The following is a 72,089-nucleotide window of genomic DNA, read 5'->3' as shown; positions in this document are numbered from 1 at the left end:
TGTTAAGTACATTAGATAGGTATAGTGTCTTTTTATGAAAAAATTATCAATATTCTTATGCATCATAAATATTGTCTTTATTATAGCGACCGTACATTTTTAATTAACATTTTAATTGTTGCTAAACTGTTCATTCAATTTCCATAGACTTCTGAAATTTTAATATATACGGAAAGGGCTTTTACGTTACCAAGTTATTTAATTAGTGATTAACAACTACTTATCTAAAAATTTAGTTAAAAATTAAAGATTTTGTTGGAAAAACCCGTTTTTTCCCGGGAAAGTTTTCATCGAAGTAAATCGGAAAAAACACGTCTCTATGCAGAATTTAATTGCGGTGAATTTTTATTTGGGTGTTTTTGGCCTAAAGTTAAAATCTTTGGAGTTATAGAGCAAAAATTGAAAAAAAAACACGATTTTCGGGCGCCATTTTGTTTATAAAAAAGTAGCACACTATCTGCGGACTTTGCATATCTATATTATTAATACATACAATAATAAGATTCGATTCCAGCAATAAAATTGCTGGTAAATAACTTTTCCTTGTATTTTGCTAATTAGCCCAGAGTAATAGTGTTACGGAGCGGTATTGTTTGAAAGGACATACCGAACACGTGGTGATTAGGAGAATATCAACTGATATGTACATTGAAAACATTTAATAAGATGTTTGCCATTTGAAAGCCATATTGGATATGACATATTGGTGCTAATTCACGTCTTCATGTCGCTAGCATAGTGAAGACTTACCTTGATGAGATTCAATTTAATAATTATACTGGCCCGCATAAAGCCTAGATCAGATTTAAATTCCATTATAGCATTTATATGACACTTTAAAACATCGCATTCGGAAAAGAAATCCTATTTATATGATACAGGGAGGCTAAGAATAACAGGACAAAAAATGTCATTCTACATGCATATTCAATATTTTTGTCCGTGAGTATATTTAAGTGACCTCCAATATTTTAATGCTAAAATATAATATGATGAATGGCTTCTCGAAATCCATAAAATATAAGTGACAATAATGAAAAATACAAGTAGGTTTAAATTGTTTTAATTATTGTATTTGATATTTTATACAACCAACAATTATTAATATTATCTAAAGGTTATTTACAAATATTCTACAAAAAGTTATTTACATTATTTACACTAACATATTTATTTAAATTTTAAAAGTAATATACACTACTGTACGAAAAAACCTTGATACTTTTTATAACAAATTGCATGTTTAAATTTAAATTAGTAGGCTTTGCAGGAAGTATTTCATATTGCAAAAGATAAAAAATATAAATAAAAAACATCAAGAAAAAAACATAATAAAATGCTAGGAGCTGGAAATATTCATTAGATCTATGTTTAATATTACTTCAAAAATAGAAGATATGTAACTTCAAAAATTGTAAACTGAAATTAAAGGATAAATAATATTTAATACGGATAATCCAGAGGAAACATTGAACCCATTCGTGGACACATCTTCATCTGCAGAGAGTCATTTCCCTTTGTAAGTGTCTGCATATGAACACGTGTCCTCGAATGTGTTAAGGAAGTAAGTAACTATGTCGTAAGTAGCGAATTTTCTAAAATTTATATTAGACGACGATAATATCTATCAAATAATTCTGCTATACGAATAAAAGAAAATGCAATAACTAAAAATTAAAAACTCAGGTTATTGAAAATTCATAGTAATAAATAAAACAACTGTAATAAGGAAGAGTTCAAAAGAACTTAGGCGAAGAAACTTTTGAAGCTATTCCTCCAAACTATCGAACAACCCCTAACGTTAGTTCTTGATATTCAATATTCGACATGAAATCGTATAAAATGAATCAACAATTGAACCTAAGAGCACTAGCGCAATTTGATAATTGATATAATTAATCTGATAGTAGGAAACAGCTAGATATAATGCCAATCAACTAGAAATACAAATGGTACAGGAGGCCTTAGTTTCAGGGTCACTAACGGCGTGAAACAAGGCTGTCTTACGCCGGCAATATCAAGGCCATATCACAGTTTTTTCATCCAGTAGGGTGTAAAAATGATATAAAAACTTCATTATTTCAATATGTAAACGGTCTTTAGGAATTCGAAGTGAACAATAATTGAGGACGATTTCATAAATTCAAACTAAATAAATACTCGTAGATACATTTTCACATTTCAAATGTATGTACGGGACAATTTCACATTGAATATTTTATAGTTTTTTGTGAATAATCCAAAATAACTATATGTTTACTGATAAGTATTAAACTAGGGATGGCGGTTGTTGAAAAAACACCGGTTTTCGGTTATACCGTTTTCTTTTACCTACGGTTTAACCTGGTTGTTATAACCGGTCAAAAAACCGGTTGTTCAAAAAATCGGTGTTCGGTCTTTTTAGTTATAGTCAATACCCAGTAGGTTACATTTGCATTGCGATTTAGTTTGCAATACTCAATTTTAATCGATATCAGTCCATATCAGTATAAAAATCAGTAATCTGTGTTGTGAAATCGGTTTCAGTCAGCTTCAAGTTTCTCATTTACTCGCGGGGGGTGAAAAAAATTTTCCCATTTTTTCTCTGAATTCGGTTTCTTTTCCACTCATCCGGTTTTTCACCGGTTATTACTTTAAATGGAAAAAACCGGTTATAACCGGCACAAAAAAGCAAGCGGAAAAACCTATTATTGCAGAGGAAACAAACCGGTTTTAGGTTATAACCGGTAGGTTTTTCCTATCCCTATATTTAACACGTTCAGCCCCGCGTGAGACAGATGCTGTCTCACGGTGTTGTGATCTTGTCGGACCGGGTGAGCTTACGGGTGTGCACGGCAACAAACACGGTGTAATATTATGTATATACAGGGTGTCCAGAAACTCTACCGACAAACGAAGATAGGAGAGTCCTCAGATAATTTTAAGACAATTTAACCCAATTCACCCAGTCCGAAAATGCTTCCTAAGGGAGCTACAGCTCTTTGAAAATGGCGCCAAGTAATTAGTTTTTCTTCAGAACGCTTATATTTAGAAAAACGAAAATTTATATACATATTTACTTTTCAGTAATGAATCGATTCCATCCATTGCGAATTTCTAGTACCAGTAATAGGCGTCCGTTTTGGGTAGGGCAACGGTTATTTTATCGCATAACTTTTTTATCTTCAACTTTTAAGCATTTTTGATACTGGATTATTAAATTACGAGGTATTCTAGTACTAAAAGGTACTCTTACTTTAAGTCGGTAGGACAAACCGTTTTCTATAAAAAACGATTTTAAAGTTTTTAGTTTTGGGAATTTGAAAAAAAAAATTTTTAAAAAACGATGTATTTTACCAACTTAAAGCAAGAGTAACTTTTAGTACTCGAATATCTCACAATTGAATAATCTAGTGTCAAAAATACTTAAAAATTAAAGACAATAAATTTATGCTATAAAATAACTGTTGACCTACCCAAAACGGACGCCTACGACCGGTAGTAGAAATTCGCCATTAAGGAAATCGATTAATCTCTGGAAAATAAATAAATGTACCAGTTTTCATCTTTCTAAATAGTTTTTTTATTAATCTTTTCTTTGACATTCAAAGAACGAAAAATTTTCATATCGATTTTTCTAGAAAACGGTGTAACCTATCGACTTAAAATAAGAGCACCTTTTAGCACTAGAATACATAACAATTTAATAATTCAGAGTGAAAAATGCTTAAAAATTAAAGACAAAAAGTTGGGCGATAAAATAACCGTTGCCCTACCCAAAACGGACGCCTATGACCGGTACTAGAAATTCCCAATAGATGGAATCGATTCACTTCTGGAAAGTAAATACGCATACCAATTTTCGTTCTTCTAAATAGAAACGTTCTGGAGGTATTTAAGAAAAACTAATTATATGACGCCATCTTCAAAGAGCTCTAGCTCCCTTAGGAAGCATTTTCGGACTAGGTGAATTGGGTTAAATTGTCTTAAAATTATCTGAGGAATCTGCTGTCTTCATTTGTCGGTAGAGTTTCTGGACACCCTGTATAGCATTGAATAATGCCGGTCTAAGGGAACATGTCAGTGTTTGCGTTTTCAAAATAGGATAATTTGATGTCAAGTTATGAATAAAAAAACAGCCATATGTACCATATTTTTTCTTCCAAATTTTTTTTAATTTACACCATGTCACATTCACCGGAATGACTTCCATCAGAAGCAACGTAATCATCTGATAAATCATCTGAATCTGATAAATCACAATCGTCATCTGACATTACTTCATCATATAGTTTCTTTATCCGAGCTTGTTCAGCTTCAAAAGAAGACATACTGCCCTAATTTTAACACTTCTCAAATTATGCGTTCAAGAGTTACTTGTAAAGTAATGCAATAATTGCAAGGAACGCAGTGGTTTAGTCAAATAAGTACCGATAAACTTGGGACGAGATCTGCCCTCCAGACCGGGTGAGGCATCCGTGGCTCTCACTTTTATTGCTACATAAATAATACTCAATTGACTAAATTTGAATGGAAATTATATTGTGGGTTATTTAAAGGCCGATATTTGATAATTTAAGTAAAATTTATTTCCGGTCCGCAGATCTCATAAAAATAAAATGCATGCGGGGGCTGAACATGTTATCGCGGTGTGCAAGTACTTGGAAGGGAAACGAGAAACGACCGTGCGCGAATAGCGGCGACATATTGCAACTATCTTAAATAATTCATATTGTCAATTGAAATTGTCAAATTGACGTATATTTCATACCTTCTGTCATTGAAGCAGAAACATTATATATTGCTCCACAATATTGATATGATATGCAATTATTATATAAAGGTAAATTTAATTAATTGTATTGTGCTTGCAGTACTACATTTTAATAACTAATTTTATTTACTACATACAATTGTTTACGTTTGCATAACATAACCTGCATCTTATTTTTTCTTCTTATTATTTTTTTGGACTATGGCCTTGACAATTATCCAGCAACCAGGACTAATATAATTGGCCAATATAATTAAAAGTGCGAATAAAAGTACAGAGCGTAGAAATAGAGGTCGCTTTGCCGAACTTGCACGGTCCCATACTGTTTACTTAATTATCCTCTTTCTGCTGGCCATGCTCGCGGATTTGATAACTATTACTGAACTACAACTTTTGACAGTTTTGGAAATAAATGAAACAAAATGAAGATGTAGATCAGAAATGGAAACAAAAATAAAGAAAATATGTTCGACGTAGAATGCAAAATAACCTTAAAGAAACAAACAAAAGTATGGTTTACAAAAGAGAGAGCGAGAGACAGAGAGAGAGAGAGAGAGAGAGAAAGATAGAGAGAGAGAGGGACTATTATTAGACAAATGTTTGAAAAGTATTGGGGGTATAATAAAGACATACATAAGATCAGTAACTGTCGTAAATCGAATGTGTGTAACTTTGTTGCACAAGTTTGAATAGAAGAAAAATAAGATCAATCGCTTTTCACATAAACTCTGGACTCAGGAATATCCGCTGTACTCATTATTGATTTACCTGCATTCATACCTGCATTATGATAGGGGAGCCCAAGCGGGCATTTTTGCAGTTACTCGAGCTCGTCCGATTATTACATGGTGAGAAACAGTGAAACACTAAATATGTATCTCTACCATATATTAGCTCTTAATGCAGGGGAGTTCGTTAAGGGGGTCGAAAAAAAATCTATCCTTAGAAAAACTCGAAATCGTCAGATTAATATAAGGTAAGTTAGGTACATGCTAAACAGTGTATTATTTCAAAAATCTGACGATTTAATGAAACGAAATTTTTTTATAATTTGTTTCAAAAGTGTCATAAACAAATAGGTTTCCACGGAAAGTTTTCGGGAAAATTTTCAACATATTTGTAGCATATTGGCGTCACCATCTTTCGATTACAATAAGTTTCACCTTGTGGGTATGAAATAGACTTTTTTCGACAAAAGCCACCCGCCCATTTTTGAACAGAGTACTTTAAAAAATGTTCTTTTCTTCTGTAATTTTGTGTATGGTACACTTATTATTGGTTCTTGGATTTTATTCTGATATACAGCGTCGAACTGCCATGATTGTTATTTAATCAATATCCAAAGTTTTAATAAATTTTAGCCCTTTTTAAGTTGTACTTTAATTCAAAGTTATATAGTTTCCTCGTTTATTTCAAGTATAAAATATTCCATGTAATACATACCACAAGAAAATAGTTTGAGAACCATATAAATATAACTTCGCTATAAAATAAAACATTTTGTAAATATATTCAACGTAAACATAACATAGTTATATAAAAATTCAACAGATATTAACAATATTACAAGTTCTTTTTAGATAAAAAATAACACAATCGCAGTACAGAAATAAGTGTCCGATTTATAAACTATTTTAAAAATTGAAATATTATTTTTTTAAAATGTAACTGTTATTTTAACTTTAATTTTTATATGACCTACCAAAAGTTTTGTTGTTCTTTCAAAATATAAATTTGGGATAAGAAACAATAGTAGGTAATTTTATAATCTCGATCTAAGGAATAATGAGACATTTTGTAAAATTTGGATATGGCAGTCGAAATTTTAGTTTATAAAAATGGAAGTAGCTTAACAATACACAAAATATATTATCTAGTGATGATCGCGCTAATAACCGGCAAAATGACGCAAAAGATGGAAAAACATAATACGTTGTGCTATATAAAAATATATGAAATCAGCATAGGTGGGAAAATATACGTAGAAACCTATCATTTCATTTTAATTACATTACCACTATCGATAGTTTCCGCCTTTAGACGTTGCCTAAGAGCAAGTTGACTTCAGTTCTAATAGGCCTTTCCAATAAGCTGTCAATTTTAAAATCAATCTGACAGCGGGAGGCAAACATAATGTTATTCTATCAGTTCTTAATTTGTTTTCGATCATTTTAGTTGCATTTATTTGTAATTTTGTTTTGCAAAAGGATTAATTTAACATTTTTACTCGAATAATCGATAATATGCTTCATTTCTGTTGTGTTTTGAAATGTGGAATGCGAAATAATCGTGATAAAGTTCAGTTTTATCGATTACCGTCATCGCTACATTTTAATCCTACGACCAACTGAACTAAATAGGTTATGATTTGAGAGACTTAAGCAATGGTTAAATATGATAACAAAGCTATAACATGTACTACAAAATGCTAAATAATTATTTAACTATTGTACCTACAACATCTAATATATTGTCTGCCTACTGACAATAGGCTCCGATTTTGGTACCACTTTTGGTAGTAACCATGTCAAAAAGATCAAGTAGCTTCATAAAAATAGTCTTTTATTTTTATATACAAAATAATGTATAAAAACTAAATGAACAATATTGGCATTTTACATGTTCCCATGGTCATCATCATGCAATAGCAGCACTCAGTTCCTTCGATAACGTCATCATTCTTAGTTTCACCGAGGTTAGCTCGATTTTCATTTTGGTCACCAATGTCAGAAAGAATGTTAGTCCAGGATCGTTGACCCAATTCGCCCCTGAAAGTTCCACTAAGATTTTTTTGGTTTAATTTAATTTTGAAGTTCTACAGCAGGTAAATGTAAAGTCAAAAGCTTCTTTCCACATTTCAATAACGTTTAGAATTGATTGGATGGATTATCATTTCTGCAAAACAGCTCGGTTTTAAGCAAAATATCCTTGTCGTTTTGTGATCTCTTAATAATAATTCGTTTGGCAACACTGATACCTTCATTTTTTAAAGAGGTTAATGCAGTTTGCAGTTTTTATATTATAAACAATCCACCAGTCTCTACCAAGTTGTTTAACTTATTATTAAACAGTACAGACAGCAACTACTATGCAACTACAACGATCGCCAACGACAAACAAATCGCAATTAGTCCACAGCGCACGGACAAACTACGACTACGGTTAGTTCGTTTACCATCAGTGGACATACAGCACATACATAGAAAGTCCAAGGTATTTTTTTCATTTAATTCGAAGACAATAGAATGCACTTAGAACGTCTTTCGGGACACACATTGGTGGCTCTATACATATAGTTTGCGATGCCATCTTTGGTTGAAAATTTGAAAAAATGGACAAAATGAATATAGAAAGTCTTCTCCTCAAGTACAAAAACGAACATATTTTGAAAATTATTGTTTATATTTTAAGTCTTCTAAGGAGAAATTTAAGTCTAAGGAGAATAACTTTTCAAGTAGTTGATCAATTACGCAATACGCAGTAATACCCAGCAACACTCTTCCATGTTTACATGCACGCACACTGTAATCTGTAATAGGTACTAAACCAACGTTACCAATCCAAAAATGCTTACAATACTGATATACACAGCGTGCCCAAGCGCCGTCTCTAGAACCGTCGTTCCTTCAGAATTTTCAGAAACGAGCTAGTCCCGAGCGATAGCGATGTTCCTCCTGCGCTACCACTGCCAAATGTGGTAACAAGGTATAATAACGTGCAACGGATTCACATAGTCTCGCCAATATTTTCGTGCGTCTAGTTCACTAGTTACTGAATTAGGTAACATTAACAAATATTTCTGTTGGTAAAAATTATAAATAGAATTATTTCATAGTAATCATAAAATATTTATTTGCAAGATTTTTAACTGTTACCAATGGTAACAGTGGTAACAGTGGTTACATGGACGCTTCGCCAGTAATACGTCTAAAGGTGGGAAACTATGTGTAATGTAATGTTAATTTATACGTTTATAACGATAATTTCAACCTCCACTAGTTTCATTTCTTTTCAGTTTGCAACGTATTATGTTTTCCATCTTTTACGTTATTTTGCCGGTTATTAGCGCGCTTATCAGTGTACATAATTATGACTGAATTAAACTACTCACGTATAAAAACTAGCTTCGTCTCGCAATATCTCACAACTTAATATGTTTTCCATCTTTTGCGTTATTTTTCCGGTTACTAGAGCTCTCATCACTGTATAGCAGTGATGATATAGATGTTGTCGACTATGGCAATGTCATATTTAGCAGCAGAATTATGATAAAGAACAAACTGGACTTATACAGGGTGTCCAGAAACTCTACCGACAAACGAAGACAAGAGATTCCTCAGATAATTTTAAAATAATTTAACCCAATTCACTTAGTCCGAAAATGCTTCCTAAGGGAGCTAGAGCTCTTTGAAGATGGCGTCTTGTAATTAGTTTTTTTTAAATACCTCCAGAACGCTTCTATTTACAAAAACAAAAATTGGTACGCGTATTTATCTTCAAGATATAAATCTAATCCATCCATTGCAAATTTTTAGTACCGATCATAGGCGTCCGTTTTGGGTAGGGCAAGTTATTTTATCGCATAACTTTTTTATCTTTAACTTTTATGCATTTCTGACACTGGATTATTAAATTGTGAAGTATTCTAGTACTAAAAGATACTCTTGTTTTAAATCGGTAGGACACACCGTTTTCTAGAAAAATCGATTTGAAAATTTTTCGCTTTTTGAATTAAAAAAAAAAATTAAAAGAAAAAACTGTTTAGAAAGACGAAACTGGTACATTTATTTATATTCCAGAGATAAATCGATTTCATTAATTGCGAATTTCTAGTACTGGTCATAGGCGTCCGTTTTTGGTAGGTCAAGAGTTATTTTATAGTATAACTTTTTGTCTTGAATTTTTGAGCATTTTTGACACTAGATTATTAAATTATGAGGTATTCGAGTACTAAAAGTTACTCTTATTTTATGTTGGTAAAATACTTCATTTTTTTTTTGAAAAGTTCTTTCAATTTTTTTTTCAAATTCCAAAAACGAAAAACTTTCAAATCGATTTTTCTAGAAAACGGTGTGTCCTACCGACTTAAAGCAAGAGTACCTTTTAGTACTAGAATACCTCACAATTTAATAATCCGGTGTCAAAAATGCATAAAAGTTAAGGACAAAAAAGTTATGCGATAAAATACCCATTGCTCTACCCAAAACGGACGCCTATGACCGGTACTAGAAATTTGCAATGGATGAAATCCATTTATCTCTGAAAAGTAAATATGCATACCAATTTTCGTTTTTCTAAATAGAAGCGTTCTGGAGGTATTTAAGAAAAACTAATTTCATGACGCCATCTTCAAAGAGCTCTAGCTCCCTTAAGAAGCATTTTCGGACTAGGTGAATTGGGTTAAATTGTCTTAAAATTATCTGAAGAATCTCCCGTCTTCGTTTGTCGGTAGAGTTTCTGGACACCCTGTATATTGGAAACAATATTGCAGTAAAGAGATTTAAAGCTGGAACTAGAAGTTAGGTCCGCTCGGTCCTTGGACCTTAAATGTGATATGAATGAAATCTCTGGAATCATTTGAGTTCTGGTTGTAGTTCAGACTTATTATCCTAAAAATATTAAGAGTAAACAAGGAGTACTATAAGAGTCAATTTCAGAGGTCTATTACTTCTCATCTATATTACTACTCTTACGTCAGTTTTTCTAAAGAGAGAGTTTTTATGAAGATTAACAATTAGGGATGTGTAGTTTTATTATCATCGAAATTATTAGACAAAAGAACCAAAATGACTATGTATATGCAGAACATTGATTAGACCCGTAGTACTAACGTTACTAACGTAGTAGTAACGTTACTAACCATATTATGGTTGTTAAACCTGGGTAATGACGTCAAGAGATGGAGCCCAACTCAGGACATTCGAGAGAAAAATACTGAGAAAAAAATATGGCCCGGTGGAAGAGGACAACGGCACATGGAGAATCGGTAGAATCAAAGAGGTTAATGAATTGAACGAAGCTCTATCAGACATCTTCAAAAGCAACTTGCTAAATTATTTGAAAAGCAAGACGTTCAACCAATGTGTGCTTCCAGTCATGACTTACGGCGCCGAAACATTATCGTTAACCCAGGCCACAGCAACGAAACTTAGAGTGGCCAAAAGAAGAATGGAACGGTCACTACTTGGGCTGACTCTCAGAGACAGGGTGAGAAACGAAGAAATCAGAAGAAGGACAGGCGTCACAGATGTCATAGAGCGAGTAGCATGGCTGAAGTGGAATTGGGCGGGCGATGTAGCCAGAATGAAGGACGGAAGGTAGACCCAAAAAATTACAGTGTGGAGACCAAGAGAAGAGAGAAGAAGTTAAGGTAGACCACCTACACGATGGACAGACGACGTCAAAAGGACTGCTGGGAATTGGTTGCAGAAAGCCCAAGATCAAGACAAAACTCGAAGAAATTAAGGAAGGCATATGTTTAACTTTGGATGCAGAAGGCTGGATGATGATGATGATGATGATAATGAACGATATTGTACGATTTGCGAAAAGTCAAAGACTGTCATGGCTGGGACGTGTGCAGAGAGAAGACGATGAAAAAGAAAAACGAAGAAAATATTAAAATGGAAGCCAATCGGAATGCGAAAAAAGGCCCAGAACGAGATGGTTGGATGACGTGGAAGACGACCTGAAAACCATGAACAAAAGACAATGGAAAAGACGGGCACAAGAGAGATCCGAATAGAAGGACATAGCCAGACAGGCAAAGACCCATCCAGGGTTGTGATGTCATAAGAAGAAAAATAATTTAATTATACTTTTATAATTATTTCAGGTAATAATAAGAAGAAAATAGCCGAAAAGTTCTAGTGCTAGATTTTTAAAACTAAACACAAATAAAACTGGTCTTTTGGTCTTTACAGGATTAAATACCTATAGATTCCTATGGTATACATAATATACTCCAAAATTTCTAGGATTTCTAGTACTTCAAATTGACCTGCATATCCTGTAAATATTTAAACATCTCAATTAGCACCAATTTGTGAGTTCATAAGGCATTTAAAACAATCAATGTCAGATATCAGTAGCTTAAAACTATTTTATTTAGCGCGTGTAAAATCAATGATTTCATGCACTGAAGTCCACATTTCAAGATGTGTCAAATATTTATATTTATTACGCGGAAATTAATTTTGAGTTTTGTGCTTGATTAAATTTATTTTCAATCCTGCAGACCAGATTTGAAACAGGAAAACATAGTATAGTTCAACCTTTATATTTCTATAATACACTCTGTGCCAAAATTAACCGCCCACCTTAAAAACCGGTTATATTTGGTGCCTCGAATTTCGTAAACCTGTCGTCCGATTTATCTGTGTATTTTTCTCAAAGTTCACATCACCCTGTGGAATATTCTAGCATTTGTAAAATACTGAAATTAAAACAACTATAGCCTCATGTTTTCTCAACATTCTGTTTTTTGATTCATTCGCTTATAATACATTCTTTCACGGTTTTTGCTCTAAATTTTAAAGAACCACTTGGATTGACATGAAATTTGGCATACGTATAGCTTACATATCAAAGAAAAAAAGTGATATTATGCCGATGTGTGCTTTTGCCCTGAGGGTGACTTTCACCCCCTATTGGGGGTGAAAAAATATATGTCCAAAATAAGTCCGGAAATTGGTAAACTGACTAATTTTAAGTAACTTTTGTTCTATAGATCTTTTTCGACAAAGTCAACACTTTTCGGGTTATTTGCGAGTGAATATATTCATTTTTCAACAAAATAACCACATTTTTAGACGGTTTTTCGCAAATAACTCAAAAAGTTAGTATTTTGTCGAAAAAAACGTTCTTAGCAAAAATATATCCCATAAAAAAGTAAAAAAAATGGTGTACGCGTTAGGTCTCTGGATCTCGTAGAACCAGAGTTATAGCCAATGAAAAATAGATTCATATTCATCAAATTTCAAATAGTATATTTCGACGTGAAATATCCAAAAAATTAAGCACTTTTTGGGGAAAACTCGTTATAACTTTTTTAAAGTGCTTAAAAAAAGCTTCATTTTTGTTTTTATAAAAAGTTTCTAGCATTAAATTTAAGCAAGTTACGCTCAAAAAAAAGTTGGTCCCTTTTGTTTTGGCAAAAAACAAATCGGGAAGACCACCCCTAATTAGCAACTTAAATGAAATTAATCGTTACCGCTCCACAAATTATTTTACTTATGTTGTGTTTATATGATCTGTAAGTTTCATCGATTCAAAGTGCTTATTTTTAAAAAAATTTGGTTTCAAAATAAATTTTTTTAAAATTTTAATTTTGAAAAATATGCTTTTTTCAAAATAACTTAAAAGTTGTTAGAGATACCAAAAATATCGAAAAACAAAAAAAGTCAGCATTGCTTTTCTGGATAGCATGTATTTTTTTGTTTTTCTGTTAGACAAAAATTGATTAAGATTTGATGTTTCTAAATTTGCATACATTCGTGATCAGTGACTCGTTCAACCCATTTTAACTACAGCCCTTTCCATAATAAGGACTTTGAACCGATGAAACTCACAGATCATATAAACAATACATACACAAGTCAAGAAACTTGTGAAGTCGTAACGATTAAGTTCATTTAAGATACTAATTAGGGGGTGATTTTATCGATTTTTTACCAAAACAAAAAGGGAATAACTTTATTTTGAGCGTAACTTGTTTACTTTTGATGCTAGAAATTTTTTTTATAAAACAAAAATGAAGCTTTTTTAAACACTTTAAATAAGTTGTAATGGGTTTTCCCCGAAATGTGCTTCATTTTTGGATATTTCACGTTAAAATATTCCATTTGGAATTTGACGAAAATAAACCTATTTTTCATTAGCTATAACTCTGCTTCTACTAGGTATAGAGACGTCATATATACACCGTTTTTTAAAAAAAATTACAGGCTATATTTTTACTGAAAATGTTTTTTCGACAAAATACTTACTATTTGAGCTATTTGCGAAAAACCGTCTAAAAGTGTGGTTATTTTGTTGAAAAAATGAACATATTCACTGCCAAATAACTCGAAAAGTATTGACTTAGTGAAAAAACTCTATAGAACAAAAGTTACTTAAAATTAGCCAGGTTATCCATTTCCTGACTTACTTTGGACGAATATTTTTTCACCCCCAAGAGGGGGTGAAAACCACCCCCAGGGCAAAAGCACATATCGGCACAATATCACTTTTTTTCTTTGACTTGTTAGCTATGCGTATGCTAAATTTCATGACAATCCAAGCGGTTCTTTAAAATTTAGAGGTTTTGCAATATTTTACCCTTAAAGAACGGACTATTATGTTGGACCATAAAATAGTTAGGTACTTTAACAACTAGCCATGTGTTTCATCAATACAGGTTTTTTAAATAAGAATGGCAAACTTTAAGGGGTAATTCTGAATGAAAAAATAATGACAATTTTCTTTAAAAAGTATATCCGCAAATACTTTGTTTTCGAGATAGGGGTGTTAAAATTTTCTTACAAACCGACAATCTATTTATTGCTTTAATCCGGTTGAGATATCCAAATGGAAATTGGTGGGTTTTAAGACGTAGTCATTGCACATTTTTGTCATACAATTAAAAATATAATACTAACCATTAGTGCGCATACGGGTCATATAACCATACTTGGAACCATGGTACCACAGTATATCCATGAAAATAAATATGAAAGACAGAACCATTGATGAAGACACGTGGAGAGATAGAAAAAGATGTCGATTAAAATGCGGGAAGCGGTAGAAGCTGTAGGATCCACGCTTATACATACATCAAAGTAGAAAGTCGCAACTATTTTCTCTTGACTGGCGCTCTTAGATATTTTATAATAAATATCTAGTGCCTTTAATATATCAAAATACAGAGAGGAGTCCGTCAGGGTGGCGTGCTGTTCCCACTACTCTTCAATCTCTACAGTGAAGCGGTATTTCAAGAAGCGCTCTCATATTCAATAGAAGGTGTATCTATCAATGGAGAAGTTTTGAACAACTTAACGTTTTGCAGACGACACAGTAATAATAACGGATAACAACAATGATTTACAGAACGTAATGCAACGCCTTAGTGAACGCTATCATGAGTACGGATTGAAGATACATTTAAAGAAAACTAAATGCATAGTCGTGACTAAATCAGCACACGCAAAAATCCAATTGACTATTGAAGATACTGTTGTAATTGAGACTGTGGATAACTACAAATACTTAGAAACATGGATGGATAACATCAAATGTAGACCAAACCAAAGAAATTAAGACACGTATTGAAATAGCACGTATATCATTCATTAAACTTAAAAAAGTTTCTTTGTTGTCGGGATATAAAGTTAGAACTACGCCTAAAGATATTTCGGTGTTACGTGTTTTCTACTATTCTTTATGGCTTGGAAGCGTGGACATTAAAACAAGTCCATGTAAATAAGTTGGCCGCCTTTGAATTTTGCCGTTACAGAAGAATGCTACGAATATCATGGATTCAAAAATGTCAAAGGTGGAAATAACTAGAAGGATAGGATATAAAGCAGAAATAATATTAACTACATATCACTAAGAAGAAAACTTGAGTAGGGGAACAAGGGACTTGTTGTAACAGAGGTAAGTAGTAACATGGCTTTTTCATAGGTTATTTGACCGTTTTTAACTAAATTAGCTGACTCAATCTTATTCTCTTATCGCCCTGCAAATGACACCGTCTAGCCAGCCATCCTCCGATAGTTGCAAATAGTAGTGTTTTGCACGTGCTTCATTTGGATGAGGTAATTTAAAATTTGACTCTCATAAAATTTTGGTTATCGCTATTGTTTTAAACGGAAATGAACTTTTTGGTGTTCATTTCTTTTCTAAATTTAGTTATAATTTGATGTTACCTAACGATTTTACGATTAGCAAGATAATTTTACAATTATTTTAATAAATATACAAAAGTGTGCTACGGGGCATGTTGTAACAAAACGTTGGGGCTTGTTGTAACATGTTACAAATTGCGCTGAATCTTACTAAATTTATGATCTACAATATAAAAACGTACTATTTAGTTTAGTAATAGTCCAGAACGAGACAACATAAAAGAAAATCACAAAGGGCAACTCAAAGCCAGGAAGTGAAGTCTACGAGTTAGGTTCAGCGGAAATTTTAGATAATCAATGTAGCATAAACCAAGCAAGTAAAGCAGCACGGACTGTGTCATGTATCTTTATAACGATATAGAAAAAAAAAAGAAAAACATTAAGAGCCTACAAGTGGGCTGTACTAAACCAGGGATAGTTTTTACAGCCGAAGAAGAAAGTAAAATAGCTTCGTATATTCTGAAGTGCACCTAAGTATATTTTGGACTAATTCCCACGAAGATGCGAAAACTGCCTTACCAATATGCTGTGAAACTCAGTGCTAAGCAACTTCCTTCTTCTTGATATCAAAATTATACAGTTCGTCCAGATTGGTTCCAAAATTTTATGCGGAGAAATCTACATTTATATTATCATTATTATCTTACATAAACCAGAAGCCACCTTATTAAGTCGAAAAACATGTTTCAACAGGACCAACGTTGGTATTTTCTTCGAAATATTCCAAAAAATTGGAATCCTCGTAATGTTACAACTTGCCCCAATATATGTTATAACTAGCCCCAAGGGCGGGGTAAGTTGTAAACTTTAATTAAAAAATAACTGTCTTCTTTAACTTTTCTTCAGTTCCATTTTATTCAGAAAGAGTTAAGCTAGCGTTTAGTGTTTAATTAGTGATAATTGGGAAAATAGCCGTCAAGATATATTTGATTTTATTAAAGTTGTTACAACTAGCCCCCTGCTCCCCTACTTGGGACATGTGATGAGCAACTTATTATGCAAGGTAAAATCCGAGAAAAGCGAAATGTGGGAAGACGAAGAACATCCTGGCTTAAGAACTTAAGGAAATATTTCGAATGCGGTAGTGCACAGTTATTTAGAGCGGCAGTCAATAGGGCCCGCATTGCCATGATGATGTCCAACCTTCAATAAAAGATGGAACTTAAAGAAAAAGAAGAAATGCCCTTAAAGAACAGGGATAGATTAATGTCAAGCTAGTAGGTTGCTACGATATAATCCAGATGTCCCTACTCCGTGAATGACATAAAATTAAAATATTGGCGCACTCGCCAAAATTTTAAATTTCAAATGATGTCTTGATAATAAATATGACTGATATTTGCTGTGAAATATTTTTGTAAAGTATGTATTTATTAAATATTTTACTTTACTTAACTTTACCTTTAAATGTTTTAATTTAGTAAATATATAATTTATATTTTTGATTTATAGAATTTGATTTATAGGTGTTGCTACTAGAACGTCGAAGATAAGTTTTAAAGCCTGGATTAAATTTGAAACGATTTGCAGGGACTATTAAGAAGCTTGAACCGAAATTTTAGCGTTAATGGAATATCTGAATTTATTATAAATGTACCGAAATCTAGTAACAAAAATGTAAAAAATATTTAAAATACTTCTAAGCAGTATTAAAAACTTATTAAAAGACAGAATACTAAATAACAAAATAATAACCCTCCGTAAAATAACAATCATGTCACACGCGAGTGGATAGTGAGAGACTAGTGAGAGTAGCAAGAGACAAGAGATTTATGATCGACAGATACCAGACTACTAGGAAGACCCTGTAAAATATGGCAAGATTTATGACAGTCAAACACCACAGCCTTAAGATATAATAAGAACAGGCGTATATATTAATATAAGAGGAACAGAGAGAAGATGAGGAAGATTATATATAAAAAGATATTAAGATCTCAAAAGCGCAGAAGAAGAAAGATATGTACAATCATACTCACAGACACGTTATTTTTGGTAAAAATAATTCAATAAGCTGTATATCTGTATTATTTCACATTCAATTTATTTTAATATATTTTCAAAAATAATGATTTTTTATAAGTCGGACTCTTTTTCTGTACTTAATGTATATAAAACTATTAAAATTGTTTTTAGCTAATTATGCTAACACTTGAGTAGCTTTCACCTGACGATCAACGACATAAGCAAAAATATACATGCACTGTTCGAAAGTCTATAATTAAAGTGGTATGATCTATTGGTGGAGTCTTTGGATCCTTCCAAGTTTCCTCGAGTGACTTCCTCCTCACATCTACCAATAGCTTCAGCGTCTAAGCTACTCATAGGCAGACCGTTAACTTCTAAAGGTGATATGCAAAAGTTTTTTGATATGAACTCTGAAATGCTCCCATTAGTTAGTGGACCTTCCAACAAAGAATGGATGTGGCAGTTGCATGGGAAATGGTTAGATATCACAGTAAGTTTTTCGACCTCTATAATGAGAGTATCAGCTTTTGGTATTTCTAAAATATGGTTCCCCTGGAACTTTAAATGGCCGATTTTTTGTTCTTCAGTTATGTTAAAATACTCAATACCGTCTATTTTATTATTTAGAATATTAAAGTTCCTTATAAAGGACATACCATTAAATGCAGAACCGTCTATGATTCCTAAGTCAGACTCTTGTATTGAGAATACTCCTATGTTTGTTAGGCCTCGAAATATTCCCGTGGTTAAAGCTGGCAAGTCCATGAAAGCAAGTTTGATGTATCCGACAGTATCCAGTCCGTCGAACGCATCTGGTTCTATCACCCTTATACCTGTAACAAAGAAAATACTAGATAAATATTAAAGTAGAATATAACTTTATTCTGGTTAAATTAAGTACAAAAATAGTTTTTGTACTTTATTATCGATTTGTCGATTATTGTAGAACTATTCTAAACTTATAGACTATAAAATAACAATAATTACTTTTTCTTAAACCTTTTTTATTTCGGACATTTTTGTTTAAAATAATAGTCTCCCGTTTTATACCACTGACGCGGCTCTGAAATTATAGCAGGGTAGTCTGATATATCTAGGGCCTAGGGTATACAAGGAAGGTAACAGAGCTACGCTTCAACCGCCTATTATTATTCCTGGTTTTAACCAAGGTACTCATTTTATTCAGGCTGATTCGACCTGGGGCCTACAGATATTTTAAAAATATCTAGTTGTTCTTGCTGGCTTTTAAAAATATCTACTTACATATTTCTGTTTAATTTTTCAAATATTTATGCTTAAGAAAGTGCATATTTTAGCCTTTATGACATGTTTATAATCCGTTCAATTATCATTACATAGCAATATACTGACCTGACTTATGCTTTTATGCATTTAATGCATATAAATAAAAAACGCAGTAATCTTTGTATTGAAAGTATTTATTTTATTTTTTCTACAACCATGTTAAAAATGCAATTTTTAGCACTCCATAGGAGCGTTAAAAATTCTAGTTTAAAGCACTAGTGCTTTCAAATTTTTAAGGCACTGCAGTTAAAAGTGAATTGTCAAATTGGGAAACGTCAAAATATTTGTATTTCATTTATTAACATTAATATTAATAGTACAACTTGCGCAATTTGAAAAAAGTGGTTTAAAAGGTTTTTTAAAATTTAATTTAAACTGTATTATTGCATTTTTAACACGTTTATAGAAAAAACCAATTTATATAACGGTATAACATTTTCGCTAAGAATTTTTAGACATTCCCTCTAGTGTGGACAACCAGTTCGACCTTTTACGGGTCATAGGTTTCATGGTTTCAGCAATTAACAAAATATTGTATTTTATAAATTTATAACGTTTTTAGAAAAAATATTGTAGGATATACGTACTAAAAAGTACATTTTTAAGGCACTCATGTGAATTGCAGAATTCGCTTGGCTTATTCTGCAAACTTTCACATGCGTGCCTTAAAATTGTACTTTTAACGCTTATATCATAAATACCTATTATGCTAAAGTCATAAAAAATATTTATTGAATTTTCTACATCATCATATTCATGTATTCTTTATATTCGTCATCATCATTCTTTATTATATTGTTATTAAAGTTAAAACTATATACAGTAGAACCCCGATTATCCGGGTGCGGATTATCCGTGATGCGGATTACCCGTGCTATGGTTTTTTATTACTCAAGTTGCGTTTTTGAGTTTTTATCAAAATAGCGTCATCGTAAATCACTTGACGGAAACTCTATGTGACGAAAGAGAGACTCATAATGAAAGATTTATGTTTTTCTGTTACTTTTTATGGTAGGTACATATGTATGTGTATACGTACATATGTATTATACATAAGAAATACATGTTCGGATTATCCGTGCCGCCCTTCGGTCCCAAGGAGCACGGATAATCGGGGTTCTACTGTACATGTATTATTATTAAATGTCTTTCTAAATTTTCTAGAAAAAAACTTTGCCCTCTATTTGATAATAATTGTTTATACGCGGAAAAACTTCTTTATATTTCACCCCTGTTGAGCTGGCCCCCCACCTTGTAGAGATTAAGATACAAATAGAGCTAAATTACGAGCTATTTATGAGATTTCATATACCGTAGATTAAAAATTTCGGGCTCGTTACACTGGGCAGAAATTTAATATTTTTGGGGGCTGATGCAGCCCCCCTCCCAACATAAAAGAGAGATATTTCAGTTGATCTTTGCAGCAGAATTACGAGAAATTTATGAGCTTTCGAAGTTATATAGTTGAGATTTTTGGGCTTATCTCCTTAATCCTCGAACAATACTTTAATTGATTCAACTCAAGAGAAAAATGTCGAGAAAAATTAAAATATATTTTATTGAGGATATAATTCGTATAGCGTCTAAAATCCTAATTAAAAATAACCCCACAAATGATAAAGGAACAAATTCTAAGGAAAATTTGTTATATAAAGTTATTAAACTAAATCAATAACTTTTAAGTTATCAAGAGATCAAAAATTTTGATGTTTCGTGAAAAAATGCATAGCGGTTTTTCGTAAATAACTCAAAATATGCACTTTTAAAAAATGCATATGCACTTATAAAATTTATCCAAAATATGCAAATATGCACTTAATATGCATTTTGCATATTTCCCGAGCTCAAGTAATAACCAATACTTATGATACTCTGATCACGCATAAACAAAAAAATGTGCACTTATCATTGAATAACCAATGCTGCCAATCAAATTATATCCGTTGTGCATTTAGCAGCGTCTGCCTAAACGATGAAGAATGTTGTTTTGATTATTTGTGTGCACTAAACACAAAATGACTAAAAATGCAGTTAGAACGGTCTGACCAAATGGTACTGATATTATCCTGATGTATTCTCTGCTTGGATCTTCCACAAATAATACACAATAAATAACTTTTTATTAAGTTCACGTCTTAAATCAAGTATTTATCAAATACACTATATATCAATATTATTTAATCAACAACTCAAAATATTCCCGATGTCATGTCAAATATTTAAAATTGTCACTGGCTGACTGACAATATGCTGACAATATCCTATTCGACTGAGTGCGTTGTAAGACAAAGATAGATTTGGAAAATATTACCACGGACATTGTGTTCATTTTTTTCGAATACTGAAAAACCAATAAATATTTTTGAAAAATTTAAACGCAGAATGAAAACTAAATTATTATCGGGGGCCGAAAGTCCCTTAGAATAAATAAAAAGTTTATTTTGAATGAGTTATTTGATATTAATAGTCACACTAAATTTTCTCTTAGTTTTTCACCCCTGTAACTTATTAAAATTAACATTAAAGAAGTTCTCAGGGACTTTCGGCCCTCGCTAATAACGTAATCTTTCATTCTACGTTTAAATTTTTCAAAAATACTTATTTATAATAGTTTTCTCAGGATTCGAAAAAAAAATGAATCCCCATTTGAATAGCATTGCATCCGAAAATACGTACCCATCCCCTTAACCCCACATAAATAATATTTAGCCTTAGCGAGTTTTCGTTAGAAATTCCCGTTAAAATAATTCTGAAAATTGTGTAAATATAAAAACAGGAGTTCATTTATTGTAATCGACAGAATAGGTGAAATCGATCTTTTAAAAATATTAGCTCGTGAAGGTAAATTTAACCTACCGGAAGGTAAATTAATCCTTTCGACATTGTTCAAGCCGCTGAACGCATGCCGCTCCAGCTTATACAACGGATTATTCGTCAGAACTAACAGCCGCAAATTGGAAGTGCCCGCGAAGGCATACGATTCGACCTTCTTTATCTTGTTGTGGCTGAGATAGATGGCGCTGATGTTCTGTAACCCTGCGAAGGCAAATTGCGCCACCGTGGCCAAAGGGGTCTCTTGAATGGATAACTCCCTCAAGCGGGGCAATCCTCGGAAGGCGAACGGTTTTATAATGGATATGTTGTTGCCGTCCAAGGAGAGTTTCCTTAAGTAGCGAAGTCCCGAAAACGAGTCGCTTTTGATGATGGGAAAGTGATTGCGGGTGAGGGAGAGATGCTCCACCGATGGGGGAAGTAGTTTTTTTGGAATTTCTTGCAGGCCGCCTGAATTGCATAATACCTGAAAAAAAAAAGAATAGTTTAGTTAATAATATAATAGCTGTAGTAACACAATACGACGTCAATATATTGGGAGAAGATAAATATAAATAGACAATTATTTCAAACATATTAAAGTTTTTTTAAAACTTAAGGGAAGAATGCAACATTATAATATTATTAGTAATAAAAAGTTCTTCTTCTTTTTATACTCGTTGTAGATTTGTTGATCTGTTAATTCCGACGTTGAAGTATTTCTTGAAGAAATTTATGACTATGAATCTGCAATTAGTCACAATAGTCGAGGCATTGAAGGATTGAGGTGTCGATTTTTTTGCAGTAAGACGGATTTTAATGCGGATTGGTGCGTTGGATTCGTGAGAATGTCAGGAAACTTTGTGAGCTAATTTAATGAATAAGAAATCTCAAATTGCATTTGTACATGTAGTCCTGTCGCCAGGGGGGGTACAACGGCCTCGTTAATTCAGATGGACTTACCCAAATTTTTTTTATGTATTTTGACCCGTAGAACACGAATTTTTTGGGTAACAGTTGATCCGGATGTCGATAAGATTGTTATAGACCAAGAACTTGAGGAATCAAATAACAGCGATTTTTGGCAAAACAAAACAATATTTTGTATTTTTTGGGTCATTTTAAGCAAAAAATATTTCTACAAGTTTTTTAGTAGGATGCACAGTTTTCGAGATAAACGCGGTTGAACTTTCAAAAAATCGAAAAACTGCAATTTTTAAACCCGAATAACTTTTGATTAAAAAATAAAATAGCAATTCTGCTTAGCGCCTTTGAAAGTTCAAGTCAAATTATGTCGGTTTTGATTATTTGCATTGCTAAAAATTTATTGTGTTATTGCTAAACAAAGCTACAAACAACTAGTGCGTGAGTGATGTTTCTATGATTTCTCATTTAAAATCGAACGAGTAGGTAGAATAGGTACTAGTGCAATCAAGACTATTTCTACGTTACATGCGTTAAAACGCATGTAAAAGCACGGGAAACCCTACGTGTTTATAGCTTTGTTAAACAATAAAAAAATAAATTTTTACCAATGCAAATAATCAAAACCGATATAATTTGACTTAAACTTTCAAATGCGGTAAGCAGACTTGCTATTTTATTTTTTAATCAAAAGTTATTCGGGTTCAAAAATTGCAATTTTTCGATTTTTTTAAAGTTCAACCGCGTTTATCTCGAAAACTGTGCATCCTACGAAAAAACTTGTAGAAATATTTTTTACTTAAAATGGCCCAAAAAATACAAAATATTGTTTTGTTTTGCCAAAAATCGCTGTTATTTGATTCCTCAAGTTCTTGGTCTATAACAATCTTATCGACATCCGGATCAACTGTTACCCAAAAAATTCGTGTTCTACGGGTCAAAATACATAAAAAAAACTTGAGTAAGTCCATCTGAATTAACGAGGCCGTTGTACCCCCCCTGGCGACAGGACTAATGAGAAAAATGCATTTCAGAAGTGCATTTTGAAATAGGCAATTATTATAAATTTGTAACTCGGTAAATGATTTTGGGGTCGCTGAAAATGAGTATGAGGTCGGCGAGAGTGTGCAAAGTACCTGGTGCCTGCAGCGGGTGTAATAAACGTCTTCCTCTGGAGTATTGTGGTAACTTATCATATAATTGGCTTAAACTCGTTACTCGGGGGTTTTTGGGGTCGCTGAAAATGAATATAAGGTCGGCGAGAGTCTGTAAACTACCTGGTGCATGCAGCGGGTGTAATAAACGTCTTCCTCTGGATTATTGTGGTAATTAATCATATAATTGGTTTAAAATCGTTACTTGGGGGTTTTTGGGATCGCTGAAAATGAATATGAGGTCGGTGAGAGTGTGCAAAGTACCTGGTGCCTGCAGCGGGTGTAATAAACGTCTTCCTCTGGAGTATTGTGGTAATTTATATTATAATTGGCTTAAACTCGTTACTCGGGGGGTTTTGGGATCGCTGAAAATGAATATGAGGCCAGTGAGAGTGTGCAAATTACCTGGTGCCTGCAGCGGGTGTAATAAACGTCTTCCTCTGGAGTATTGTGGTAATTTATCATATAATTGGCTTAAACTCGTTATTCGGGGGGTTTTTGGGGTCGCTGAAAATGAATATAAGGTCGGCAAGAGTGTGTAAACTACCTGGTGCCTGCAGCGGGTGTAATAAACGTCTTCCTCTGGAGTATTGTGGTAATTTATCATATAATTGGCTTAAACTCGTTACTCGGGGGTTTTTGGGGTCGCTGAAAATGAATATGAGGTCGGCCGGCGAGAGTGTGTAAACTACCTGGTGCCTGCAGCGGGTGTAACTACCTGGTGCCTGCAGCGGGTGTAACAAACGTCTTCTTCTGGAGTATTGTGGCAATTTATCATATAATTGGCCTAAAATCGTTACTCGGGGGGTTTTTGGGGTTGCTGAAAATGAATATGAGGTCGGTGAGAGTGTGCAAACTACCTGGTGCCTGCAGCGGGTATAATAAACGTCTTCCTCTGGAGTAGTATGGCAATTTCTCATATAATTAGTTTTAACCCGTTACTCGGGGTTTTTGGTTTATTCCATTTTCTTCGATGTAACTATAGTGATCGAAAAGGGTGGTATTTTTATTATAAATAAACATAAATTTTTATTATTATTATATATTTATGGCTAAAAAGTTCATTATGCAAAATTTATCGTAATTTATCTTTAAAATTCATTTTCTTCATCATTATCATCTTCTTCTTAATTGTTGACTTCCACTCTCGAGTCCAATGCAATATTTGTGCAATCAGAGCCTGCACACTTTTTGCAGGCTAAATTACAAACTAACTCATGCTTCCTGCACCCGCATGAGTTGCCGCAGTCTGACTTACAACAAAAGAAAGAAGACATCGAGCAGAATCCAAAAATGTAAAAATATACAGGGTGTCCCATTTAAAACAACGAAGTTACAATCAACTTCCAGTATAACCGGAAGTAGCAAAGAGACCAAAATATTTTCATTAAATATTTCATACCTCAAAACCACTGTATTCAAATTTTCATGATTCTCTTACCTTTAGTTCTCGAGATATTTCTGATAGGCCCTTTACCTCCCTCACCCTATATATATATCAATCAATTTTACTTGATACGAGCAGTAATGAGATAACTGAAAAAAAAAATCGTAAGTTTGAATTTCAGATGAAGTACGAGTTAGATCATCTATAAATAAACACCATTATTTACCTGAATTATTGATGAAAGACACACTTGAATTTATAAACACCATCATAGAAATATATTACTTAAATGATTTGTTCAGAAATATATTAATCAATATTTTTTACGAAAAAATTCGACACGAGTACCTGAGCGAGTAACACCGTTTTTGCTGTTCTCGAAAATTACCTTGTTTATAAATAGTTTTTAAACTTGTTTTACGTGTAACCGTTATATTAGTGTATACAAACGTGTGAGAGAGAAAGGCAATAAATCCTAAATGAAATTAGTAAAGAATGTATCAATACTGCCAACATAATTTTAAGCGCCAAATTATAGAAAATGGAGATCCTGAACAAAATAATCATGTTTTTTATAATATCCTATGAAATTAGAACTTAGTCGTCGCGATATTTATTTTCAGTGACCCCAAAGACCCCCGAGTAACAAGTGTGGGCCAATTATTTAACAAATTACCAAAAAATTAACAAAATAGTCCAGAGGAAGACGTTTATTACACTCGCTGCAGGCACCAGGTAGTTTGCACACACTCACCGACCTCATATTCATTTTCAGCGACCCCAAAAACCCCCCGAGTAACGAGATTAAGCCAATTATATGATAAATTACCACAATACTCCAGAGGAAGACGTTTATTACACCCGCTGCAGGCACCAGGTAGTTTGCACACTCTCGCCGACCTCATATTCATTTTCAGCGACCCCAAAAACCCCCGAGTAACGAGTTTTAAACTAATTATATGATAAATTGCTATAATACTCCAGAGGAAGACGTTTATTACACCCGCTGCAGGAACCAGGTACTTTACACACTCTCGCCGACCTAATATTTATTTTTCCAGCGACCCCCAAAAACCCCCGAGTAATGAGTTTAAGCCAATTATATGATAAATTACCACAATACTCCAGAGGAAGACGTTTATTACACCCGCTGCAGGCACCAGGTAATTTGACACACTCTCGACGACCTCATATTCGTTTCTCAGCGACCCCAAAAATCTCCGAGTAAGAAAATTGGGTCAATTTTTTCCTACTATTTACCGAGTTACAAATTTATAATAATTGCACTATTTCAAAATGCACTTTTGAAATGCATTTTTCTCATGTACAAATGCAATTTAAGATTTCTTATTCATTAATTAGTTCACAAAGTTTCCTGACATTCTCACGAATCCAACGCACCAAACTGCATTAAAATCCGACTTACTGCGGCAAAAATCGACAGTAAGGCCTTGTTTTGTGCTTCAATGCCTCGACTACAAACAAATCTGGCTAATCGGCTCTGCCAAAACCATTTTTCAGAAAAAAAGTTGGTTTGTATTGTTTTATTTAACATATAAAAAAAATAATATGTTATGGAACGCTAACACATACTTATAACAGTATTTTTGTATCATTAAATATTAATTTTGAGATCTAACTATTTTTTAGTGTTTTTAAACATATGTAACTTATACACTTAGTAACGCTCGTAAATGGCAACTTTATTTAGACACAAACTTTTTTGTTCGTTTTTATCTTGATTTTTTCGCATTCGACATAAAATCTCGCTTGATCATTTTTACATTGTTTCGGAATACATAAGCCGGGTTAAACTTAAGTACCAACAAAGCCGATTCCGGGCAAAATTCATATGGTCATAAAAGTATAGTTGAAGGGGGATAATAAAACTGTAAAACGGCCTTAAACATGACGTGAAATGAAAATATATTTGAACAGGACGATATGAGAATATTAAGAGGGACAAACGCAGAAACTTTTGAAGGATTAGTTTTTAAATCTCGGATGTGATTTGTATACAAGCCAGGATTGCCAGTTTTAACGGTTATGAAATAGTAATTTGCGTAACAAATTCCGAATGGGATATTTTACGGGATGAGTAGAACGTTTCTAGGATGAGCAGAATCCTGCAAAGTCTTCCGATTAATAGTAGGACATAAGTGGATTAAGGTCATATGTCATAAAATATTGTTTTTGAGTAATGAGCATAAAGACATTAAGTCTTTTATTCCAAGTTAATTATTTATTTTATTTTGCATTGCTACACTTTTGCCTTGCTACAGTTATCTTAAGCCAAATATTTCAAAGTGTGTGGACATATTACCTTTATCCACATTGTAAAAATAATTAAAAATATTAGGGTCAAGTGGACAAAAGAGTTAAGTATAAAAAATGGGCATTTATTTTCAAAAAAATGGAATATAAGATGTAAATTAATAAAAACATATTTTTTTAAGTAGATTCTTCTATTCCTTTTAATTTTTTTTTATTTTCCTTTATTGTGTTTTCATAAAACCATCTATACTCTTCGGGAACAAATTTTATTCGCTCTCTTAAATTTCCCAGTTTTTCCAAACTCAAACTACCAGTTTTATTTTCCAGTCTTCTTGGTTTATATTCAGTTCTGGTCAGATGTGCTGTCTTTTTTTTTCTTAAATCTACTTGCTGAAATGGCATGTAGTCATTAAGTATGTCTTATAGAGATAGAAGCCAAATTCGTCCACTCTCATCCATTTAACATTAACACGAAAATTAACCTTTTCGTTTGAAGTGTTTGTTTTCTATTTACGTAAATAGAGGTTAGTCAGAAGATCTTCAAAGTCGTAGAAATAAGTCTCCATATTTACACATTTCACATGGATAAAGGTAATATGTCCAAATGTGATTTTGGACATAATACTTTTATCCACTAGAATTTGGAAATCTAGTGGAACATATTGCTTTACCTTCCTGTTATCTTTATTTAGCTAAAAATAGGTTGTTTTAAAGTTTTAAAAGGTTAAACAGCAAAATATTAGAAGAACAACAACCTAATAAAACAATTTTCTTAAAACATGTGACATACGACCTTCATCTACTCTGCCGTGCTAGGCCCAAAGGCGGTAACTAACATTTAAAAAAATGGTGACAAAATCGATTTCAAAATTGAGTGTTAAAATTTTGGCCCGTAAGGGATTTATGGACTAGCTAATAGTTTTTATGCATGGATATATGTCCCAGTTTATTAAGGGAACCATTAATTATATTTTAAAACAAAGTTTTATATAAAAAGGGGTAGATACCGCTAAAACGTTTTATCAAAATTTACTATACAACTAAGCCTATTAGCGGTATGTGGTTTACAGTTGTGATTGATATGAAATAAAAAGCTTTTCTGTGTATTACAGTTTATTAAATTGAAAAAATTAAAGTACTATTAAATGTTATTATTTTGTTGAGCTACAATATGACAACAACAAATTGACAATATTTAGTTGTAGTTATATATGTTTCTTTCAAGAGTCAATAAATATATATCGGTTCATTAATATTAATGTTCTATTTGTGATTCAATATAGACAATTTAATAGACCACCAAAAAACATAATTTGTGTCTGGTACATATACAAAACCTATTTAGTATTACAATACAATGGTATTAACTCATAATTAACATTTTTTATAAAATATTTTATAGTGCGTCTAATAATTTTGGCAGAACTGTACTTATACTAAACAGAATTCGTTCAGATTGTTATAGATGTTTAAACATCTGCTGAAGCGTTTTAAAGAATTCTTCAACTGTGAATGTGATCGTAAACCATACTTTTGACTTTCTCAGCTATTTTTATTTTGTTTCTTAGCGACAAAGGTTTGCTATTTTACGACAGGCCTGAGTTATTATAGAGCTTCAAGATTTTTATGATCGCCGACACCTGCCCTAATATTATTATGTATTGTTATATTATTGGGTATTTCACAATATTATATTTGGGAAAATACCATAATTTACAGTAATTAGGGCAAATTTTAACATTTTATTAGTTGTATTGTACAAACTAGTTATATGTTATGATTAAAATATGATGAACATTGTCTTTTAGACCGAAAAATACCTAATTATGGAATATATAAGATTTTTAAAATATGCAAACAAATTTTTAGATTATTATCCAGGTATTACCTGAGGCATTATTAGAAAATTTATAAAGGAATAAAACCAGCATTTTTGTATCAAACTTAGGTAAAGAATTCTCAAAAGATTAAATAAAGATATCCCAAATCTACAATCCCGTATCTATAATACAATTGTATAACTAGACTACCAGACATTATCTAGTTAAACAATGATTAGCTTGTATTTAAACAAAAAAAATGCAATCAATGGGACTGCTAAATCTAATCCCATGTACGACCAACAAAGGGTTTAAACATACAGAAAACTTTAAGTATGAAACAAACCTTGGGCCTGTATAGACTGAACCTAGTATTTTTCACCTCTTGTAATTGCTTTACAATAAATTTTTCTCTTTCTACAATATTGCCTTCAGTGGTTTCACCTCGTGTTGCACAACTCTTACTCGACTCTACTTGATTTTCTAACCAACATAATTTGGTTAATTCTTGAAATATTATAAACAAAAATGAAAATACATTTCAATACATATAATAAACTCGAAAATTTCTTACCATCCTCGCTAATTATTTCTTTTACTAACACAACTCTTTTAACTAACACAATAATTTAACCTTGTAAAGTTAGGCCGAATTTACTTTGTAATACTAAGGCGATTTGGCGGTTTCTAAATGTAGGCGTAGCATTCTTGAAGGTAGATTAGCGGTAAGTGCAATATGCTAAGGTATATGGACGGCAACTGTAGCAGATACCGTCAAAACGCCATAGTATTTAACATTTGCCGCCAAATGGCTTAGTATTTTAACTGAAAAGTGTAGATACCGCTAACAAAATTGCAATTTTATTTAAAATATAATGCTTCTACAACTCCAACAACTTTATAAATATATACTAAATACTCTATTTTACCTAAAAATAAAAAATCGCATTTTCGATAAAAAATCAGTTCCGCCTTTGGGCTTAGCACGGCAGTACTTACGTCTTCAATCATACAAAATAATTTAAAAATAACCCATTGAAATAGACTGTCGAATTTTTCACAAAACTAGATACCATTAAACATTTACAAATTTGTATTCTTTATTAAAAAAATTGGCTTTACCAAAAGAAGAAGAAGAAGAAGAAGAAGAAGAAGAAGAAGAAGAAGAAGAAGAAGAAGAAGAAGAAGGAAAAAAAGGAACAAAAAATATCGCGACTTACAGTTAGTCCTACTTTCACCACAAACTCCATAAACTGCAAGGTAAACACTTTTTACCGGAATATTTCAACTCAGATTCCTGAAGGCTAAATTAGAAGAGTATACGCCCAAGTAGCAATTTGTCGACGCGACAACGTTGTCTACCGCGTGGCAACGTTTTCTTACAACGTTGTTATTGCCTAAAAGACGACCCTATTCTGCACTGATTTGGTGGACGATTTTTGAGTTGTCTTGACGTTGCCTAGGCAACCTCCTGTTTAACCCTTAACTGGTCCGGCGTCGTCTAACAGACGATTTAATAATTCTGATTATTTTTTATTGGAAATTGGCACCGCCCACACGCAAGTCGTTCTATCTAATCCTTAAACTATTGGAACTTGACAAGTGGGTGTATTTGAGATAAGTTTCTCTCAGTTCCTAAAAAGTTATCGCAACAGTTAGGTTGAGAGTAGTTTCTCAGACGACGCCGGACCGTTTGTGTCACTTTTTGTGTTCATACTTGGAGCTCAAGAAGAACAAGAGGATGTTCTTATTTTAGAAAAACGCAAGATTTGCAGTTTATGTCCTTGTAGAAAGCGCAAGATGACAAAATACCTGTGCTTGCGTTGCAAAAAGCCTGTTTGTTTGGGATGTACAAAACCACTACCTATGTAAAAATTGCATATAAAATTGGTAAAGTTTGACTGATGCTGGAAACAAACATTGGGGTGGCGATTGGGCTATGCTGGTCTATTACGCAATCGAATTTAAAGCGGACTGTATGGAAATAATAACAAAAAAATTCTTACCTTATTTTAACTGGTAGGTCGAGAAGTCTTCAGTTATTAGTAAGGTGAAGGAAGGAGGGAGAAAGGGTTAATTTATTTTTTACTATAACTGAAACCGGCGTTTTTTGGCGACACTTGATAACTACAGGAAACGACTTAACAATTCAATTTGTTCTTACTTACTGACAACCACGACTAGTTAGTACTAACGAAAGGTAATTAAAGAGAAAACAAAAAATTTAGTACAATATCTGGGCAAGAAAATAGGCCAGGTACTTCGAATGAAATAAATTTAATGAGGCCAAAACATCCTGCCCCCCCGAGTTTATTTTTAAAATAAACGAAAAATCAACGAAAACTAATTTAATTTTAATATGCTAAGTCTGCACATGAACCCATCACCCTAAACTAAAATTTTAACTATCAAATAAAATAAAAAAATCCTCTCCAGTTTATTGACTGGGTAGAGGACACAGTTTAACGACTGGGCGCATGTAACTACCGTGCTTGGTTCGCACTTTTACGATTCGAACAATCCCATCTTTTCCAGGATACAAAGTCTCTATGACTGCCAGAGGCCACTGTAAAGGTGGGATAGTTTCATTTTTTATTATAACTACCATTCCCTCTTTGGGAGGGTTCGAGTTAGTGTTCCATTTTAAACGAGACTGCATAGAAGACAAATATTCTGAATGCCATCTTTTCCAATAATGTTGAACAATGCAATCTAATAATTTATATCTTTTCAAAGTACTCATATTTTTATCAAGATCAATATCCATCGAGGGTAATGACACTAAAGGTTCTGTACATAAAAAATGCGATGGAGTCAGCGCGACTGGATTTTCAGGGTCGTTACTTTGAACACAAAGAGGACGCGAATTCAAAAGACACTCGATTTGTGTCAGAACAGTTAAAAATTCTTCGTAAGTAAGGATTTGATTCCCCACAACTCTATTTAAATGAAGTTTTACACTTTTTATATTGCTTTCCCAAATACCACCGAAGTGACTGCCATAAGGTACGTTCATTTTCCAAGAAATTTTGGTATTATTAAGTTCCTGTTGGAATGCATCTTTATAAGTTTTTGAAGTAGTTAATTGATATATTTCATCGAGGACTCTCTTGGCACCCACAAAATTTGTGCCATTATCTGAATATAAAACCTTACAATTTCCACGACGAGATAAAAATCTTTTGAAAGTGGCTAAGAAACAATCTGTAGAGAGCGAGGAGGCTAATTCAAGATGTATGGCTTTCGTACTTAGACAAACACACAAACATACGTAAGCCTTTTGAGTTTTTACGCCACGATATTTTCCTATAGTAATGGAAAACGCACCAGTATAATCTACACCAGTGTGTAAAAAGGCTTTTGCCTGATTGACTCTTACGGCGGGTAAGTCAGCCATCATAGGATAGGTAGGTTTAGGATTAAGACGAAAACAACGATTACATCTCCAAATTCTATTTCTGATGGCCTGACGACTAGATAGTATCCAATAATTTGTTCTCAGAAGATTTTGCAACAAATACGCTCCAGCATGTAAATGCAATTTATGGAAATAATCTATTAACAAAATGGTTAAAGGATCGGCTTTGGGCAACAAAATCGGATGTTTTTGTTCAAAACTACATTGGGAGTTGGACAAACGTCCACCTACTCTAATTATTCCATTTTCAATAAATGGATTCAAACGACGTATGGAAGATTTTACAACGAGATTTTGAGAAAGGGCTTTATATTCTTCAGAAAAATGCTTTTGCTGGACAGCTCGAATTAATTCAATTTCTGCAATTTTTAAATCAAATAGAGATATCCGTTTATTTAAAGACAATTTTATAAGAAATCTCAATACGTATACTGTGGAATTTAAAAGTTTCCACCAACTGGAAAAATATTCAATAAGAGTATACAGCGGAGAAATTACACGAGTGACATTACCAAAGAAGGTTTGTGATCTATATTCAGAATCACAAATCATAATTTCCTGTCCGTTGACAGACTGAATAGGCCAATATTCTGGCTCCAACAGTAACCAATTTGGACCAGTAAACCATGTGGAATGGTTGACTAACGAAGAAGGAAACAAACCTCGAGAGGCGCAATCAACAACATTTTCCTTTCCAGGAACAAAAAACCAATACTCTGACGGAACCATCTTATGAATTGTAACAACTCTATTTTGAACAAATATTTTGAGATTTTTCTCTGAGGACTTTATCCAATTTAATACAATCATGGAATCACTTAAGGCAAAAATTTTATCAATATTATGTCTAGGAGAATAAGTTTCAATAGCATGTGAAAGAAGCTTTGAGAGAAGAAGCGCTCCACAAAGCTCTAATCGAGGAAGAGTTATTTTAGACATTGGAGATACTTTAGATTGAGAGTACAGTAAAGTAACTTTAACTTGACCTGTACAATTAACAACCCTGGAATAAACAATGGCTGCGTATCCAGCAGCACTTGCGTCTGAAAATCCTACAAAAGACAACGACGAATTAGGTGTAACTGCTATATGGCGTGGAATTTGTATTTTGTATAGGACACGAAATTCATTTTGAAACTTTTCCCATGCTATTTCGATTTCTTTTGGTACGGTACTATCCCAATCTACCTTTAGAGTCCAAAGTTTCTTTATCCAAATTTTAAGCAAGAGGGTTATAGGAGATAGGAATCCCAAGGGATCAAACATACGAGCAACAAGTGAGAGCATGTTTCTTTTTGTACAACGGGTCGATGAGGGTATTTCTAACCCAAAACTAAAATTGTCACATTTTTCTTCCCATTGCAATCCTAACACTTTGGAGACTGACTTATCAAATTGTTTGGTTTTGACCAATTGAAGGGGTTCGGGGATTGTCGATAGTAGATCGTTCGAGTTCGACATCCATTTGGTTAATTTAAAACCACCTTTTTGAAACAAATTCACTAACTGAGTGTGTGTAACTATAGCTTCAGAAACATTTGGAAAACTGCTAATAAAATCGTCTACATACATATCTCTTAAAATTGGGATGATAGCATCAGGAAAACTTTTAGATTCGTCATTACATAATTGTTTTATTACCCTGAGACTAAGATATGGTGAGGCTTTTACTCCAAAAGTTAAAGTATTTAATTGGAAAATAGAAATAGGATCATTGGTATCAAATCTCCACAAAACTCTTTGAAACGAACAATGAGATTCAACCACTTTAACCTGCCTATACATTTGTTTCAAATCAGCGACAATTGCGATTGGAAAAAGACGAAAATTCAACAATATTGTGGTAGGATTATTTTGTAATTTTGGACCTTTATAAAGAATTTCATTTAATGACGGTCCTTTACTAGTTTTCATAGAGGCATCAAAGACTATTCTACAAGGAGTGGAAGGGCTATCTGATTTAAAAACACAATGATGGGGAATATAATACGACAACGAATCAATGGTTTGAATGGGAACTAAACTCATGTGCTTTTGGTCTAAATAGTCTTGAAAGATATCACAGTAAAGTTTTCTAAGTTCTGGGTTTGGTGCTAGGCGATTTTCTAAGGACAACAATCTATTTTTAGCAAGAACAAAAGAATCACCCAGTACATTAGGATCATTTTGGAACGGCAATGAAACTGTGTATCTACCATCTGCATCTCTACATACATTTTCTAAAAATAAATTTTCACAAATTTCATCTTCTGATGAACTATTAGTAACAGTGGGCAAATCCTCTAATTCATACATTCTTTCGACCAAGGAATCTAAATTCAACAAAGGGTTACAGACGAAAGACAAATATGTGTGGATTTTTTCAAAATTTGGTGCAGCTGAGCCCGTGACTACATAACCTAAACTAGTCTCAATAGCTGATAGAGAATCTTCGCATGACACTCTATTACAACCAATGATATTTGAAAAGACAGATAAGCCTAAAATACCATCTATCTTGCCAGGAAAAAAGAAATTCGGTTCAGCTAATTTCAAGTGTTCTATACTGTTAATACAGTCTTTGTCAACTGGTTGATCTGGCAACTTATTAGAGATTGTGTCTATAAGCAACACTTCTATAGGATATTGTATTTTTTTATCAAAATGGGAAAAGATAACAATGTTGGTTTTACCTACTATCGGGGTGGTTGATCCTCCTATACCAGAAACTGTCAAATTTAATTTCGAATAACTTAGGCCTAATTTTCGGGAACAATCAAAAGTAAGAAAATTAGCAGAAGAACCACTATCTAACAAAAATCTAACCTTGTGAGCACTACCCCATTTATCAACAACTTTAACCATTATTGTCCCAAACAGACTAACAGAACTCGATTCTGATTCATTTGGGATATTTTTAGAATGGCGGACATGTAAACTAGAAGGATTATCAGAAGAACCAGAGGTAGGCTCAGTACTAGTGGAGGGAAATGGAACATTCTCATTAGGCCGAGTAGTATTTGGCTTATGCAACTTGGAATGGTGCCTAGCTTTGCACACAACACAAGAAAATTTTGACGGACAATTGGATACTCGATGCTTTGAAGAAAAACAATTTAAACATAAATTATTTTCCTTCACTAATTTAAATCTGGATTCAAATGGTAGCCCTAAAAAGTGCTTACAGTCTTTAATTAAATGTGGGCCTTTTTTACAAACAACACAATCTATGGAGGAATACGTATTCTGTTCTTGCAAATGAAACGATTTGTTCGGTTTTTGAAACGAAAAATTATTTTTGGAATTCCTTGATCTATCATTTTTAATAAGAGATTTACTACGTTGGCGTAAAAATTTCAATAAATCATCATAAGCGGGTAAATCATTATTATTTCTTATTAAATCAAATGAATCTATGGTATCTTGTGGTAATTTTAACATAGCTAAATAAGTTAAAATATGATCATCTAAATTATCGAGATTTAATCGTTTTAGTGCAGAAACATTAGTATCAAACTTTTCCAAAAATATTTCCAAATATGATGGATTATTAGATTGCAAACCGCGAAAATTAACAATTCGATCCATATAGAGATTAAACAAATATTTTTTATCATTATATCTTTCAACAAGCATATTCCAAATAATGTCATAATTATTAGGAATGGGTTCTATTGAGCTACAGCTTTTCAAGGCTTTCCCGGAAATACAACTCAACAAATACTGTAGCTTATCGGACTTGGGATATTCTATTTTGTTATGAACAAATTGTTTAAAATTTTCATAGAAAACAGGCCACAGAGATATATCTTCACCATCAAACTTAACTAATTCAAATTTGGGCATTTTAATAGTAGAATTATTAGTACTATTGGGATTATTACTCAAAACAGCAGGTTTATTTATTAATAATGAAGCTAAATATTCAATATTGGAGTAGAGATCATAAAATGCATCTAAATGCGTATGGTATGCAACGCCAGCATCTGGCTCCATCTCTTGTTTTAATATAACGATATCTTGAACAATTTCCTCATATTCTGATAGAGTTTTTTCGAAAGTACTATATCTAACTGCAAAGTTACGCATTTTTGAGGCATTTTCTGGATCTTTTTCTAAGGCCGACCCGGCATCGTAACATAATTGAGCCCTACGAAAGATAGTTTCACGTTTAGAGCATAATCGCTCCAATTTTAGTTCGTTTTGACTTTTAGGCATGTTTAATAATAAATATTGAAATTCTTTCAAAAAATTATCAATGATGAAGAAATAAAATGGAACAAAACCCAAAATATGTCAAGAATAGTAGTTAGGTGTATATATTTTTTCAACAATTACTAAAATTTTATTAAACTAAATCCAAACAAATTATTTTTAGGTTTGCAAAATATCCAAATCAAATATATTTACTTAATCAAAATCGATTTCACTAAGCGATGGGTTCAGAAGCAAAAACACGAATTCAATGTTCCAACTATAGTCGACCGAAGAACAAGGTTTTTCGATACACGACAAAAAAAGGGTACACTACGATTTAATTAGATTTTAACACGACAAATATACTATACCGATTACAATTATAATTTTAAATAAATTTATCCAATGCGAAAAATACGATAGATCAGATCTTGAACCGGCAAAGCAACAACGAAATTGATTCAAGACGATCCGGCTAGAAGGCCAAACTTATGGGGTGGCGATTGGGCTATGCTGGTCTATTACGCAATCGAATTTAAAGCGGACTGTATGGAAATAATAACAAAAAAATTCTTACCTTATTTTAACTGGTAGGTCGAGAAGTCTTCAGTTATTAGTAAGGTGAAGGAAGGAGGGAGAAAGGGTTAATTTATTTTTTACTATAACTGAAACCGGCGTTTTTTGGCGACACTTGATAACTACAGGAAACGACTTAACAATTCAATTTGTTCTTACTTACTGACAACCACGACTAGTTAGTACTAACGAAAGGTAATTAAAGAGAAAACAAAAAATTTAGTACAATATCTGGGCAAGAAAATAGGCCAGTTACTTCGAATGAAATAAATTTAATGAGGCCAAAACAAACATTTTTGATCGATTTTTATTTTACCTAGTTTTTTGTTTAGTGTGCAGTTTGAACATTTATCCTAGAAATACATTTTTTTTCATGTTGTTTTTTATATATTTTTTTATTTACTTTACACAAGTATCTAATTTTTCACAAATATTTGTGCGGATTTCAGTTTTATTTTAATATTTTTTTCTTAACCCAAATAACGCCCAAATCTAATTCGTTCACTTTTATATAAATCTATCAGGGTATGTTTGTAACATTTATTCTTAATAAAAAAATTATTTTTGAGTGTTGTTTTGCTTTCTTGAAAACAGTAGTTTCGCAGACGACGCCGGACCAGTTACGCTACTACTACAGTACCGGACCAGTTAAGGGTTAAGCACATCGTTTCGTAACCGTTGCATAAGACAACTGAAGCGACTATAAAAAGCACCTGCGCGTGCAATGGTTGCTCAAGGAGTCAGACTAGTTATGTTTTTTTACCTATATTTTTAACACCTGTATGGTGAATGCGAAAACCAAAAAGTAAACTGTTTTGACATCGTATTGGGTATTTAAACTTATATGATATAAATACATAAAGGACTTATTACCTGATGTGACATTTATAAACGCATCTCAGATTACCGTCAAATATGGATATTTCACCTTTAAAAAACACACGCGCTGCTTTTTTTATGACATTTTTGACAAAAAATATGCAAATTCAAAAAATCAAATTTTAATATAAAAGTCAAAATTTATGTTAAAGATGTTCTGTATAAATTTAATGTATTGATGGTGCTTTTAAAGTTATCAGAAAATGCCTGCATTTTTTATATTCTGTGTTTTCATTTTCCTTACATCCCAAAAATCTCAAGTAAAACCAAAATGGCGCATTAAACAATATTACCAATATTACTAAAATAATACCTAATTACCAACCTTAGACGGATAAGACAACCTAGAAGTCCAATCGCCAACCAAACCCGGCCGCGCCGACTATCAAAACCATTTTAGAACGCACCCATTTATTGGGTGACAGAGGTCATGTGACCAGTGTCAAAAGTGTATCATTCTCATTAACAGCGTTGCCACATTTAGTAGATTTCTACTTTTTTGGTAGATTTTTGATATTTTTTAAAAAATTATAGTAGGCAATATTTTTTAGTAGATTTTTGGTATATTTCAACAGAATTTGATCCATTTTTTTCGAATCATGAGGAAACTATAATAAGTCTTTTTGAAAAATTTTAACGCATAATGAAAAACTGCATTATTTAGAAAAACCAAAACGTTTCTTTTGAACGAGATATTTGGAATTAAAAGTCACTAAATTTTTTCTTTTTTTCACCCCTGTAACGTATTAAAATAAACATTATAGAAGTTTTCAGGGACTTTCGGTCCTCGGTAATGACGTAATCTTTCTTTGTGCGTTTAAATTTTTCAAAAATACTTATTAGTTTTCTAAGGATTCGCAAAAAACGAAAACATTTAAAATACATTGAACATTTTAACAGACGACATTTTGCGCCTATCCCCTTAAGTTAGCTGTTGTTTTTATTATAAAAAATCCCAAATATATCCCAAAAATACTTAAGTATATTTTAGTTTTTGATTTAGTAGATTTTAGCTAAAAAATGATAATTACCAGTTGGTGGTTTGGAATAATTAGGTTTCCAATTTTGTGGAATTGCTCTTGGGACATTAAGGGTCGGTTGTTCGAACGCTAATCAACATTGATCACTATCAAATACTTAATTACTGTCACAACTGTCAATGTCAACTTTGGTTGGGTTGCCGAAAACATAATTATTGATGACAATTATGAGATTAGTTCATCAATTATGTTAATAATTGTTATGTTAATTGACTAACTAGTCTCATAATTATAATTAACTATGTTTTCAGCAACCCAACCAAAGTTGACATTGACAGTTGTGACAGTAATTAAATATTTGATAGTGATCAATGTTGATTAGCGTTCGAACAACCGGCCCTTAGGATGGATGTGCATATCACTGTATTACTGTATATTTACATGTCCTAAAAAGAATCTACTGATTTTGTGAAAACAAAACTACTGAAAGAGTTAAAACTGACCTGGCAACCCTGTCTACCAAATCAGATACAAAGATGGTTATCAAATCTCAAATCTACTGATAAAACAATGGAATGGAAACCAGCTATTAAAAAAACAAATAAACAGGTTGTTAAATAAATCGAAAATTTCTATCAGAATAAAATATATAATACAGTGGAACCTCGATAAGTCGGATTAATCGGGACCGCGGCCGATCCGGGTTATCGAAAAACCGGGTTAGCCGGAGAATATGGTAAAAATTAATAAAATACATATAAATAAAACAAATACACACAACAATTGCAAAAACATGAAATACATATAGGTCTGGATCCCGCGTATGAAAAAAAAGTTGATTAATAGCAAGCTGAAAATTTATTAATAGCTTAAGGGTGTCTAGTCGGATAAACTTTGATATATGGGAACACTGGAACAGGGGCAGTTTTAATTGTGGAACAGATTAAAAATTTGGAACGGTCAGACCACGAAAACGGCACATTTTTTTTGTCCGACAGAATAGACTTAAACTCTCCGAACAGAGATTAAACTCTCATGCAAAAATCAGACTGCTATTTATCACCTGTCATAATTCCTGTCATTTGACATATTCTACATGTTCCACTCATTAAAACGCCCATTTGGTGATAAATAGCAGTCTGATTTTTGCATGAGAGTTTAATCTCTGTTCGGAGAGTTTAAGTCTGTTCTGTCGGACAAAATACATGTACCGTTTTCGTGGTCTGACCGTTCCAAATATTTAACCTGTTCCACAATTAAAACTTCCCCTGTTCCAGTGTTCCCATATATCAAAGTTTGTCCGACTAGACACCCTTAAGCTATTAACAAATTTTCAGCTTGCTATTAATCAACTTTTTTTTCATACGCGGGATTCAGGCCTAATAGGTATGCTCAGTGCACAGTACTTCTAAATTACGTACAGTTGTATACAGTATTGTTTATTTCTTGGTAAAAAACTCAGTCAAAGTGAAAAAATATTTGTTTGATCCGATGAAAATCGGTTCGGGTTAGCCGGACTTCCGGGTTATCGGAGGCCGACTTATCGGGGTTCCACTGTAATTAGTTTAGCATTATAACATTTTTAAGTCGTTGCGATTGTTGAAAAAACTGAAGTGTGATATGTAGTTGTCATAATGGTAATAAATTAGTTGCCCGTATAACTACAGGTTGTAACATCGTAATGTCAGTCGGGGTAGGGGACGTTGGCCGAAACAACTTAAAATGCTCTCGGGCAACGTTGTAGACAGTGCATTTGTTTGTACTGACAACCAATGCGTCGAAAAATTGCTACTTGGGCGGTTGTTCAGATCTTTTGACGAGTAGTTCTTTCAGGACAACAGACTGAGTAACACAAAGGTTAAAAGTAAAATAAATTTACTCAGGATATTTATAATATACAGTTCAAAATCAAAAATAACAAAATAAAATATCATTCTATCTTCGCCCCATTCCGTAGCAAACTCCCTAGGCGGCCGTCTGCAAAAGAAACAAAATTGTATCTATAACTATTATCAAAAATATAATAACAACCCAGTATATACAACAGCCTCAAATACAAAGCCCCATTTGATAATGGCAGTAACCCTGAATTTTCAAAAAATCAAATAGACTATATACTTGTAAATGAGCGTTTCCGAAATGCCGTCAAAAAGTCACTACATTTCCTGGGGCAGATGTTGGATCTGATCATAAACCACTTTAGTCCAGAAAGCCACTGCGCATCCGCTAGGAAAAATATTCTAATTCGGATTTTTTGCACAATCTTACTCAAAAAGGACCCCTTTTAACAAATTTGCATGTTGCCAGGACCAAAAGTTGGTCAAAAATTTTTTAAACGTTTTTTTTTTGTTTTTTTCCTAAAATTATTTTTTTTGCATGGAACAAAATATTTTTAGGTTTTTTGGATCATTCCAAACAGAAAAGCCCTTTAGTGAAAAGTTGATAGTTTTTGACATATAAGCGATTAAAAATTGAAAATTTGCGAAATCGGCCATTTTTAACCCTCAAAAACTATGTGAAAAACTGAAAATTTGAATGTTGCCAAGGTAGGTGGATATTCTTTAAACATCGATTGATGAAATTCAGAAGAGTTTTTTGCAATACAATATCAAGAACCCCTTTGTTTTTTAATTGCCAATCAAGCGTGCGCGACACTATTTTCCACCGTTGCATGTGTATGCAGTATGGTGCAAATGAAAGGAATAAATTCGTTTTTTCGTAAACCGGCGACTTTAAGCAAAAATCCCGAAACAGGTCGATTTTTGTTTTTAAGTTATGATATTGTGACATATATCTAGTGACGTCATCCATCTGGGCGTGATGACGTAATCGATGATTTTTTTAAATAAGAATACGGGTCGTGTGCTGGCTCATTTGAAAGGTTCTTCAATTCTATATTCAGTAATATAAACACGTACATAATTATTTATACAGGGTGTCCAAAAAAATTTTATAAAATTAAATCATTTGGCAAATTGACAAAAAAATTAAATTTTTGGATACCCTGTATAAATAATTATGTAAATATTTATATTACTGAATAGAGAATTGAAGAACCTTTCAAATGAGCTAGCACACGACCACTATTCTCATTTAAAAAAATCATCGATTACGTCATCACGCCCAGATGGATGACGTCACTAGTATACCATACATGTCACAATATGATAACTTAAAAATAAAAATCGACCTGTTTCGGGATTTTCCTTAAAGTCGCCGGTTTACGAAATAACGAATTTATTCCTTTCATTTCCACCATACTGCATACACATGCAACAGTGGAAAATAGTGTCGCGCACACTTGATTGGCAATTAAAAAACAGAGGGGTTTTTGATATTGTATTGCAAAAAACTCTTCGTGATTTCATCAATCGATGTTTAAAGAATATCTACCTACCTTGGTAACATTCAAATTTTCAGTTTTTCACATAGTTTTTGAGGGTTAAAAAGGGCCGATTTCGCAATTTTTCAATTTTTAATCGCTTATATGTCAAAAACTATCAACTTTAGAGAAAAGTCACTAAAGAGCTTTTCTGTTTGGAATGATCCAAAAAACCTAAAAAAATTTTGTTCCATGCCAAAAAAATAATATTAAAAAAAAAAAACAAAAAAAAAACGTTTAAAAAATTTTGACCAACTTTTGGTCCTGGCAACATGCAAATTTGTTAAAAGGGGTCCTTTTTGAGTAAGGTTGTGCAAAAAATCCGAATTAGAATATTTTTCCTAGCGGATGCGCAGTGGCTTTCTGGACTACTTGTAGCAGATATTAAACTAAGGTTAAAACAAATCCAGCGACAAAAACCAAAAACCAATGTACTTAACTTTGACGATATAAACATAAAACATAACATTGAAAAAGAATTTAACAATAGAATAAAAAACATCGGAGAACAACTAGAAGATCCAGAAGAACTATGGAGTGCATTTAAAAATCAAGTTAACGAAATCTCCACAAACAATGATTATAGAAAAAACTTAATCAAGAAAAATAAATGGATGACAGACGACATCTTGAAATTTATGGACCAACGACGACTGATTAAATCTAATGAAATAGAATATAGACACCTGCAGAGAAGAATAAAAAAGGAGATCAAATTAGCCAAAGAAAAGTAGATGAGAGAAAGGTGCGACGAAATGGAGGATGTGATATCTAGACACGACTTATTTTTAATGTGCACAAAAAACTTAAAGGAATAAATAACATATTTAAAAAACGAGTTTTCTCTGTGCTCGTTGACAATAATAACAAAATTATTGTTAATGAGCACGAAATAAGAAAAGAATGGCAACTGTATATATCAGAGTTGTTTGAAGATGACAGGAATAATATTGCCGAATTCTACCGAAAACTGTACTGACGGCCCAGAAATTATGAAATGCGAAGTAAAACACGCTATAAATAGTGCTAACATTAGAAAAGCTTGTGGTCCAGATGATACACCAACTGAGTTGCTGAAACTAATAGAGGATGATAACATAAAAGTAGTAGTAAGACTTTTTAATTCAATATATAACACCGGAGTGATTCCCACAGATTAGCTCAAATCCATCTTTGTCGCAATACCTATAAAACACATTGCGAGAAAAGCTCAGAATATCGATTAATTAGCCTAATGAGTCACACTCTTAAGATTTTCCTAAGAATATTTCACAACAGAATTAGACGCAAATGCGAAGAAGATCTCGAAGATAACCAATTTGGTTTTAGAAACGCTATGGGTACCAGGGAGGCACTTTTTGCGCTTAAAATCCTATTACAAAAATGCCGTGGTCAAAGAAAAGATGTATTTGCATGTTTCGTGGACTTAAAGGCATTCAATAAAGTACAGCATGTAAAATTAATGCAAATACTAAAAATATCGAAATAGATGACAAAGATATTCGTGTCATTAAAAATTTGTACTGGAATCAAACTGATACGGTCAAAATTGGAGATAACTACACCGATGAAATCTCCATACAACGAGGAGTCAGACAAGGTTACATTTTGTCACCAACATTCTTTAATGTTTACTCGGAACACTTATTTAAAAAGGTACTTGAGAGACAGCCATATGGAATAAAAATCAACGGAGAAATACTTAATGTGATAAGATATGCAGACGATACAGTAATTCTGTCAGATAATATTGAAGGTCTCCAAATTCTGCTTGATCGTATTCACGAGGTAGGAGAGGAAATGGGCATTAAAATAAACTAAAAAAAAAAACCAAATTTTTAGTGTTTAGTCGTGACCCACATCCCGATGCAAAGCTTCAATTAAACGGAGTCCAAGTTCAGAAAGTTCACAAAATGACATATTTGGGAACTGTGATAACGGACCAACTAGATCCAGACATAGAAATAAAACGTAGAGTAGCAATGACTAAAACTACTTTTATGAAAATAAGGTCATTTCTTTGCAATAATCATCTCAGTTTAGAACTAAGACAAAGAATGGTCAAGTGCTATGTTTGGTTGAAGCGTTTTACATGTCTGCTCTATGGGGACAAGGAAAGACTATCTATAGAGATACTGTGGGGTAGAAATGGGGCTAGTAGAAGGAACAGACACGCAAACCTTCATGCGAACGGCAGCTCATTTGTTGTGCGGGAGCTAGGTCGTAGATTCGTTAGGGAGGGTGAAGGGGTGTTAAGATGACTACACTACCATAACTAAATACATAAGGGTACTTACTCTGACTAGAGGATCTTTCTACTATTTAACAAAAAGGGACGCCGTTTGAAATAAATCCTCTATTTCACCTATGGGTACTTACTGGATACTTTCTTACTTACGGGTACCAATCGGGGGGACAATCATCATTGATTCCTCTTTGGGGTTACATTGGGACAACATCTTTCCTTATTATTGGCTTCTATGCCATATTCTTTCTTTTCTCCTGAACTAAAACTTTCATACAGTTGCATTAGTTTTCTGTTAAAATTTTTCCAAAGGCTACAGAAATGAGATGATAGATACACTTTCACAAACATTTATTTAAAACTTTACGGTGGTTTTTTTTTTAAACAAACAAAAAAACTTTTAACAGGAAATGATTTTACAGGACAAAATATCTACAAATCTTTTACATTACAAAAAAAATCTTCAATTTAACATAACAAAAGAATGACAAAAGAACTTGTTGGACAGTGTATGTCAAAACAAAATTTTGACGCAGCTGTCAAAGGTCAAAGTCACTGTCATTTTAATTTACAAGTTGCATCATGAAAGCACAAACAACTATTATTTTTCAAAACTCTTTACCAACAAAAATATTTATCCATTTGGGATCCTTGCAAAATTTAAAAAAATATATCATACCATATTTAAACAAAATCCTTTATCACACGTCACAAACTACACGGAAAGGGGGTTCATCTACAAACAAGCAGGGTCATCGACCTGAGGTGGGCTTCATGGCTTCCTTTTTATTTCGGGGCAATCAACTGGATAAACATCACGGGACTGGAACTCAAAATGTCTACATCAGGACATCAATCGGGACTCGGAAGACTTCATTTAAACAGGAACTTGGACAAGATACAGGGACTTCATACCACGCCGGCGTATAGTACTGCGTCACAACTCAAACACAGTGTAAGAGCACCCAACTTCACTACGGGGTAAAAAAAACATCGTGCCCTCACACTAGATCTTCCAGAACGACATACTATACCCTTTACCGGCGGGTAACAAAAGGCACCACGCCCTTTTGGGGTGAGTCGGCAAGCGATCTTCACGCTTGAAGAAATCAAACCGGACTGATCTGCGCTTCGGTCTGAAGCCACAGATCGGGGAAAATACGACGGAAGTACCGAGCGATTTTGATCCTTAGGGATGCTTAGTTGACAAGAACTCAACTTTCAGTTCAAGATTTGTTCTAGAAAGTTCATCTACGCATTAGAACTGTACTTTTGTCAACACTTCTTACAAATTCTGTTTTTGCGTCTCAAATAAACAGGAATCTTGTAACACATTGAAATGTTGCTGCAATACTTCATGGCTGTATACAGGGTCGGCTTGGGATCTTATAATGATATTGAACTTCACAAAATAAATTAAAAAAATAGACATTCTTTTTGGGAATTGGGATATTAAATTAATGTTGGAGTTTTTTTAAACGTTACAAAGCCTCCGCGCAAAAGAGAAACCTGGATAAGATTATCCAGTTTTCGATAACAAACAGAAAAAAATCCAACATGGACATCTTAGGTGTGACAGGACAACAATATCAAAATATTTAGATAATGGCTAGTGGGGATTAAACAAAACAAAAAAGTCGTTAGGGATTGGGCTAGCGTGCCATCAATCGCCAGACTCTTTAAAGTCGAGTAGACTTAAATGTTTCTTGACTCTACAAAGAACTGTAGGTGACAAGAGTTTCTGTGCCTTGGGAAAGAAACTAAACTTGTGCCCTGTGTGGACCTCGCTGACATCCACAGCAGTAACACAAGTGACATACCAGGGCAGACACAGCCTTGTCACCTCGTTGCCTAACCGCGAGCGGTTCACAAAAACTAAAAAGTTGATGTTTGACAGATAAACATCTGCCCAAACTCTGCTAACACCTAGCGAGTTTCACGGGACATTTCGGCAACGGTTCTGCAAAACGAGGATTTAGACAATCCAGTCTAAACACCTCAGTGAGACAAAATCTCACCAACAACTTACTTCAACAACTCATTCAAACAAGACAGGGCTAGACAAAGGGGTATATGACAACAACAAGGGCTAAAATCAAAACAAGACTAACAAGGGGGAGGGGGTATGTGTGACAACAACAAAAGACCAAAAAGACTAGTATACTGGGTTCAAACAGGATATCAAACTTTTTAAACAAGACTAAGGGAAATGAACGCAACATATGATATAGAGAACACTACATCATTACGTTTTCAATCAACAGTCCAATCCAGGACATAAGAACCTTTCATGAACGTTCACTAGACAACTCTCTCACTTACAAATCATAAACTGGGGGAAGACTTCATTTTCAAAACAGGGCTACACTTCACTTTTTGAAACAGGGGATAGACTTCATTTTTCAAGACAGGGGGGTTGGGCTTTACTTTTCAAAACTGGGGATAGACTTACTTTTCAAAACTGGGGGCATTTCATTTCTCAAGACTGGGGGTGGACTTTATTTTTCAAAACGGGGGACTACTTTTTCAAAACAGGGGATGAAAGCAACACGCAAGGGGAAGACCAAAGGGACATTGGAAAGTATGACAGTTCTGACGAACAACCGCTTCCATTTATCGACCGAAAGCAAGCTTCACCTGTACTCAACGCGGCCAGATCCTAACCTCACCAGCCTTGTCACAGCTTCTGCTCTTGGCCTACTTTCAATCAACAAAGAGAAGAGAGGTCAACTAACTATTCGCCAAAAAAAATCAAACTCCAGCACGGACACGGGCTAACAGACAACACGGGCTAATAGACAACACGGGCTAATAGACAACACGGGCTAATAGACAACACGGGCTAATAGACAACACGGGACAATAGACAACACAGGCTAATAGACAACACGGGCTAATAGACAACACGGGACTAATAGACAACACGGGCTAATAGACAACACGGGACAACAGACAATGGGCTCTAAAACTTCCAGACAAAACAGGGATAGACAAACAAACAGACAACAACATACTTTTTGACTTCTAGATATTCTCAGGGGCTTACAAACACAAACAATATTGAAATTTGGTTCCTATATGAGCTCACACGGGATAAGACATTTCTTGCTCCGACTACTAATGAAAGTGTTCACAGATAGCTGAACAACACTTCCTTCATCACGAGTATTACACTTGTGACATGTCAGATACAAAAAGACATACTTCATTCACGGGGGGACTTCAACTACTTCACTGGGGGGGAGACTTCAACTACTACTTCACGGCTCTTTTTAACTAACCTCTGGCATCCTTTTGACACCTACAAAGATAGATTAGTCAAAAAAAAAAAAAAAACAAGGGGCAACACAGACAAGGGGGGGGGCTTTTTCAGGGGCTAACTTCTACACTTCAAGACAGTTATTCTCAAACAGTGTCGACAGAGAACGCTATCTTCAAATCTAAAAGTGACAGCTTTTCTCCTGGCTGCTTGAAAAAAACACAGAAGTGGGGGGCCTCTCCACGGTTTCCCTCTTCACTTCTTCACGGGGCCACTTCTCAAGGGGATGACTTCTCAATGGGATGACTTCTCCAACTAACCTGTGGCATGACATACACCAACAGAGATAGGCTTCGCTGGAAAAACAAGGGACTACTCTCACACAGACTATACGGGGCTAAGCTCATACACGGACCATACCAACAACATCACACATCTAATCAAATGACCAAATCAATAAATCACAAAAAACGATTATTCTGTAAAAAAACTGTTGATCTATAGGAATACATGCAAAAAATACAACATACTGTTATACTTCATAATTGGATTCAATATTCAAAATATTTAACGTTACTTTTAATCAAAATTTTCAAAAAAATTTTACGTTACTTTTTTATTCAACTGTTTGTCTATATATTTCATCAATATTTTCAAAAAAATTCAAATCAATGCTTTCATCATGGGTACAATATCAATACAATACAGTTAGTACGCTAAAATAACATACAATTCTGTTCTACGATACATACAATACCAGTATACATATGGGGTTACAAGTTAAATACACTATGATGTATGAAATGGTACATGCCCATACAATCAACAGCACGACCAAATCAACATCACAACAAAATGTGTACTTACTTACACCTCTTTGGAAAAATTATTAACTTTTGCAACAAAAACTACAAAAATGGGCTCTTTCATGGGGACTAACAGACTGAAACAGTTTCGGGGGCACTAACAGACATGAAACAGTTTCTGGGGGCAAGACAAGAGGAATCTGGGCTAAACTACATGGGAAGACTGGGGCGATATTTACTCGGGTCAAACTTCAGGGTGTACGTTACAAGTATTACAAGCGTAACACTAAGTGGGGGGTGGCTAAAGATATTGGGGACTAGTAGATAGGCTAACTACTAGTTGAACATGTCTACAAGCTAGACTTGTAACAATGGGCATACAAAACATGACACGAGTCGAGCTTCCATGTTATCGGAAACACTTGCACCACAAACTGAGATCGGCTACCCAAGACGGGCACTGCCTAACAGTTGTAGTACAAATGAGACCGAAAGGAGGCTAAAGGGATATGGTAGTGGGAACATGCAAATGGGGTCTGAGGGAGGCCAAAAAAAGTACAGGCCCCACGTTGCCGGGGCCATTTGAAGCATTCAACTGGACAAGACAACTACTGGATACTGAAGGAGGCAGAAAAATGAATCGGCCTCACACGTTGGGCGACATTTGAAGCGTTTTAAAGCCCCACACGTTGGGCGCAATTTGAAGCGTTTAAAGCCCCACACGTTGGGCGCAATTTGAAGCGTTTTTACATGTCTGCTCATATGGGAACAAGGAAAGACTATCTATAGAGATACTGGGGGGTAAGAATGGGGCTAAAGAAGAAGAAGCAGACACATAAAGCCTCGTTGCGGGACGGCAGCTCATTTGTTGTGCGGGAGCTAGGTCGTAGATTCGTTAGGGAGGGTGAAGGGGTGTTAAGATGACTACACTACCATAACTAAATACATAAGGGTACTTACTCTGACTAGAGGATCTTTCTACTATTTAACAAAAAGGGACGCCGTTTGAAATAAATCCTCTATTTCACCTATGGGTACTTACTGGATACTTTCTTACTTACGGGTACCAATCGGGGGGACAATCATCATTGATTCCTCTTTGGGGTTACATTGGGACAACATCTTTCCTTATTATTGGCTTCTATGCCATATTCTTTCTTTTCTCCTGAACTAAAACTTTCATACAGTTGCATTAGTTTTCTGTTAAAATTTTTCCAAAGGCTACAGAAATGAGATGATAGATACACTTTCACAAACATTTATTTAAAACTTTACGGTGGTTTTTTTTTTAAACAAACAAAAAAACTTTTAACAGGAAATGATTTTACAGGACAAAATATCTACAAATCTTTTACATTACAAAAAAAATCTTCAATTTAACATAACAAAAGAATGACAAAAGAACTTGTTGGACAGTGTATGTCAAAACAAAATTTTGACGCAGCTGTCAAAGGTCAAAGTCACTGTCATTTTAATTTACAAGTTGCATCATGAAAGCACAAACAACTATTATTTTTCAAAACTCTTTACCAACAAAAATATTTATCCATTTGGGATCCTTGCAAAATTTAAAAAAATATATCATACCATATTTAAACAAAATCCTTTATCACACGTCACAAACTACACGGAAAGGGGGTTCATCTACAAACAAGCAGGGTCATCGACCTGAGGTGGGCTTCATGGCTTCCTTTTTATTTCGGGGCAATCAACTGGATAAACATCACGGGACTGGAACTCAAAATGTCTACATCAGGACATCAATCGGGACTCGGAAGACTTCATTTAAACAGGAACTTGGACAAGATACAGGGACTTCATACCACGCCGGCGTATAGTACTGCGTCACAACTCAAACACAGTGTAAGAGCACCCAACTTCACTACGGGGTAAAAAAAACATCGTGCCCTCACACTAGATCTTCCAGAACGACATACTATACCCTTTACCGGCGGGTAACAAAAGGCACCACGCCCTTTTGGGGTGAGTCGGCAAGCGATCTTCACGCTTGAAGAAATCAAACCGGACTGATCTGCGCTTCGGTCTGAAGCCACAGATCGGGGAAAATACGACGGAAGTACCGAGCGATTTTGATCCTTAGGGATGCTTAGTTGACAAGAACTCAACTTTCAGTTCAAGATTTGTTCTAGAGAGTTCATCTACGCATTAGAACTGTACTTTTGTCAACACTTCTTACAAATTCTGTTTTTGCGTCTCAAATAAACAGGAATCTTGTAACACATTGAAATGTTGCTGCAATACTTCATGGCTGTATACAGGGTCGGCTTGGGATCTTATAATGATATTGAACTTCACAAAATAAATTAAAAAAATAGACATTCTTTTTGGGAATTGGGATATTAAATTAATGTTGGAGTTTTTTTAAACGTTACATGGTCCGTAATTTTGTATAGTCCAGAAGTGTGGACTCTAAAAGTATCGATCATGAACAGAATTAAAGCATTGAAAATGTGATTCATAGACGGATGCTGAAGATACCCTGGACACCAAGAAAAACTAATGAAGAAGTATTAAGGAAGATCAACAAAGATAGAGAACTGCTTAAGACTGTTAAACATCGAAAAATGTCTTTTCGTGTTAGCGTTCAGAACTCAGCAGTGGTGCAACGTTTCAAATAAAATGGATATCGAAAAAATTATTGAAATTGTAAAAAACATGATATATTGTTCGACATGTCCCACCCAGATTATAAGAACGTGCGTATTAAAAATAAAATTTGGGATCAAATTGGAAATGAATTAAATATAAAAGGTAAGTACTGTTTTTTATTTGTTTGGAATTATAAATTACTAAAATAAGTAACCAATTTTTCACGTATTTCAAAAGCTTCGTTTACTGCTCTTCTTCCGTCAACCGCCAGATTATCAACTACTGGTAAAGGAATATTAGAGTTTTCTTGTAAATGCAAAAATTGCTCGTCAGTGTTTCTTGTGCGCAGCAAATTGTGCAATACGCATGCTGCCTTCACAAGTTTTGTAGCTGTTTGAACTTTAACTTCTAGTGGTCTAAAAAATAGACGCCATTTATGTGCCAATATTCCAAAGGCATTTTCCATTACGCGTCGGGCTCTGCATAGATAATAATTAAATCTCTCTTTGCTGTTGTCATTTCGTGCGTGTCTATAAGGAAATGGCCTCATTAAGTAAGGGCTTAGTGTAAAAGCTTCATCGCCAATTAATACACATGTAATCTCTTTATTTTCATTAGCTAATGGTCTGTTGGGTGGTATATTCATGGTTTCATTTGCAAATTTTCTGCCCATAGCCGATGTCTCAAAAATACCACCGTCACTATTTTTACCATAACCACCTACATCTATACAAATAAATTTATATTCTGGGTCAACAATTGCCATAAGAACTATGGAAAAATTTTTTAAATAGGAAAAGTAATTTGATCCACTCTTCTGGGGACATCTGATGGTCACGTGTTTGCCATCTATGCTTCCTAAACAATTGGGGAACTGCCATACATTTTTGAAGCCTAGGATTGATTTTTCCCATATTTCTTCTGTTGGCTCTGGCAAATAAATCGGTTGTAACCGGTTCCATATAGCTTCAGATGTTTCATCCACAATAGTTGCAACGGTTGAAAATCCTAACCGAAAGCTGTGCCCAATCGTTTTGTATGAATCACCGGTAGCTAAAAATCTAAAACAAAAATAATTTTTTTTTAATTCTATCACGTTTTTGTTTATCAAAATTTTTTCAAATTTACTACCGAAGGATATTTTTAATTAATCACCTATTTTAATTTTTTACAGGTGAAGATCTGAAGAAACGCTGGAAGAATTTGAGAGACTGCTATGCAAAATACCTCCGTTCTGAAAAGACTAGAACTGGACAGCAGGAGAAGACTACTACCCGCTACAAATCCTGGCCTTGGGCACAACACATGGAAGCTTTCCGACCCTTCCTGCAGTTTTCTCAAACAGAGTCCAATGTCTCAAATCCTGGGATTTCAGAATCACTGGAACTACTTAATGAAGAAGTCACTACGCAGAACGAGGCTTCTCTAACGGAAGAAAACTTATCGATTGAGAAGATCCATGAGCAAGACAAAAAAAATAGAAAAGTTACGTAACAAAAGAAAACTTTCGCAAGACATTCAATACTCTTCAGTTGATAAAGTTATATCTTTTTTAAATAAACGGCACAGTAATTGTGAGGAAAGTGCTGACGAAATAGATCTAGTATTTCGGGGTTACGTAGCGAGCGTTAAAAACCTATCACCACAACGTCAGACGCTCATCAAATATCAGATAGCTAAATTAATAATGGAAGAGGAGTTACCTCAGCAAGCAGAAATGCGACCAGGAACAAGTAATTCCTTCAGCTCATCTCCTTTATCCTCCAATTTACCTCTTCATTCACCAAACGATGAACAACATGTTTACAATGAAAGACAAGATGATTCTAGTAACAGCCATTCTTCTGCACAATGGTATGAGAATTTTGCTCGCAGAATTACAAAAATATAAATATCTTTATTTTTATATAAGTTTTCTTGTAAAAACTATTTTCTCTCTTTCTAGATTTGATATATTCGAATAATTTGTTTAACGTATTTTGTATGAATAAATTTAAAAAAATGCTTACTATCTATATATTAATTAATCATTGATACTCTATATACTATATCTATAACATTGATTTGCAACGAAAAAGCATGCAGAATTTTGTAGTACCTTAAAGTAACAGCTAGTCGTTCTGTGGCATCAACTGGTTCCCTAAAATTTGTTTGTTGTTTGGTGATGTCATTTTTTATCAGATCTAAAATTTCATCAAAACTTTCAAAATTCATTTTGTAACATGTATAGAAACGGTTCTCCTCTCTGCGAAGTTCCGGGTACAATTTATGAAATTCTCCTTGTTGCTTCCGCTTCAGGTTAATATCATGTACCCAAACATATCTTATTTTTCTGCAAAATAAACTACCTAAATAACTGCATATTTAAATGTAAAAAAATAAAACGCCCTCGGATAGTACTTTTCAACATATGATACAAGCTCGAAACAAATGAGAATCGTTGAAAAGCCCTATACCTTTAATTAAATTTCTTTCTTTTTCGGAATTGATTATGTTACATACCTTCGAATTTGATTGAATTGCCTTTCTTCATCCAACAATACTGCAACAAGCAATGCTTCTTCTTCTTGTAAATCGCACATTGTATGTACTATAATATATTTCCACCTGTATTATTGAATAATTGTATACTAATGAAATTGCAGGTCGCTATCGCGCCGGTGTGTTCGCTGTCTACAGAAACCGAGATCGCCATCGCGATCGTGGACGCGACCGCGATCGTGGTCGCTTAGATGTGTTCTCCGCTTAACGCTCCCTGCGTTTATAGCTCTGGCAGAACGCCTCTTTACTATAGAGCGCGTCCACCTCTTCAGATTCCAATCCACTCCATTGCATTTCTGATGTTTGAATTCAGTACACCAAGAGGAATTTATTTCATGATTCTCCTTGCTCGTCATAAATACACTCTCGGTAGCCTTAACTCCTTGATTTCGCCTGGGAGGTGGTACGCAGAGGGTTGCGCCGATATGGAAACGCGTTCGATCCTGTGTTGTTGATCTGCTGAACACCGAACTGCAGGCATCATATCATTACAGCCTAATTATCCGTTTTTTAATGCTTTTTTCTATAACTCACCGGCAAATATTTCTATAACTCGCCGGCCAATATCTGGAACTATTTAATATTGCCTGCATGCTCCCACAAAATAACACTTCATCTCTTACGGCGATATAATCGAAAAAAACGATATTGGTGATACCATAGGTAAATTGTAGAAACGGTCTAATATCTCGAGAAATACACTTCCAAAAAAGAAACAAAAAATATGTTTTTAATATTTTTCAAAAACCTATCGAATAACATCAAACATGACCCTTCACCCCACCCCTGGAGGTGGGGGTAACTTTAAAACCTTAAATATGAATCCCGATTATTTTTATAGCAGATTTGGATTTATAATGAAAAAATAAGTAACAGTTTGTTGTTCGAAACATTTTTTTAGAATTGTTGATAGATGGCGCTATAATCGGAAAAATACGATTTATTAGCGACATCTATCAACAATTCTAAAAAAAATTTCGAATAAATGTTATTTATTATTTTATCAGAAATGCAAAACTGCAATAAAAAACGGGGGTTCTTATTTAAGATTTTAGAGTTACCCCCACTTCCAGGGTTTGGAGTGGGGGGTCGTGTTTGGTGTCATTAGATAGGTTTCTGAAAAATATTAAAAAAGTGTTTTTTGGTTTTTCATTTGGAAGTGCATTTGAAGGCTGCAGTGACGACTCGTGTTTGAATAGGGCACCAATTTTTGATGAGGACGAAGCTGTAAATAGCGAAAACGACGATGAGCAGTAGAATGAGAGAACAGAAGAGGAAGAATATAACAGCGACAATGAGTAGTTTTTATAAATATACTAATTTGAAGTAATTATAAGTAGAAATAAAAATTTATTTTTCTGCAGCCGTCCCGAAAATAAAACTTTCGGTATGATTTATTAAATCGAAAGTACCATTTTACACAACTCGTATCGAAAGTAGTTACTTTCGGGACTAATTTTTTCACTTTTCGGATGCTTTTTTTACTTTTAGGACGATTTTGGGTAGCTAGGTAACGGCTTTGACAATGACGTCAACTTTGTATTTTATTATGATAACGCTTGTCATAATTAAAGTATTTAATAAAAGTTCATGAGCAATAGTTCTTAGGCCCCCATATAAAATTATTATTTATGACCACACCGTTGAAACTTTTTGTACTTGTTACTTGGGTAGAGTCGGACAAATTTGGAGCTTAGCGCATCAAGGCAGTGGGGCGTTTGTCTGTCAAGCGGTCACGAATTTGTCAATTTTATGCAAGAAAAAAGTTTATAACCACATTGGCCATTTTATTTTAATCAATGGTTTTTATCATATAAACAGCGAAAACAATTTTGTCGGACAAAAATATTGGGGCATATGACGCGTCGGACACGCTAAATATGTCAAATTTATGAAAATAATAAATTTATTACCACATGGATAATTTTAACGGTATCTATCATAAAACCTTTTTACAATCATGTGGTAACCTTGTCGGACAATTTTCATGGAGCATATGCGCAGTCGGATGCGCCGAAAATGTTAATTTCCTGGATTTTTTTTATTTATTACCACAGATGTCATTTTTATTTTATACTGTTCTTTTACATGTGTAATGCATATTGGATTACTTGTCGGACAAAAACAATGGAGCGTTTTGGTACAATTAAAAAAAAAGTAATTTTTATACATACAGGGTGTTTGGTAAATAATGGGCCATAGCTTAACCTCAGATTCCTGAGGTTAAAATAGGCCGATTTAAGCTAACTCGCCTTGGTACAAACTTTTTTTTTTATTTATTATTGAATACTTCCTGACGAGTACAAGATCACAACATGAAATTTGGTATGTGGGGTTTTTTGGGTCGAGAAAACTAAATTCCCTACCAAAAATTATGCATTGCTCAGAGGGCGCCACATACGCCTTTCAGCACTCATTTATTACCTTCAATTTTTTTTATTCCTTACTCTGTATAATTTTGACATTAAAATTTTAATTCTCCTATTAGTTTTACTTAAGAAAGGGATACTTTTTTCATCTCCCTAAACTCAACCATTTTCGAGATAAACGCAATTTTTTGTCCGACTTTGGATTTGCTCCAATATTTTTGTAGGACACTTAGATTTTTTGATATAGAATATAACTACTTATAACCTGACATTTGCGTTGTCATTTTTTTAAATTTGAGAAAAAAAATAAAAAAACGATATTTGTCATTGTTCAAGGAGCATGTACAAAAAATTTTCAGATCATAATGTTTCCAAAATTTTCCCTTCTGTCGGAAATTTTTTTTGGAAAAATTCGGGTACAACTTTATGTCACGCCCTTTTAAATGTTGTGCTTAGAGTGTGTACCAATTTTCAGCTAAATCGATTCAAAAATAACCGAGAAAACCTGTTTTAAACTTTTTTTGACAATACCTCCTCGTCGATAGCATATAATTATTAAGTTTTCTGTTCGTTTGCCCCAACATTTTTGTCAGACAATTACATTTTTTGTTTAAGAATATAATTATTTGTAACCTACTACCTTTGTCGGAAAAATGGTTGTAGGATAAGGGATGCACGAACCCAGCATATTTTAAAAGTATAGTTTATTAATAAAAATTAAACTTTTGTCCGACTTTGCATTTGCCCCAATATTTTTGTCGGACACTTAGTTTTTTTGATTTAGAATATAACTATTTATAACCTGATACTTGTGTCGGAATTTTTTTTTTATTCGAGAAAAAAAACTATAGAACGACATTTGTCGTTTGTTCAAGGAGTATGTACACAAATTATCAGATCACGATTTTTCTCAAATTTTTCCTCTTGTTGGAAAATTTCTTGGGAAAATTTTGGGTACAGCTCCACGTCATACCCTTTTAAATGTTTTACTTAGTGTGTGTACCAATTTTCAGCTAGATCGATTCAAAAATAGCCGAGATAAACTGTTTTAAAAACTTTTTGATAATACCTTCTCGTCGATAGCCTAAAAGAATTAAGTTTTCTGTTCGTTTGCCCCAACATTTTTGTCAGACAATTACATTTTTTGTTTAAGAATATAATTACTTGTAACTTACTACTTTTGTCGGAATAATGGTTGTAAAGATAAGGGATGCACGGACCCAGCATAATTTCAAAGTATAGTTTATTAATAAAAATTAAATTTTTTGTCCGAGTTTGGATTTGCCCCAATATTTTTGTCGGACACTTAGATTTTTTGATTTAGAATATAATTACTAATAACATGATACTTTTGTCGGAAATGTTTTTTGTTAATTCGAGAGAAAACTATAGAACGACGTTTGTCGTTGTTCAAGGAGTAGGTACTCAAATTATCAGATCACAATTTTTCTAAAATTTTCCTTATTGTCGGAAAATTTTTTAAGAAAATTTTGGGTACAGCTCTTCGCCATACCTTTTTCAATGTTTTACTTAGCGTGTGTACCTATTTTCAGCTAAATGGATTAAAAAATAACCGAGAAAATCTGTTTTAAAATTTTTTTTGATAATACCTCCTCGTCGATAGCCTAAAAGAATTAAGTTTTCTGTTCGTTTGCCCCAACATTTTCGTCAGACAATTACATTTTTTGTTTAAGAATATAATTACTTGTAACTTACTGCTTTTGTCGGAAAAATGATTGTAAGGATAAGGGATGCACGAACCCAGCATGTTTTAAAAGTATAGTTTACCAATAAAAATAAAATTTTTTGTCCGACTGTCGATTTGCCCCAATATTTTTGTCCGACACTTTGATTTTTTGATTAAGAATATAAGTACTTATAACCTACTAATTTTGTCGGAAAAATGGTAATAAATAAAAAAATTTCAGAAAATTGACATCTTCGGCGCATCCGACTGCGCATATTCCCCGTGAAAATTGTCCGACAAGGTTACCACATTATTGTAAAAAGGTTTTATGGTAGATTCAGTTAAAATTGTCCATGTGGTAATAAATTTATTTTTTTCATAAATTTGACATATTTAGCGTGTCCAACGCGTCATATGCTCCAATATTTTTGTCCGACAAAATTGTTTTGCTGTTTACATGATAAAAACCATTGATTAAAGTAAAATGACCAATGTGGTTATAAATTTTTTTCTTGCATAAAATTGACAACTTCGTCACCGCTTGACAGACAAACGCCCCACTACCATATTGCGCCAAGCTCCAAATTTGTCCGACTCCACCAAAATAACAAGTACAAAAAGTTTCAACGGTGTGGTCATAAAAAATAATTTTATATGTGGGCCCAAGGCCTATAAAGTTTATTCATATATTCTTTTTAACATACAAAACGGCTGCAGAAAAAATATTGTTCGTAACACGATCCAAAAGTGATTTTACGAGACTCGCAGGATTCCAGGACTCGCCTACGGCTCGCCCTGGAATTTTCCTACTCGTCTCGTAAAATATCACTTTCGGAACTTGTTACGTAAATTACTATTTCAGTATAGGTACCTTAATTTTTATCATTTCCTTTCATTATTACTACAAGAAAAAGTATAATTGCAAGTTGGGTCTTAAAAAGGGGAAGCTTTTAAAAATATTGAAGGATTAAAATTTTTTTACATTATATCATTAATGAACAATAATTAAAATTAAATTACGCAATTGTCAATCATTTCAAATTATAATAAGTCTACAAATAATTATTTTATTTCAACCAAATATATGAAAAATTATTTTTGCAATAAGTGGTAGTTTTTACCCTCAAAAAGAAATTCCGGTCCGGTATAGGGTATGATTTGAAGAAGAGCGTCAGCAGTAGAGCTTAAATCCAAATTTTGATTAAAATCGTATGATAAAATCTAAATGTTTTCATTTATTTGCAATAAGGGGTAGTTTTTACGCCTAAAAAATAAAAAGCCTGGTTCGGCATAGGGTAGATTTTAAAGAAGAGGGTTAACCGGTCTTAAATCCAAATTTTCATTAAATCGGTGTAGGTTCTCAAAATTTTTTACCGCTCATGACTAGTCTGTATACAGTGCACTACATCGCGTACGTACCTTGATTTTGTTTTGCCTATAATCTTAAAAAATTTCATAAAAAACGTTTCAACTTAAAATAAAAATTTCATTTTATCTCAAAGACATGAAATGGGAATGTCAACTGTGAACTCATATAATAGCAGAAAAAAACTAAAGATCACTATACTGAAAAATCCTCTAGGCCGTCACTACTAAGAAAGGGAGAAAATTGTTCGATAATTAAGATAACTTCTTCGATGTGGGTTGTTGTGTTTGGCAAAAAAGGGGGCTCTGGCTCACATACGTGCATAATTTGTAATCAGGTTGTATAATGTGCGTTCGCGGATACCTGTAGGTGACTAGTCGTTGATAACTCCCAACCTCACCTAATATAATAATTGTTAATAGATAAAAATATACAAGGTATATTTACCTAATTAGTCTAATTTAATAACTAGTTATTAACATTAATTATTAAAAGTAAATATATCTTGTATATTTATCTATTAACGATATTATTTATATATTTATATTACGTGAGGTGAAGAGTTGTCAACTACTAGTCGCCGACAGGTAGGTATCCGCGAACGCACTTAATTGAGTGCGCCTATATCAGACTTCGTGTGCAGGCTAATGTTGTGAAACAATTAACCGAATAAAAATTCTCGGCCAATTACGGTTGGAAAAACTGTAACCATACCTATTCTCAGCTTTGATAGAGATAAAGGAGATGAACTAGTAAATAGTCCAGGAACCGAAGTTTTTCACCTCGCAATTTTTACAGAATGGATTGATTTGCTTGAAAATTTGACAATAAGTAGTGGAGAATCCAAGGATCAAAATCTATATGATGCCGAAAGGCGCTTTTACCATGGGGGTGGTTTCCACCCCATCTCGGGGATGGAAATTTTTTATTATATTTTGACCGCAAAAGTTGATAAAAAAAATTCATTTTAAGCAAAACATTTCCTATACTTTTTTTGATAAAATTAATATTTTTCGATTTATTCGCTATCGAAAGTGTTAGTTTTATATCGAAAAAATCAATGTTTTTCGATATTATACTCATTTACGATTCACTTAATTTTTGCCGTAGAAAAATTTTTTTCAAACCAAGTTCTTGGGATTTAAATAACCTACAATTTCATATTTAAAAATTTTTTCGTATCTCTGATGCTAATCTTTCTATTCTGAAGAAAATGGCATTTTCTACCAAACTACAAAAATTCGTTATTCGCTTTTACCTCCAGTTTTTTTAAAACTAATCATTCTAAGCCAGTCGAACTTCTGGAATCTATTACCAATATATAAATAAAGAAGTATGAATAAGGCCAATAACTAAAAACACCGCTAACTTACATTATTAAGCTTCCAATTGGATTTCCCCTTTTTTTTTCAAAAAAATATATTTATTTTTAACCGTAACTTTTTTATATTTTATACTAGAAAGTCTGGTAAATAAGAATTTTGTAGGTCTCTACAAGATCTATAAGGTGATTAATATTAAATCCTTTTAAAATCGTAAGTCGCAAAAAGAGGTGACCGTAAAAGGGTTGGTAAAGGTGGTTTTTGCATGTTATTACAAGTTTTAATTGTCAATAGCTCACTCAGTTTTTGCCATATAAAAAATTTTTGCTAACCTCGTTCTTGGGAATTAAATAAGCTATTATTTTTAATTTATATATTTTTTCGTATCTCTGATGCTAATCTAGTGATGTGAGTTGTAAAATTACATAACTTACGTTACATAAATTACACGTAACTTACGGTAATATTACATGATACCCGTAACTTAATGTAATTTATGTAATTTTTGGAATTTACGTAATTTATGAAATTTAACGTAACTTATGATAAATTTACATAAATTACCGTAATTTATGTAATTACTGGTAAAATTACATATATTATGGCAACTTATGCGCGCGCAATTGTCGTAAGTGCGGTGCGCCGGTGCCGGCGCGCGCGAACCAGTGGGTGCTATTACGCTCGTCGCTCGTTAGTCGTTCCTTAGTCTGAGTCAGGCAGGTTATGTTTACATTTCTGTTATTGTATGTGTAATGTGTATGTATAAGTTAGTTTTCGACTGTTCTTTCTCTATTCATTCACGCAGCGTTGGTTACTTTACATTTATTTATAAGGAAGCACAGAAACTATAAGGTAAGAAATATATTATTTCTACAAACAGCAAAACACGTGCCGGTGATGTCCATAGCAACCTTAGATTGGGAAACACAGGGGCGGGCCTATCGCATATCGACTGTACGTTAAATCTAACGCGCGTCATTTTATATGTGGCTACAGTACTTAATTCTGAATTCGGTTTACCAAGTTTTATTCGATTTTTTAGATTAGTTTACTGTACAATAACTATAAGAATGATAGGAGCAACGGGGGTACTTGTGCATGTAGCATGTGTAATTGAATTACACTGACATAACTTACTAAATAAAAAATTTTGATAACGTTGAGGGCAAAATAATGTAGTTGTCCGATCCAGTATTCTGCTTATTCGAATTTCATTAAATTGTTACACAGATTCAATTTTAATCTTTCTTCTATTTAAGGATGCCTAACAATTTTTTATGCCCTCGTGCCCATCAAATACTTTGAAAAATAATGTTTTTTCCCTTCTTAATGTTTAAGTCTACCTGAATATTTTTTTTAGGTCATAAAACATGGTGAAACGTAAGACAGATATCTGGCTTTATTTTGAAGTGTTACCTGCGGGTTCTTCTAATCAAAAGACCATAAATGTGAGGTGTAAATTTTGCAAGAGTGTACATGCAAAAAATGCTACAAGAATGAAATCTCATCTTCAACAATGCACTTATGTGCCGCATATGATAAAACTTAAATTCAATATTTTAACTCCAAAGTCAAAGGGGAATCACTCTAAATTTCCATTTGAAACATCCATGAAAAAGATCACATCGGCAAAATTGGATAACGATAACACTGATGCTGCTTGTACATCATCAACGGTTTCCACAGCATCAACATCTGCTTCTGATAACATTCATGTGGAAACACCTGTTTGCACAAAAATCAACAGAATACAATCATTTTGTGATCGAATGACACACGAACAAAATAACGAATTGAATATTTTGCTTGCTAGAGCTATTTACACCAGTTCAGCACCACATTCAATTACCGAGAATGAAGATTGGAAATTGTTTTTTAAAAAAATTAGACCTTCATACACCTTACCATCGAGATATATGTTATCAAATCGTCTCCTGACCGAAGAGTACGAGCGAGTTGAAGTTCAAGTTAATGATAAAATTAAGCAAGCTGACAATTTATCATTGCAATGCGATGGTTGGTCCAACTTGCGAAATGAAAGTGTAATTAATTTCATTGTTACAACACCCGAACCGTTATTTGTCAAATCAGTACTAACAAAAGCAGAGAAGCATACCGCAGAATATATAACAAAATTAATGGTTGAAGTTCTGGAGGAGTATGGACCTAAAAAATTTTTCGCTATTGTGACTGATAACGCAAAGAATATGAGGAAGGCTGTGAGACAATGTGAAGAGATGTATCCCCATCTTGTATCATACGGCTGTTTAGCGCACACATTACATTTATTGTGCAGCGATATTTTGAAATTATCTTCAATAGAGACACATTTGTCACATATTATACATATCGTTAAAACTATTAACCAGTGTCAAGTACTGAGAGCTCAATTCACAGAAATAAGAAATGAGATGAAGTGTGGAGTGTCTCTTAGCCTACCTGTAAAAACAAGATGGGGTTCACATGTAAAATGTCTTCAAGATCTGACTAAATGCAAGTCCGTCCTACAACGTCTAGCAATATCTCCAGATAAAACAATTCAAGATAGAATACGCAGCGCAAAAGCAAATTTACTTGATGAAGGATTCTGGATAAATTCTAGCGCTCTTGTTGAATTGCTTAAGCCAATTACTGAAGCAATAACACGTCTTGAAGGAGATTCTTCGTCAATTCATTTGGTTTGTGAAACTTTCGCGAAAATCGGTAGTAACATATCTACTCATTTAGAATGCGTGAAACTAACGGATTGCGAAAAAACAGAAGCGATGGATAAATTTATATCAAGGAAGGAATACGCCCTTCAACCGATCCATTTTGCCGCAGACTTACTAAACCCTCGGTCTGTTGGTGCAAATTTATCATCAGCCGAAAGGATTGAAGCGATGAAATACATTACTACTATGTCAACCACGACCACGATAGAGATTGGTGATGAAGGAGTGTCAAAGATTACTGAGGATTTAGGAAACTATTTAGCTAAAACAGACTTTTTTGGCGAAACATTTTTATGGAACATACTCGATAATGTCTCTTTGGTTACATGGTGGAAAGGATTTTGTGGACATTCATGCCTCTCCAAAGTTGCAGTCAGGATATTGACAATGCCGTGCACTTCTGCGGCAACAGAGAGAAGCTTTAGCTCCCAGAGCAGCATTCATACGAAGAGAAGAAATCGCCTAACAACTCAAAGGGCAGCAAATTTAAATTATATACAATATAATTCAAAATTGCTGAAACGTTCACGACAACATCACATACAAAGTCAATATCCTATAGAAGAGACTGTACAGAACAACGTTTCGATAGAAGGTAGAAACTTACAGAAGGAGATAGAAGTAATTGAAAACCATATTTCCGAAGAGGAAGAATTAGACGAGGTAATTTTAAATTTAGGCATTTTTTAGATATGTGATATGTGCATGTGATATATGCAGTTTGCTTCTTTTCCGATTTTCCAATGCATTCCACCGTTTTCGAATAAAAAATTATAAATCTTATGTTTTCAGACAATATCATCATGGCATTCAAATACAACAGGAAATGGAAATTCCGACGATGATTTTAATTTTGCTGACTTTGCAATGACCGATGATGAAATTGATCAAAGAATGGAAACTAGGGAACAGAGACCAGCACGCATTTTGAGACAAAGCAAAGTGAACATTTTAGAAAACGTCTTAATGAAATCGGTAAATTAGTGTAAACACATACATATTTATTGTTTATATTCCAAAATTATCAATTTCAGGGTAAAGGCACAGAACAACCCCAAAAAAAAACGGAAGTCGAGAAGGATACTTCAGATGCCGAAAACAAGGTAGTTAGATCTGTATATATTATATTATAAACCCATTATTTTTACTCTCTATGTTTACACTTTCCTATTTAATTTCAGGATGCAGTTCTGGATTTGCCGGAGATAAAAAAAATTACACAAGGCTCATTGGAAGAGCAAACAATTGAAACTTCGACGTTTTATAACAAGAAGGTCTCCAGTTGTCTGCGAAAAAGGAAGTTGTGATTTATAAAAGCCGCTTAAAACAAAACTAAAGAACCTATGTTTTCATTTCTTTATTATTTGTATGTATTTCTTATCCACTTTTCTTTATTTCATAAGTATGTAGTTACTTTGTGTTTATTATATTCAATATGAATGCAAACAATTGATTTTTTAATACAATGAACATAAATTACATAAGTTACATAAATTACATCTGGTTTGTAATTTTTGGGTAATTTTACACGTGTAACTTACAATTTCTGAAATTACACGTAATTTCACATCGCTATGCTAATCTTTTTATTCTGAAGAAAAAGAATTTTCTACCAAAATACAAAAATTCGTTATTCGTTTTGAACTCCATTTTTTTTAAACTAATTATTCTAAGCCGCTCAAATCTCTAGAACCTATTAATAATACATAAATATAGAAGACCAAATAAGGTCAATGAGTAATTTTAATTAGGGTGGTAATTAGGGGAAAATTTCCGATCACTTTTTCGCTGACAAAAATAGGGACTGACATTATTTTTATAATAAGTCACTTAATTTTTGAGCTAGAGACTCTTTTTTTTATTTTTGTGAATAGATATTTTTAAATACTTTAAATTAGTTTGAACAAGTTATCCTCGAAAAATGCAGTTTTCTCGTCTTTTGACTTTGAAACTACAATATTTAGCATTTGACGAAGAAGAGCTAACATATAATAAAGTATAGCTCGATTACTATTGGTCTTAAAGAAAATTACTAAAAAACGGTTTTGCTTATTTTTTTAAAAGGTTCATTTTTGTTAAGCAAAGTTCTTTTGATAAAACGAAAACTTTTTGAATTATTAGCAGAAAACTGATTAAAAACATTGATTTTTTCGATATAAAACTAACACTTTCGATAGCGAATAAATCGAAAACAATTAATTTTATCAAAAAAAATGTACAGAACGTTTTTTTGCTTAGAATGAATGTTTTACCAACTTTTGCGGTCAAAATAAAATAAAAAATTTCCTCCAACATGGGGCGGCAACCACCTTCGTGGTAAAAGCGCCTTTCGGCCTCATATAGATTTTGATCCTTGGACTATCCACTACTTATTCATTCTCAAATTTTCAAGCAAATGGATCCATTCTGTAAAAAATGCGAGGTTTTGTACTATTTTAGGCTTCATTACTTGGACTAAAATATTTTGGGTATCATACAAGTATCGTAAAACCGTTGACGGTTTATACAGAGTAGGTATGAAACACGGAACAATAAACACGCATTTTTCGCGGAATCAAATACAAGAATGCAAAAACAATTTCCTTAATTAGGAAAATGTGTTTGATGTTCAGCTGTCTTTGAAACGTCAGTGCAAAAGATTGTAAAGGGTCTTTATAAAATGCCGCTGCGATAAAAAATGCTCTGTAAAATTATTTAAATATAAAAGGTCTAACGTGTTGTGCAATTCTAAGTGGTACACTGTTTCACCATGTGAGAATAAAGACTAATTTTTTATTTTAATTGCGACAAAATAAAAACAGTAAGCATTAAAATTAAAAAATGACGTTTTACTAAACCGAATCTCAAAAATTATGATATTTTAATACCTGATCGGGGTTTGACTGGTCACGAAAATAAATTTCGACGTTTGCCTAACTAAATTAGTCGCTCCTAGGTTTGACTAGTCAAAGGCCGAAAATGGAATTTATTTCGGGGTTTGACTAAGAAGGTCAGTCAGAGCTGAGGATTGACTAGTCAAACCTAAGAGTGCCAGAACTTCGGGGTTCGACTATAACATATTTACATAAATAAATATAAATTATTCCTTTTCATGGTTTGGAAACTGGTGGTACAGTGCCAAGTTCCCCAAACATATTCCGAAAGTATCCTGTATATTAATCTAGTCCATATTTTATACCCGATAATATATTATCCGCATTATTTACTCTGTAATTAGTCATCTGAATTAAATGCACATTAAAATATAATTTCTATGTATACATTATCTATTAGAATGATAATACAAAATTGGTATTTTAATACAAATCAAGGCATCATATGAATTTTCAATATAAATTTTAGGTATCAGCTCGTTAAATGGTTTATTGCATCCAATAAACAAAGTAATCATAAATTTCAGAAATGAAAGATCAGTTGATTTTATCTCTAAAATAATTAAAATTTTTATGCTGATACTTAAAGTAGACCAAGATACAGAGAGGCTTTTTGAAATAATATTTTTTTCTTGATTAATCAGTTACAAAAAAGTACATTATGTAAAGATGGAAACTTGTAATGCAGACAAACATTTGATAGCTAATCTAATATTTTCGCCTTGGTTAGGGTCCAGATATTATAGCCACATACGTTAGTGCATCTTTCACATCATGACATATAAATGGATGTTAAACCTAGACCCTTACCATGCTAATCATGAATAAACTAGCAACAACAGAAAGAAAAAAGAAAATAATAGTTTCGTTTTGATTCAATTCGAGTCTTTTGCCATCCTCTGACACCTGATGTTTCGGAATCTATCTCTCTAATATCTATCTATCTAATATAAATATTAAAATATTTGCACCGGAATATGGATAGACTTTCCTCTAACAGGGAATGATGAAATGAGTGAAAAATAATTTCGACCACGAATCAAGTATTCTGTCAACCGAGGTACACAGTACCATGCGACGCCGCTAGGAGATCACTCCAATAAGGCTTCGCAGATTACTTATATAAAACGTGGTCATTTTGTACTCTAAAACCGAGTAAGGTATGACAAAATGAAAATAATCGTTCGTTTTGATTCAATTCGAGTCTCTTGCCATCCTCTGACACCTGATGTTTCGGAATCTATTCCATGTCAAAGAGGCTTTGCAAGTAGACTAAATTGGACCATAACGAAACGAAGAAGAAGTGCAAATATTAAAATATTTGCACCGGAGTATGGTTAGACTGCCCTCTAACGGGGAATGATGCAATGAGTGAAAAATAATTTCGACCACGAATCAAGTAATCTGTCAACCGAGGTACACAGTACCATGCGACGCCGCTAGGAGAACACTCCAATAAGGCATCGCAGATTACTTATATGAAACGTGGTCACTTTGTACTCTAAAACCGAATAAGGTATGACAAAAAGAAAATAATCGTTTCGCTTTGATTCAATTCGAGTCTCTTGCCATCCTCTGACACCTGATGTTTCGGAATCTATTCCTTGTCAAAGAGGCTTTGCAAGTAGACTGAATTGGACCATGAAGGACCCCGAAAAAGAAGTGCAAATATTAAAATATTAAATGACATTTCATCATTTCCCGTTAGAGGGCAGTTTAACCATACTCCGGTGCAAATATTTTAATATTTGCACTTCTTCTTCGTTTCGTTATGATCCAATTCAGTCCACTTGCAAAGCCCCTTTGACAAGGAATAGATTCCGGAAGATCAGCTGTCAGAGGATAGCAAGAGACTCGAATTGAATTAAAACGAAACGATTATTTACTTTTTGTCATACCTTACTCGGTTTTAGAGTACAAAGTGACCACGTTTCATATAAGTACATTTCATAATTTCCCGTTAGAGGACATTGTAACCATACTCCGCGTTTGGTTATGATCCAATTCAGTCTGATTGCAGAACCAAAGTAATCTGCGACGCATTATTGGAGTGTTCTCCTAGCGGCGCCGCTTGGTACTCTGTACCTCGGTTAACAGATTACTTGATTCGTGGTCGAAATTATTTTTCACCCATTACAACAGAAAGAGCAATGGAAAGGGAAATGTTAGGTAGACGTATCTCAGATACAAAGAGGAACAACTGGGTATGATCAAAAACAAAAGTCGATGATATCACAGCAGAAGTTTCCTAACTTAAATGAAGCTTCGCAGGTCACACTAATAGATCAAAAAAGATTAACTTTGAAACACTACAATTACAACACTCGAGACTCTACAAAGGTAGACAAACAAAAGGAAAATACAGATGAGATGGGTAGACGACATTAAATAGCCGGAACAAATCGGAAGTATGTTGCTTAGGATAGATATCGATGTTGGGAGAAGTGTATGTCCAATAGTAAACGATAAAAGGCTAAGAATTAGTGTTTTCGAATAAGGCAACTTATTATTAATAATATGGAGCAGTTAACCACCATAACTCTAGGTACAGTATTTCTCATGATCATCTTTCAGTGCGTCACAGTTTTTCGATTTCTTTCTAACGCATTAAATTGTATGTGACATTTTTATTTATTATTTATACATATGACCTGGCCTCTAGTGACTAATCCAGGTCGTTTTTTCCTGATGGGATTACAGATATTTTTTTTTTTTTTATATTTTTACATTTTTTACTCAACTATTAAATCTATTTTTACAATAACAATTTGCCATAATCTCTTAATTACGTATAACAAACAAATTTAAATAAACAATTTAAAATATTTTTGGTACTATCAACTCCCTTCTAAGTTATAAAGACAGTCCCTCTATTTTCAGAAGAGAGTTGGTAGTTTTTTTTTTTTTTTTTATTTTTTTTTTTTTTTTTATGAATTATGTATTGAATTATTATTTTTATTTATTTATTTTATATTGAATTATTATTATTATAATTGTAAATATCTATTTTTGAATTTATATTTTATTTTATTTATTTTAACTTTATCTTACTCAACTTCATCAGGGTTGGATTATTGGTTGTCTTCTTCTATTATTATAGATTTCTTGTTGTTTTTTAGATATTATTTGTGTGAGATTGTTTAATATTTCAAAATATTCTTCATTTTGTAATATATCTTTTATTTCAATTCTTTCTAACCTTCTTCTCATTTCTCTGTGTTCTTCATTTTCTATAGTATTTTCACAATGTAACACTATATGTTCTGGTGTACCTAGTTCTCCACATTCACAATATGCATCATCTTTTAAGTTAAATCTTTCCAAATATGTTGGGTACGGTCCATGTCCTGTTAAAAAGTGTATTAAACCTTGTTTTGGATTAAAATAATTTGGAATGTTTTCTAATATTGGTATAAAATTGTATAAACGTCTAGATTTTGTTGAATTTTCCCATTCATTTTGTCTTTTTCTATTTATTATTTCTTTTAATTCTCTTTTATTTCTTATATCTAATCCTATTATTTGTATTATTTTTTCATATTTTTCTTTTTTTAGCCAATAATTACATGCTCTTTTTTGTGTTTCTAAATGCATTGGCATTACTCCAGTTAAAACTGTGAGTGCCTGTGTTGCAGTTGTTCCAAATGCTCCCGTCATTCTTACAAGAAATCCTCTCTGAGCTCTATTTAATTTTTCTGCGTTTTTTTTATTTATTAATCTATGTGCCCATACACTTGAACCGTACCCTACAATTGATGCAAGTATTGTACTTAGGTATATTCTCATCTGTCGGAACGAAATTCTATATTCCTTCTGTGCTAGACTAGCAATGCTATGCATGATCTTTGTTGCCTTTTCACAGACACAATTCATGTGTTTTGTAAATAATTTTTGTTCGTCTATTATAATACCTAAATATCTTGTTTCCATTTTTCTTTTTATTGTTTTCCCTCTAATTTTTATAATTGGATCTCTTTCTAAATTTCCTTTTATTAAACTATATGTTGTTTTTGAATCTGATATTGTTAATTTTACTTGATTCATCCAATCATTTACTCTTATTAATACTTCATTTGATTTATTTTCTAATTCTCTTCTTGAGTTTGCATCTATGATCAACAACAAATCATCTGCATATGCTATGCTTCCAAGCACTTCAGGATCTATAGTCAATTGTTCCAACAGTTCCTCTAGCATTACATCCCAGAACATAGGTCCACAAACTGATCCTTGTGGACATCCTTTTGTGATATGTTTTGTCTTTTTTCCTGTTGGACAGCTTAGGCTTGCATATCGGTCTTGACAGTAGTTTCTGAGACTTCCGTACATATTCTTTGGACATCTCATTCTTCGAAGTCTTTCAAAGAATGACGGCCACCAAAGATTGTCAAAAGCCCCAGACACGTCTATAAAGATCATTAAAACATACTTTTTTATGCTTTCGTTTACTATTTCAAATACTTTATTTATTGCATCTTCTGTTGATCTACCTTTCCTAAAACCATACTGACCAGGATGTAATTCAATTTCTGTTCTTATTTGATTTAATTTTTTACATAGTAATTTTTCTTGTAATTTTCCCATTGTATTCAATAAACATACCGGTCTATATGATTTCGGTAAGGCAGGATCTTTATCTTCCCCTTTATGTATTATTATAACTTCTGCTTGTTTAAAATTATTGGGAAACCTTCTTTGTCTAAGACATTCATTATATAATGATGTTAGTACTGGAATTATTTGTTCCGACAATGCTTGAAGTATTTCAACATGAATATTATCCGGTCCAGGTGCCTTCTTTCTTTTCATTTCTCCCATACTTTCATATACTTCTTCTTCTGTGAATTCCTCTATTTCTCTTTCTTCTTCTATTTGGTATTCTTGTATCATTTCTTCTCTTATATTTCTTTGTTCTACTGTTTCTCCTTCTAATTTATCTGGAGGTAATAATACATTAAGTAATGTTTCGGCCGATTCTTCCCAACTTTCTGTAAATGTTCCATCTTCTTTTTTTAAAGTAGAAAGCATTGTCGGACATCTAATTTTTTTAGAAACTATTTTATATGGTATTCCCCACATATCTAATTCTAAGTGTCTTGATACGAAGGTTTCCCAACTTTTAGCTTTTGTTATTTTTATTTCTTGTTTATATTCTTGTTTTAGTCTTCTATACTCACCTAGAAGGATTTGCCTCTCAAGATAGATACCACATCGTTGATATCGCTTTCGCGCATATCTAACTCTGCTTCTCATTCTTGTGAGGTTTTCCTTCCAGGCTGAGTTTTTTACTTTACTATTTTCTTTTATTTTTGGTATTGCTATATCCATTGCTTTTTTAATTTGTTTGGTTAATTCTTTTGTTGCAATATTTATATTAGATCCCCTTTGTACCAGACAAGGTGGTCGAAACTCAGACTTTAATAGTTCATAATTTGCTTTACCTATATTGTATCTTACCGAAGATATTTCCGTATTACGTGGATTTAGGTTATTAAGATTGAAAGTTATAAGGTTGTGATCACTTATTGTTGCATGCTCCATCACTTTCCAATCCTTAACTAGGTGTGCTACTGCAACATTTGATATTGTTATATCTATATTGCT

At 33.4% G+C, this 72,089-nt stretch overlaps 1 protein-coding gene and 1 long non-coding RNA gene across 2 annotated transcripts; both read right to left on the bottom strand.

The window, feature by feature from the left end:
• Window positions 1–41,169: 41,169 nt before the first annotated feature.
• Window positions 41,170–51,738, bottom strand: LOC126879408 (uncharacterized). Its single transcript, XR_007696055.1, has 2 exons — window positions 45,618–51,738; window positions 41,170–41,288 (listed from the first exon to the last, which is right to left on the bottom strand). It is a non-coding gene; the product is annotated as an uncharacterized LOC126879408 (long non-coding RNA).
• Window positions 51,739–51,803: 65 nt separating this feature from the next.
• On the bottom strand, window positions 51,804–53,926 carry LOC126891228 (uncharacterized). Its single transcript, XM_050660412.1, has 2 exons — window positions 53,712–53,926; window positions 51,804–52,674 (listed from the first exon to the last, which is right to left on the bottom strand). Exons 1-2 carry the CDS (start codon window positions 53,825–53,827, stop codon window positions 51,804–51,806), a joined length of 987 nt encoding a protein of 328 aa, XP_050516369.1. The 5' UTR covers window positions 53,828–53,926.
• Window positions 53,927–72,089: the final 18,163 nt, after the last annotated feature.

This window comes from Diabrotica virgifera, chromosome 1 (assembly GCF_917563875.1).
Source record: "Diabrotica virgifera virgifera chromosome 1, PGI_DIABVI_V3a".
NCBI lineage: Eukaryota > Metazoa > Arthropoda > Insecta > Coleoptera > Chrysomelidae > Diabrotica > Diabrotica virgifera.
Note: the sequence above shows the minus strand (reverse complement) of the source record. Positions and strands in the feature narration are given on the sequence as shown.

Bases quoted from the DNA above. Each gene is read 5' to 3' on its own strand.
- LOC126891228 (XM_050660412.1), bottom strand. From the start codon at position 53,827: ATGAATTTTGAAAGTTTTGATGAAATTTTAGATCTGATAAAAAATGAC. The intron at 52,675-53,711 runs GTACTACAAAAT...TTTTTGTTTTAG, and splicing joins CGACTAGCTGTTACTTTAAG to ATTTTTAGCTACCGGTGATT.